Source organism: Sminthopsis crassicaudata, chromosome 3 (genome assembly GCF_048593235.1).
Source record: "Sminthopsis crassicaudata isolate SCR6 chromosome 3, ASM4859323v1, whole genome shotgun sequence".
NCBI lineage: Eukaryota > Metazoa > Chordata > Mammalia > Dasyuromorphia > Dasyuridae > Sminthopsis > Sminthopsis crassicaudata.
Window position 1 is genome coordinate 177135408 of NC_133619.1, and position 72089 is coordinate 177207496.

At 32.8% G+C, this 72089-nt stretch overlaps 1 protein-coding gene across 1 annotated transcript; it reads right to left on the reverse strand.

Moving 5' to 3' along the window:
• Nucleotides 1-7682: 7682 nt before the first annotated feature.
• Nucleotides 7683-41723, reverse strand: SLC5A7 (solute carrier family 5 member 7). Its single transcript, XM_074299667.1, has 9 exons — nt 41191-41723; nt 39581-39811; nt 33633-33746; nt 31514-31669; nt 22540-22688; nt 19885-20028; nt 15816-15969; nt 12609-12826; nt 7683-11368 (listed from the first exon to the last, which is right to left on the reverse strand). Exons 2-9 carry the CDS (start codon nt 39756-39758, stop codon nt 10739-10741), a joined length of 1743 nt encoding a protein of 580 aa, XP_074155768.1. The 5' UTR covers nt 39759-39811; nt 41191-41723; the 3' UTR covers nt 7683-10738.
• Between the last annotated feature and the right edge of the window lie 30366 nt (nt 41724-72089).

Here is a 72089-nt window from a genome sequence, read left to right on the forward strand (position 1 = left end):
TGTCTTGAGTATTTTCCCTTGTTCTAGGGCACATATTTTAGAAAAGACAAACTAAAGTACATAACAAATTAACTGAGATGGTAAAGAAATAGATATCCTTTATATGGCACTTCAACTGAAATGAGTTATATTTAATTTGGAGAAAGTTCTGCCACCCCGAGGACATAATGCCAGATCATTATCTAAAAACTGGACTAAATAAAAACCAACATCGTCCCAGATATGAACTTATTTGTGTGTGTGTATGTGTGTGTGTGTGTGTGTGTGTGTGTGTGTGTGTGTATGTGCGTGCACATCATGGAAAATAATTTCAGTTAAACAAACTTAAACAAAGGCTCTGTTTGTTTAAGACTTTACAGAATAAAAATAACAGTAGAAAGAAAACTTGATGACTATATCAATCTTCCATTGGCTAAGCTTTATTGTATTCTGACTCCATTCTTTAATTTTAACAATCAGAAAGGGAGAAAAAGGATAGGAAATTCATTTAGTGTGTCTATTCTAACTCCATGAACAAACACAACAGTACTTGAATACTGTTTTCCCTGCTTTCAGCTCAGAAGGCTTCAGAATATTCTCTCCTACCCCTGTTCATTTCTGTGCCTATGGTCATTTGCTTTGTAGGTCAGCAACAAGATCTTCATAAAGAGAAAGTCTAATCTTTGTAGAATAGATAACCCATGAGTTCTGTCTTCAAATTAGTTTTAAAAGGTTATTGCTATCAATCAATACATTTTTCTCCAGGATCTTTACTGCTGTGTTTTAATAATCCTTCTTCCCACCTCCATAAGCTATCAAAGCCAAGTCTGAGTAGTTTAAAATGTTTCAGATCTTACTACCACAACCCTGACTCACTTTTATTACCCTGTTCAGGAGCCTTAGAATCATGTGCTTACCTTTGAAAAGGAAATATATGTTGTAAATAATCTAAATTAAACTTGGCTTTGAAATGCTGGAAACCCTCTGATTTACACTTCTCCTTACTTTGTTTTTTTTAATATACCTTCTTAGAAGTATTCAGGTGCATATGTATTATTTTCAGAATATCTGAACTGGGGCTATGACAGCATGACAAAGCAAAATAAAATTTCCTGTCTGTCTGTAGTTCTGTGGTCTTTATGCTTGTCTTGTTTCTTTACATAAGTTTATTGAATTTAAATTTCCTGGCCTTAATAAATTACAGGTAGAGGCTTAACTTACAATTTTTACACTTGAAGTAAGAGGCAGGGAGGTCTTACTCACATGGAGGGGAGAAGATAAGGCAGAGAGCTTATCTCAGTGGCATAAAAAGTTATGATTCAATTTTACAAGCATTTCTTAACTAACATTTTAAAAGTACTATATTTAAGGAACTTGGGCTATAAAAACAAAACTATAGAGTCTTCTGACTTCCAGGTGCTTATACTCAACTGACGGGTACAATATTTAACATATAAATAAATATATTCTAATTTATATATGGAGAGAACCCTAAAATGGGCAGATCAAGAAAACTATTCTATAGGTATAAGAGATAGTACATGTTAAACTTTGAATGAAAATAGGGATTCTAAGAGACAAAGTTGAACATGTAAAATATTCTGGGCTGAGGTATAGCTTATGTAATATTATTTTCTTTGCAAGCTCAAGTATGGATATATGTTGTTTTGTGCTTTTCAGACACTGCATTTTTTTTTTTTTTAACAAATTGAAGATTTGTGGCAACCTTGAATTGAGTAAATCCAACAGCATCATTTTCTTAACCATATATCTTCACATAGTATCTCTCACATTTTGTCAATTCTGATATATCAAAATTTTTTATTATTGTTATATCTGTTGTGGTGATTTGTGAGCAGTCATCTTTGATGTTATTATTGTAATTACTTTGAGGTGACACAAAGTGTAAGCAAATAAAACTCAAATAATCAATAAATGCTGTATGTGTTCTGGCTGCTCCATCAACAGGGCATTCTCGATTTCTCTCTTTCTACTCGGACCTTCCTATTTCTTGAGATACAACAATATTGAAATTAGGACAGTCAGTAACTCTGCAATGGCTTTTAAATGTTCAAGTCAAAGAAACAGTTATTCCATGAGGTGAATTTCATTTTTGTCTTATTTTAAGAAATTGTGGTTAGTCACCCCAGCCTTCTGCAACCATTACCCTGATCAATCAGTAACCATCAATATCAAGATAAAAACTTCCACCAGCAAAAATTTACACCTTGCTCAAGGATCAGGTGATGGTACACACACACACATACACACACACACACACACACACATATATTTTAGACATTATATGATTGTACACTTAATAGACTTCAGTATTGTGTGACAATAACTTGTATATGCACTGGGGAACCAAAAATTTTGTGAGACTCACTTTATCATGATACTTCTTTCATTGTGGTGGTCTGGAACTGAACTTGCTATATTTTTGAAACATGCCCTTAAAGTCTCACCTTCTGCAAGAAGTTTTTCCTCATTTTTTTGTATGCTAGTTCCCTCCCTCTGAGATTACTTCAAATTTATTAATTATATAGTATTGTGTTGTTCTATAACTATATTATATTTTAGTATATAACATAACAGTATTATAGTATGTAATATGGTAAAATAATTTATATAACATTATATTAATCATATCTAATGGTATTGTTAGATTATCTTGTGTAGTTATGGCATTGTTGGGGCTCATGGAGGACCCCAAAAAGGGTAGGGTTTGAGACCAATGTTATGAGTTATCTCAAAGGAATTTGCTGGCAAAGACCCATTCCCAAATTGAGGGGCAATGTTTATTATAAATGCAATGCCAATTAAAGTGGGCTAAATTCTAAGAGAAGTTAGCAAAGACCCAGGGGTAAGAAGATAAATTTATAGGAAAAGTGAGAGAAACCAGATGTTTCATGTCACTGATATGCTAATTTTATGGTTTAGAGGTAGAGTTGAGGAGTGGTCTTGCTCTGACTTTGTGCACAGTTAGAATATCCATAATTCTCTGGGCAGAGCTCACAGGGGAAACCTTTTGTAGGCGTATTTTTAGGTCTGAAATGTCAGTAGGTTGGACACCCAATTTTGTTCTGCTCTTGTGTCAACTTTAAGCACTCATTAATTATTATTGCTCATTAATATTTATTATTGTTCTCAGAAACTCTATTATCAGTAACCATTAGGCAGTTATCAGCCAGCAATATTTGTAGCCATAGCATCTTGGTCATATAGAGTAAATTAGGTGTTATATTAAATATCTTGTTTGTAAGTAGTTGTTTGCATGTTATACTTAGTATTACCAACTAGCACTTCATAAACACTTTTTGACTTGAAAAATAACTGAGTGTTTAAATATACTACAATATCAATATGATTTGGTAACTCGACATAATATTTAAAAAGCTAATTTTGGTTACCTTGTATCTAGAAATGTATCAACTACAATTGACTAGTTCTTTGATTAAGCAACTCACCGAATACTATGCTCACTTCTAGGTACCTGATTTTAGAGAGGATCTTTACAATTGAAGCATATTAGGAAAAGGTTACCAGAAAAATGAGAAAAAAAGAGCTTTTACCATATGAAGATTGGTGGGAGGAATTGATTTTGTGTAGCATGAAGAAAACATTAGAGGGAACATAAAAGTTGGCTCCAAATATTTCAAAAGTTAATATAGAAGAATGATTATATTTTTCTGCTTCTGCCCAGTAGTAATGGTGGTGTTGAAGTTATGGGGTTCAGTCAGATTCTTCCTATGCCAGGTCACCAGAATGATGGGATTAGACATCAAATGATGAGGTAGGGATTACAGGACAGTGTTGAGAGTCATTTCAAAAGAATTTGTACTCAACTAACTCAAGTGACAAAGATTTTTTTATGCTGCTAATAATGGGGCAGATTCCAAGAGGAGCTAGCAAGTGTGAGGAGTGTGAAGTTAGGTTTCCACAGATATCAAAACAGGATGAAGGGAGGGGAAAAGTATCTTATTATGCTATCTCTGACTAATCACTGAGTCAAGAAATTGACTAAACAATAAAATTCCTGACAAAGAGGTCCAGACTTAACCTGGCCCAAACTGTCTTGGATCAATGACAGGACATAAGCCTTTTGACATAAAGAATGGGTGAATAAAGAGAAGTGAAAATTGACCAATTGTAACTCTAAATGTAAAAATGACCTAATTGTAGTTTGGATTGCAAAGCCAATCTGAACCTTGAAGGGGAGGAGTAGAGAACCAAGTTAATATAAAACTTTCTCCTGATTCTGTATTTAGTGTGTCCTCCGTGGGAGGACACCTGAATCTGATGTGGGTTAAGATTCCTTTCTAATTCCCAGCCCCCATGAATCCCAATGGGAGATATCTAGGCTTTCCCAGCCCCCATCGGATCTGAGCTAACTTGGGCTGCCCCAGTCCCCACTCTAATGATCTGCTCAGGTTTCCCCAACCCCCAATCCTAGCACAAACAGTTTCCTCCTTCTCTAAAACCCCATTGAATTCTATGCAATTCTAACCCTGCCTGAAACCAGGACTTCACCCACCTTCAAGATTACCAAAAGCCCCCATTATAAAAAGGGGAACCCTGGAGCCCACTCTTTGCAGGAGCCCCAAACATAGCATATGCCGGCCATGCCAAGGGTTCCTGTTCGCCCAGCACTAGCCCTGGCCCTGGCGTCTTTCTACCTTTAATCTTACTTAAATTCCTTTACAGAGGACTCTTGCGCTCCACTAGACCTCATTTAGCCCTGTAACCTTGCGCCGAATCCAATGGGGTTGCAGGAGAGCTCTATTTGACTCCCTGTACCCCAAACTTGCCACTAGACCTCAATTAACCCTAACTTCATTAATTTTTTTTATTTTAATTTTTATTTTTTTTATTTTAATTTTATTTTAATTTTATTTTAATTTTTATTTTAATTTTTTAATTTCAAAAGTTGGGGGGGAAACCTTTGAACAATTCAAGTTCTTCATTAGCAAAAGTCTTTGAGATTAAAATGTCACTTTTAGACATTTCAGGCTTCTAAGGTCCTTCCACTTCTGATATTCCAAAATTCCTAATGTTTTTCCATAATGCTCTGCAATACTGAGCAAGGCTGGGGACATTACTAGGACAAATCTTTTGAATGTCAACTGGACCTTCTGATAATTCAGTCCCTTCCTCACTCACTTAGATTAGGATAAAGTGAAAATGATGTAAATTGTGTCCCCTTTAATCTTTGGGGGGAGAAGAGTTGGAAAGGAATCTTTGGGACAAGGGTCTACCTGAGCCTCAAACCCTGGGAGGGGCACACCTTTCCTAGACAATTCCCAATTAAGTAATCTTATTCAATTGGAAATGAGGGGGGGGGGGCTAATATGGACTGAAATCTTTAGCAAATTGTTTTATTAGTGTAAATAAATTTCATTCTTTGCCACAGATCTCCTGCCTGTATTTATTGGGGTTTGTGAATTCTTTTACAAAACCTGCGCAACCCACCAAAGGGATCCTATTGCTATTAGGGGATCTCTTACTCTTGATTCTTACACCTCTTTAAAAAGAACATCAGAGATATGTTGGAAACAGTAGGCATAAGGAGTAATAAAATGGGAATGATGGCAGCAGAGATAGGTAGAGTAGATCAAAGACTGAAAAAGTTCAAGAGTATGATCAATATTTAAGATTCCCCTGGAATAACTACTTTTGTCAGATGCCACAGACAGACAGAATGGTAGCAAATACAATGGAAGAAAGTCTCAGCTGGGAGTGGACTTTCTCCTTTCAGTTGTGAAGATTAGTAGCTGAGGAGGGTCTCTTTTCTCCTCCCTCCCTCCTACTTCCTCCCTACATCCTTTTCTGAGATTTATTTATGCTAATCTTCCACTATTGTAAAGTATTTAGTCATTAAGCTTAATTCTTTGATGTCTCCACATTATCATTGCCTACATCTTACCACTATCCTTATTTTCCTTCCATGAAATCTGCCTCAGTGATGATGACTACAATAGGGGAACTTTCACCCTCATCATGCTCAACCTCCATTTCATGTCATTTTTCTAGTTGTGGTTTTATGTGTCATTCTCCTATATTAGGATATAAGTTCCTTGTGATTAAGTATTTTTCCTTCCTTGTAGTAGTATTGAAGTAGGATTATCACTCTGAGATTTGTGTACCCTTTGATCAGGATCTCTCAGGCTCCAAGGAGTCTAGGCAAATCCCAAACCTTTCTGGATAAGAGAATCAGTACTATTCAGGGGCAAATCAACTCCCATAGAAATTCTAAATTCTCATTCAATTGAGAGGAATTCTGATCAGATCAGCTCAAACTGTCCCAGCCCCCATCAAGATACCCAATATAATAGCTTCCCTCAACTAAGGTCTTTACAGATGGACCTAGGTAGCTCACTCAGATGCCAGGACCCTTCTGCCCACTGAGAAAGCATTCTCAGTGCCAAATCTCCATTTTCCCATAGATCTGCCACTATAGAAGTCAGATTTCTATCCAACAATAAACTTTCATTTTGCAATTAATAATTCGGGAATGAGTGAATTCTTTCACTCCTAAACTTGCAGCCAATTTAAAGGGGATTATTAACAACTCTCTTATTGCCACTAACTCTTGACCACTAGGAATTGAGGCCACTCAAACTGCATCAGTATCTTCCACAGGATAAATATCTCTCTTCCTTTCTGTCTGTGTCTACTTTTGTTTCTGTATGTGGCTTTCTCTCTCTCCTTTCTTTGCTCCCTTCCCTCTCTCCTTGCTTTCTCCATTCCCTTGCCTATTATTTTGCTAACTATAATCTTAAATATTAAAAGGTAGCCTTGGGTTAGGATGGGAAATGAGTTTGAAGGAGTTTTGTCTTTTTCCCTAGGACCTTAAACTTCTGCCTTGGGAAGTTAAAACTCCATTTTAATTTTATGAATGATTCCAAGTAGAAGTCTAAGACTTGAAAAAACTTACTTAGATTTCCCTTATGAACATGACCCATCTGGCTTAATACTCCCCTAGTGGTGTTTCCTTACATTATTTCTTACCCCTTTTCCACATATTCCATTTTATAGATGGAAGAAATAAGAACTCTCAAAGAGTAAGGTCATATGATAAATTTCCCAACCCTTATAGGCTTTGCTTCTTTCATTCAAGAGTTCATTATTAGTATCCTATTTCTTACACCTACATAACAGTATCTTTTTAAAACCTGGGATTGAGAGATCTGCCCAATACAATTCAAAAAGTAATAGGAGAGATTTAGATAGTAATGTGAAAGATTTTTTTCAGACAGAAAAGTACTTAAAAATGCTACAATGAAGTATTTGAACAGTGGCCAGGAGTTAAACACAAGAAGGGGAAATCTGGCAGTTAGCTGTCTTAGATTTAGGTAGAGACCTTTTTCAAAGAAAAGAAGCTAAACTACATGATCACTTGAATTTCTGTACATTACTAAAGGCCTGAGTAGAATGCTTATTTTATTTATCATTTCTTTCTTTCTTTTAGTATTTTGAATACATCATCATGTTTTTGCCCATACAATGCAGCAGTTTCACTGAGCATGTGCACTAACTTCATTAATGGGTTAGTTTTATTTATTTTCTGTTGCATAGTATTCATAAAGCACCATTTACCCTACTTGCTAATAAAATACATTTCTATTATTCAAGGATTAGCCAAAAAAAAAAAAAAAAAAAAGACAAACCTAGACAATGATATCCTGAATATATTGGCACAATTTAATACCGTACTATTACATTGAAAACATAGACATCTATTATTTTTAATCTACTTAATATTTAACATAGTTTTACATAATACTTTTGACAGACAAAAATATATATTTTAGAACCTTCATATGCATAGTCTGGCTAATAGCAGACTTACAATAAATTGGTTCCTAATTGCACATTATACCAGAGCAAATCAGCTTGAAGAATGGAGGGGAAAATGACCATTTATATTTTTAAAACATTAACTCATTTCATTGCGTAAAACTAATAACCAAAATCCAATAGTCACTGAACTAAGTTCATTTCTTTCAAGTTTACATTCTGTTCAGTCCTATAAGATTCTCTTAATTATATATATATATACCAAATATTTTGTTGGATTTAAACAACTGAGTGAATAGCTTATTTGGACTAATCTTTAACATCCCAGTTAACCAAAAACATCTTGAGGTTATGTATGAATTCTTGAAATACCTGGAAACATGGAAGCATGTCATTCCCAGTCATTTAAAAACACATTAACATAAAGAATGAAATCATGATAAGAATGTTTTATCTATAAGAAATAGGCCTAACTCTTTAGCACTCTATTTTGTAGATCAAATACAGATCTGCTTTGAAAGGAGTTCCCTAACCTAGGAATTCCTAATACAATGAAATCACAGGTCTGAACCTACCTTAACCTCAATATAGATGCAGGCTAAATTTCTTAATTTACAAAATGCATACTCTAACAAATTTCTATTCACATCATTTAATCATTGATTCAAGGTTGCAAGGGACCCCAGAATCTTGAAAAATTTTTTGGTAAAGTGATTATTTCCCTAACAATTTCATTATATATTTAGAGTTATATTCCCATGGGTATAAAAAAATACTACTCCCTATCCCAAACGTAAATTGTATGGTGATAAAGGGTTTTAGATGATTATTTCTATGACATTTTGGCAATTCTAGTACTCCTGCATCATTATTTAATCTTGGAATTGCTCTTTATGCCCAGCAGTTCAACTTTTTCTTGGAAACTTCCAGTATTTTGTTGCTTTGTGCTCTTTCCTCCCCTTTCTTAGAAACCTGAGAACCTGTACCAGCAGAAATTTATCCATGCCTGGAGATTCCTTAACTCTAAAGGCTCTGCTTGTAGAATTTTTCTCTTCTCTTCTCTTGTGTTATTAAATATTTAGACTGAATTTTCCTTGTATCTGAGCATCTCTAGTGGCTAGTGGAGAATGGGTCATACCATCCCACTTCATAAAGATTGCCAAATAATTTAATATGTGATAACTTCCTGCCTAAGAATCTAGAAATTCATGTGACATTCATGTGATTAATTTTCCTATTATGTCTATTCTGAAAGTTCAATTCTGCACATAAAGCTTGCTTAGAATGAAAGTTATCTATGTTTCATTCAGGAAATTTGGAAACTGTTGTTTCAGGAATATGAATGTTGATATTCTACATTGAAAGCTAAATCAACTTGGATTCTGTTTATATAGAGTTAAAACTCAATTACTGGAAGAATAAAGACTTTAGGTCAAAATGATTCAGCTTTTCTATTTGTTAATTGCTCAGCTCCTAACTTCACTTTTTCCCCCCCTACAAATAAATCATGTTACAACTGAAATATAACTGGTGGAAAAACTACTTTAAGATTCCATAATGAACGTATACAATTATACATATGTACTAATATGTACACATATATTTTTAAAACTCCAGAAAAGGAGCAAAAATAACATAATGAACAACCTCATGAAAGTTATGTTAACATCAAATGTTAAAATTGATGGCTTCTTCCTTTTGGCAGCAGGATTTATTTCCACTTTTCTGATTCTCTACTTTCATCTTGGCCTTTATATTCACTGGATTCTCTTCTTTGTGATTATCCACTCAATATGGAGAATAAGCTTGGGAGTGAGTAAATGCCACAATATGCCATGCACTATTAGTCCAAAACCAAGGTAGGTAGGTTTTAGTCTTCTAGATTTCCTATTATTAAGATGATTGCCAGGGAAATTAAAAGCAAATGGGAAATATTTAGTAGAATGCATAATGATTTAACAATTTGCTTTTTAGTTAGTTTAGCTTGAGCTGTGCTGGTAACATTTATGTTCATCTACCTTGATATTTCCTTCCATTACTGATGTCAAAAGTGAAGCCAGAAATTGTTCTTTTTACATGACAGCAAAATTATATTAACTTCAGGCATTCCCTTTTGTTGAATTTCTAGTTCAAATTATTGCTTCCAAATTTTTCTAATAATAAATCTCTTCTGCTCCTAAGTATACTTTATAAATAGATATTAGTGCTGAGCTTACTTAGGGAACCCAAAGCATTTGTCTCCGACAGAAGATTTTGTTTGTTGAAAACTTCGAACATCACAAAACACCTTCTTAAAGATTGTCATGAATTTTTATCTGGAGTCTGGGCTCAGAACAATAGGTTAGCAGCCATTACTATGAAAATCATCAAATGAAAAAAGACAACTATGTTATGTAGCTGATAGACTTTGTCTTCTATTTTGAATAGAAATTATAGAATTTTCTGAAACCTCATTTCAAGAACAATTTAGTGGCTAATTCACTATACTTTTTTTAAGGGGTGACATTAGGCTGTTCACTTAGTGTAAAATAATGGCTACTTTTTCTGTATGGGTCATCTCCTCCCAAGACTTTGATTGAGGTCATCAATTTTCTTCTCTAATTGTAAACATTTACTCCCCCTGTGGACCCTGCAGAATACATACATTTTGAAAAATATTCTACAAACCCCTTGGTACTATCTCTTTCAATAGGATATTATTTTATTCCTGGAAATTTGTAAAATTATCTGAAAATGTATGTGGCAGTCAAATGTAAATGTTGATTTCACAGAAGGCTACCCACCCATCCCTCTTGATGTAGCTTGGATTGGTGCAGTGATATTTAACTCTGGTTACACAATGTTTTGAAGTATTACTTATACTTAATCTTTTTCCTTAAATGCTGCATATCATCCTTTGTTGGCTATGTGATTGCAATACCCTGTATGGGAAGGGAAACAGTATTTCATTTCATTGGAGTCATTGTAAGTTATCTTCAGTACTGGACCCTTCTGGGCTTGACGCAATGTCAAGGAGGGCCTCTTTATTTGTAAAAGTTGAGCTGAGAGTCAAACTCTGCCGAGGCTTCACAGGTGCAAGCTCATCTAATTTAATATTTTCATTTTTGACCAGAATTGTCTTGTCCATATTCTCTTCACTGTGTCTGGCAACTACAGCGTCAAGGAAGTCTAATTTGGGAGGCAGGGTTCCACTTTCAAAGAGGTATTTGGCAAGATAAGAGACGAAGATATTGGTCAAGAAGGAGATGGACATAGCAAATGTTTTAAATGGAAACCTCTGGTGATAAATGCCATCTTCATCACGGTAATGACCAGGATATAAGATCAATGGCTGCAGGTAAAGATATGGTTCTCCTCCAGTTATTCTGAATAAAAGACCAAGCACATATCCTGCCATGGCACCATATGTATTGGTTCCCTTAATAAAGAGCACACACAAGAGTTGAGGAAAGATTATTATGTAAACAAGGTCAGAACTGAGATACCAGAGTCCATAAACAGATTTGGCTAACAGGGCCATTGCAGTAGCTGCTGCTCCAAAAAGAAACACAGTGAGTCTCATAACCCAGACGATTTCCCTATCAGATGCCTACAAGAAAAAAAAAAAAATCACAGTATTAATGGATTGACTCACTTCAATTAAAAAAAAATAGCTGTCTTCTTTTATTTTTTAAAAATTTGCAGTTTTCAGTGGTTCAGATAGCTTTATGCAAAAATAAAGTTACACAGTAGGACCATGTCCAATGTACTCGGTGTTCTCCTAGTAGGGGTTCATTTCCAAGGTTCTATATGTATTCCATAATTAAAAGATGAAAGAATATAGTTATGAGCTTGTGTCCCTTCTTATTACAGGGAGAAGAAAGGAGAAAAATAAACTCATCTGCAAGAATGGAAGCTAATCTTTGTACACATTTTGTACATTATTTAATTTAGTGGCATGAATGACTTTAGCATTCCTTAGAAGCATTATGGCCAAGGGTATCATGGAATAGGAGTTGGAGAATAATCAAGCCTTTGGTAATCTTAAGGGTATTTTTTTCTCATTTCTCCATGCCCTCCCAAAGGGATAATGTAGTACTTCACTATAGGATCAAATAGGACAGCTAAATGCTACAGTTGATACAATGCTAGACTTCTATAAGTCCAGTGTTATATCCATAGCCTCAATGATCTTATTTGCATTATGAGTTTTTATAATAATATTATTATACTTGCAGCTCCTACACTAAGGATCAAGTGAAATAATATATTTGAAAAATATAAAATACTATATAAATGCCAGCTGTTATTGATAGGTATGCGTAACACCATTCAGGTGATGCTTAAATTCCCTTTAGAAGTCTGATACATTTCCAGGTTATATTTTATACTACTCCCTTCACATATTTTATACTGCTGCTAAACTGGTTAACCAAACTAATCAAAACCATTTCTTCTCTGAACTCTATATAACAATGGTTAGCATTTATATAGGATATTAATGTTTGATTTTGTAAAGAACTTTACTATCTCATTTAATCCTTACAACAACACTGAAAAGTAGGTGCTATTATCATCCCTGTTTTACAAATGAAAAAACTGAGGCACTCAGAAATTATGTAATCTCAAGCTACATTGAGTAAGACATCTAGTCAATTGGCTAAAAGGATATTGCTAAGCATACTTATAGATATTAAGTAAAACATCAAGCTAAAAACATAATTTGTACCCAGAACCTGCTATACAGGGGAATGCCCCAGCTTATTTCATGCTCTTAAATGAAATAGGAAATAAGGAATCCCCTTAGGAAAAAAGGGAGACAGAATGATTGTTTTTAAAATAGTACTTACATTTTGTCTGAATGATAGTTGGTAGATATTTCGAGCAAACATTGAACTTGCTGATAGGATAGAAGAATCTGCAGATGACATTACAGCAGCTGATACTGCACCAAGGCCAAAGAAAGAAATGTATACTGGACAGAGATACTGCAGCACAATGGGTAAAATCATATCTGCTTCTTGCCTTTCTATGGGTTCTGGAAGACCATATGTAGTCTTATTCCAATCTGTTGGATTGAAAATTTGCAAAATTCAGATTTACTATTCATTCAAATTCTGAGCATATAGAAGTAGAAAAAAATATAGAAAGGATTCTCTCCCCCAAACCTTTCCTTTATAAAACAAAACAAAACAAAACAAAACAAAAAACAAAAAACAAAAAAAAAAAACCTAATTCCCAGTAAGATTAAGTGATTTACAATTCTGATGGATATGGTGATTTTCAACAATGAGATGAACCAAATCAGCTCCAATAGAGCAGTAATGAACTGAACCAGCTACACCCAGAGAAAGAACTCTGAGAGATGACTATGAACCACTACATAGAACTCCCAATCCCTCTATTTTTGTCCACTTGAATTTTGGTTTTCCTTAACAGGCTAATTGTACACTATTTCAAAGTCCGATTCTTTTTGGACAACAAAACAACTGTTTGGACATGTATACATATATTGTATTCAATTTATACTTTAACATATTTAACATGTATTGGTCAACCTGCCATCTGGGGGAGGGGGTGGGGGGAAGGAGGGGAAAAATTAGAACAAAAGGTTTGGTAATTGTCAATGTTGTAAAATTACCCATGCATATATCTGGTAAATACAAACTATTAAAAAAAAAGATTAAGTGATTTATCCAAAGTAAAAGAGACAGAGCTGGAATTCAAATACAGACTTTTAGTTCCAGGTTCTATATTTTAGGAATGACATTGATAAACTGAAGACTATGCAGGGGAGGGCCACAAGGAGGGCAAGGAGTCTCAACTTCATGTCATGTGAAGATTGGTTGGTTTAACCCAGAGAAGACCTGGGAGAGCAGCAAGGGACATGACAACTGTATTCAAGTATTTGCAGGATTAGGACATGAAAGAGGGAATAGATTATTTCTATTTGGGTACAAAAAGGAGGCAATCTAGTAGCAACAGGTGAAATTTGAGAAGGGGAAGATTTACACTTAATATAAGGAAATACTTTGTGACAATTAGAATTGGCAAAACCAAAACCAAATGGACAGCTTTGAGAAGGAATGAATTCTCCTTCATTTGACACCTTTAATCAAAGTCTAAATGATCACTTATTCAATGTGATATAGGGTAGATTTTTTTCTGGGTATGGTTTGGACTGGATGGGCTCTTCAACACTTAATTTCAAACAGTGACAAATCAATTAAATATCATTTATTTATTTTTTTGGTGGGATGAATAAATATAGAGAGAATTTAACATGTATTCTTTGTTAAAAATAAGAATAAAACAATTTTCTTTTAAAAGCTGCTACTTTATGAACATTATTTCTTCTGTGCCTTAGATTATTACTTTTCTACCTTCACATAAGAATGAACTGGTATGTCAAGCACTGCAGAATTCTAAAACAATCTTGAGTCAAACTGTTCTAAAGGAATAGATATAATTGCCAAGGTCTTAAGAATGTGTGCATTTGCCTGCAGAATATTCTTCTCTGACAACTGTCATGAAAGATTTTAAAATTTAACCCAGATTCCCTGAAAAGTGATTTGGGCTATTTGACTCATGGAAGCTTTAAAACCAACATTTCTCAGGGCCCATTAAAAACTTTTTTTAATGCCTTTTATTTTTACATTACAGTTACTTCTGGATATAGCAATACACTTCTCTTTCCTCCTCCTCCTCAAGATATAGTAAACCTTTCCTTATAACAACAACAACAAAGACTAAAAAAATTAAAGAACACAACTGATACAGTGGTATCTGATAAGAAATAAAATATTCTAGTAATTCCTAATTTCTTTTCCAAGAGGAAAGTAATATATAACATTGCCTGTTCTCTGAGATCATTATTGCTTTTCAGTTGTTCAGAATCAGACTTCCTTTAAGTGACTATTGTCCCCATATTATATCATTCTGTAAGTGGTAATTTGCTTCTGAATAGTTCATTTTTCTTCACATCACATAATTTTATTGTTTTTTTTTTTTTTTTTTTCGGAATTCCTCATATTTGCAATTTCTTTTTAGCTATACTTCAATTGATCAGCATCCTTTTTATTTCTAATTCACAACATAATGTGCTGCTATGAATAATTTAGAACTTTTGATATCTTTCTTTCTTCCCTTTTTGGGAAAAAAGGAATACTAGTCAGATCTCTGGTTCAAAGTATATGAACAGTTTAGTCATTTTTCTTGAAAAATTTCAAATAGTTATCTAGAGGGGCAGCTAGGTGGCGCAGTGGAGAGAGCACCAGCCCTGAATTCAGGAGGACCCGAGTTTAAATGTGGTCTCAGACACTTAACACTTCCTAGTTGTGTGACCCTGGGCAAGTCACTTAACCCCAGCCTCAGTGGGGGAAAATTAGTTATCTAGAATGGTTAGATCAATAAACAACTTCAATAACACTTTGTCTCTTTTCCAAGATGCTTTCCAGTGTTTTGTTATTTATTTATTTATTTATTTTTGATCAAATATGGCAGTTTCCAGGATTTGTGGTAAAAGCACAAAGTTGTTTTAATTTTAAATTCTATAGCCAATAGTAATTTGGAGTATGATTTTATATGGTAATTTATAGTTTACAAATTTTCATTTGAAAACTTCATATCCTTTCACCAATTTGGTAATGATTTAATATTATATATTTGTTTCAGTGTGTATATCTTAGCTATCAATTTTTATCACTAATATTTGATGTGAATTTTTTTCCAATAAAGTTTTTACTTTTTTATCTTGATTGATTTACTCTGTGTAAATGATTTTTCATTTTGTGTGAGTAAATTATTTTATTTTTTGTGAATACCTATGTGACTTGTTTGGTTAAGAATTCTTTCTTTCACTATAGTTATGAAAGATATTGTCTTTTCTTCTTAGGTCACATAGCCATTTGGAGATCATTTCAATTTGAAATATGACTCATTTTATGCCAAATAAATTCAAAGGTTGGAAACCAATATCCAAATCAACCAAATAACAGGGGGTTCCAAGTCTACATATTAATGACTATAGTGTTGGCAGTAACAAAATAATATTTTACCTGTTGATGCTCCAATTGCACCAATAAGTACTGCAGGGAGGGCCATCACTAGGCACCCAAAAGCTGCCAAAAAGGATAGAACCTGAGCATAGGTTGCCGAAGATGATGACAGAACTCTTTGAAAATAGGCTTGCCATGGAATCCCTCCCATCATCTGCAAAGAAATCAAATGCTTACATCTGGGTCTGAAAACATTTCCAGAAATGACAGCTACAATATACTCCCCTATAATTTAATTATTGTTTGATTTCAAAGTATGACTATTATATTGCAGATAGTGAATAGGATATACTTATCTCATACATAATGACTTGCCAGAAATGTGGTACAGATTTTGATTCCTGTAAAAACTGGAATTACAAGAATTCATACACACACACACACACACACACACACACACACACACACATATATACAATTGGATTCTGTGGAAATCTTTCTATATCATAGGCCATCAAAATATATTTTTATAAGTTTACTGTTGACTTAGACTAGAGCACATCTCTATCTTAATGAGGCATTAAAAATGATTCCATAAATGGGAGATGCTAGTGGAGAATGTGACTAATAGAAGAGAAGGTATAACCTTGGACGTTGTACAATATCTATCGCTAAAAAATAGTACCCATTTTAGAAGATTGATTAAAAAAAGAAGAACTTGAAAATCAAAATGTGCCAGGTACCAGTGCTGCTAATGGGAAAGCCTAGCTGGCAAAGTAGTCTAGGACAAGACAGGATTTTTTTCTAGAGGGGATATATATATATATATATATATATATATATATATATATATATATATGTATATATAATATTGCTTGATGATGGCAGATGTGTTCTGAGATCTGTGATTTCTTCAATGTAAGGAATTCTTCGTGTGTAAATATTTTCTACTAGAATGTCATTATTTGCTAATTTACAGTTGTGGTAAGTGCCTGGTTACAAAAGCTCTTTTAAGTCTAAGACAGGACTTGGACCAGGTTTTACCTTACTCCTAAATTGGCTCTCTATCTACAATACTGTACATTTTTTTTCTTAGAAGACATTATATTTAAATATAGTTCTCTTCATTTTTTCAGACAAAATTACTTTTTCTTTCTTCTTCTGTCTCCTTCCCTTCCTTTACAACTCCCTCCCTCCCTCTTTCTTTCTCTGTCTCTGTCTCTCTTTTGTTTTAGTCATATATACATAATTTTGTGTGCAAATACATACACAAACACCCCCCATATATATATATATATATATGTATATATATACATATATATATACAACACATGTGCACATGTATGTATTGTATACAATACATACCTATGAATTCCTTGAAAACAAGGACTTATTTTTTGCTCTTTTCTTTTTATCCCTAGTCCCTAAATCTCTTTGTGGCATATAGTAAGTACTTAATAAATTCTTATTGACAATTGTCTTATTACACTAATTTCTCCTTCTCCTTGTTGCTGATCTCCACATTATTCTCCTATTTTTGATGAATATCAGCTTCTTTAACTCCAGTTACCTCTTTTTTCCACAATACATTAATTCCATTTCACTCTAATTATACCATATCATTTCTTAGATTTACATTAGCTCCAAGATCCAGAATTCTAAAATTACACTCTAAAACTAGTCACAATTGTTTCCTTTTTGTCAATTTCTCTCATACATATTATAGTCAAATTTTCAACTTTATTGTGTCCCTTTGCCCCTTGAATAATCTTATTTCTCCAAGTCCATCTCCCCCAGTCTGACTTTGCTTTCTTTTAAACCCAGCCTTAGTCTTGTTAATTGCTACTGTTTTACTATACATAGATACTTTAGAATATTCTCTGATTATATGTAGTGTTTTATCTATAAATGTGTATTTTTTAATAACTTTGTCATCTGATTTTTCCTTTCCTGCTCAATATCACTGTAAACATGAGTAGAGAAAAAAATGTACATTTTTGCTGATTGTGATCACTATGTATAGTATGTAACTTCAGCTGAGATCTTGTTGATGTATGAAAAATTTTCACTCCTATACATACTGATAGCTCATTCATTTTGTAACTTGCAGAGAGGCTATTCTAAACATTTTATTCTTTACTCTTTCGACTAAATCCATCAACAAGCTCCATGCTTATATTAGTTGGTCTTGCTAATTTTACTAAGAATCAAATCACAAGAATGTTAGATTTGCTAGGGAACTCAACTACTCATTTCATACATAAAAGTAATCTGTACTCTAACATAGTTTATAAATGATTCACCAGCCCCTGTTTGAAGACCTTCAAAATCTACCATCTCTTAAGTCATGAATGACACTTTTGAAGAACTTCAGTTGTTAGGCAATGCTTCTCTCACCCACTTCCTCTCTATCTCCTAATTTCTAGCTTAAATCAGTTTCTTTGAAATTTCAATCCATTGGTCTTAACTTGATTTTCTGAGGTCAAACAGAATAAATTTAACCTTTATTTTACGTGACGGCCCTTCAAGTATTTGAAGACAGCTATCATGTACACAATCCCCCTCCCTGCAAGTCTTCTTTTCTCTAGGCTCAATGAGTATATTATCTTTAAAAAAGACTGAATATAACTAATGTGACCTTCCTTAGTCTCCTTTTTATATTATCCATATTCCTTAGTACTTCTAATATCTTTCCTTTTGCTCACAAAAGAGACTATCCTATTTCTTCCTTTATATATTTTTCTATCAAGTTTCCTTCTGCTTTTTAATGAGACTTTATTTCAGCAGTCATCACTCTACACTTCTTCATCTTCAGTCTTTTCCTGTGCCTTGGGTCCTTCTCTCATCTTTTACAGAATTATAAAATATCACAGCTGGAAAGTATATCTAGTCCAACTTGAACATAAACAAGAATCCTTCAACTCCCCTATATTTCTTTAAAATATTTCCCCCTCATGCCAGAGTATATATATATTTTCCTATATATAGATATAGTCAAATTGTTCTTCTGCTAAAAAATCCTCAGTAGCTCCCTACTGACTTTTAAGTAAATTTTCAGTTCTTCTGCCTGGTATTTAAGACCCAGTCCCACTCTATCATTCTACTCATATTACTCGTACTATGCCCTTTATGCTCAAGTCAAATTGTAAAATTTTCTGCCCTTTTAAAATACACTTTACTGTAATGTTTCTTTACCTTTGTTTAGGCTGTTTCATATGCTAGAAAGGCATCTTCTCCAATAAGCAAAAAAGCAACATAATTTTTTACAAACTGATGTTGTTCAAAAGTTATCTCTATGTTTTTGTTTAACTAAGACTTTTGTATCATGTTAATAATATGCATATAAGACACCTTGTTAAAAGAAAGCTTTTAAAACTATGGCATTCTCAATGGAGTCAATTACTTTTTTTTTTGTAAGCAAAAAATAGCAAACAGTAAATTTTTTTTTTTATTCTTTTAAATTCCTGATCTATTTCAGACATCTTTGATAAGATTCCATTTTAGAACTTTGGGCAAGATAGAAGCATGACCTTCATTTAAAAAAAAAAGTTGTAGTAGTCACTAAAACTCAAAAGAATTCTTAAGTTAATGTGATAATATTGAATCTAATCATACTACAAAATTAAAATAAAGGATTATTACCCAAGGGAATACTTTTACATTAATCACATTGTTGTCATAATTTTTTTTTGCTTTATTTTTAAAAGTATTGTGATAGGCTTGTGGAAAAATAATTGGCAGTGTATCTTATTATGCCTCTTAAATTATAATGTGTAGACAGCTGCTTATTTTGCGTATGCATAAGAACAGTCTAGTCCCAGATCCAAAGTTATTATCCTTGTCTGTGACCTTGTTTTCTAACTTTAGCATCAGTCAACTCCATCAACAAGCCAAGATTTGCTTTTCATTATTGTCACCATGCTGCCACATACATTTGATGCTTCATTGAAAATGAAAAGATTCCCTGGGCTTACTTGGCCCATCTGACAGAATGTGACAGAATATGGGCTTTCCTGGGCCACCTGACATCTGGTTTAGTTAGGTACTTTTAGTCAGTTATTGTCTCTGTCAAAACATGAAGATTTATTCCATGACAAGCCAGATATTTTATTTGTAATATATCACTTACCAGTAAAAGAAAATTATCAATCCAAGTGTATACTTCATTTGATTTAAGAGATCCTAACCAAGGCTCCTGGAAAAGTTTATGCACAGCAGTGAATCCAATGTCTGCAACAGCATGATGTGACATCGCAAAAGGTACGCTGATCCACTGTACAAAAAATTAACATTATAACATGTTCAGGTTTTCATAAGTCTCCCAGCATTCTTCTTTAAACAACTCTAAAATATCATATCTATTTGAATCCTGGAATGGCAAAATCGACAAAAGGTTGGGGTAACATTTTTTCTAGCCCAAGACAACTTAGGTGGTCAGAAGGGAAAATTTAGGATACTGTATGGAAGAAATAGCAGCAAGCAGCAGTGGCAGGTCATGGAGGTTGCTGAAACAAGCAATAGTAGTAGTTTCAGGATCTCTCATTTCAGAGATTGTAAAGAGGTTAGACAATTGGTCAGCAGAAGATTCTAGGGGACCCTAGAGTGGATTCTAGGGGACACTGAGTGCAAGACGTTGTATTTCCCCCATATACTTCTGGATTGCACGTCCAAGGTGTAGAGAAGCACAGTACTTTTTGTCACAGGAATATGTAGTCCTTCCTTGGACTTGAAAACAGTGATCATCTCCCTCTCCTAATCAAACTATCTTGGAAGCACTGAAAACTTGCAGACCCCCAAATTATTTGAGGAAAAAAACAGCACAACAAAAACTGAAGGGGGGGACAATGTTTCTTTTATCCCTCTCTGTTATAAGCCCAACTTTAACATTAATTTGAAAGTCAAGAAATATGCTGAAAAAATGACTGAACAACAACAAAAGAAACCGATTGTAAAATCTACTATGATAACAGAAGACAACAATATGAACACAGTTACAAGTAAAGTTTCAATGAAAAAAAAAAAAGCAAATTAGATACAAACCCAACAAGAATTCCTGGAAGAGCTAAAGAAAAAAGTAAGAATGGTAGAGAAAAATGGGAGGTGGATAAGAACAATGCAAGAAAATTATATATGATATATATATATATCATATGTTATATATGACATATATATATCATACATTATATGTATGAAATGAGATGTCTTTTTATAATAACTTGACATAAGAGGCATAAAAGGATGATGAAAATAACACCTTAAAAACAAAACTGGTAAAATGATAAAAGAGGTACAAAAATTCCCTGAAGAAAAGAACTCCTTTAAATGCAGAATTGGTCAAATAGAAAGAAAGATATAAAAGTTCACTGAAAAAAATTCCTTAAAAATTAGAATTGGACTATGACACATCAAGAAAAAAACATAACAAAATAAATAACAAAATAAAAAGAATAAAAAAAAAGAAAATGTGAAATATTTCTTTGGAAAAACAAGTGACCTGAAAAATAGATCTAGAAGAGAAGATTTAAGAATTACTTAAAATTTTAAAACTACTTAGAAAGCCAAGATAAAAGAAAAAATAGCCTAGACATAATAGTTTAAAATTATCAAGGAAAATTGCCCCAATATTCTAAAACTAAGAGATAAAATAGACATGTAAAGACTCAATTGGTTATCTCCTGAAAGAGATGAAAATGTTCCTGTAATATTTTAGCCAAAGTTCAGAACTCCCAAGTCAAGCAGCCACATAAAAAAAAAACATTCAGATGCCATGGAGTTCAGAATTACATTCCGTGTTAAAATAAATGGAAGGCTAAGAATATAACATTCTGGAAGGTGAAGAAATTAGGATTATGACCAAGAATAATCTATATAGCTAATTTAAATATAATCCTTCAGGGCAAAGGAACATAATTGATAAAAAGACAAGATGAATAGAAAATTTGACATTTAAACATAAGATTCAAAAGAAAAATAAAAAGAGAAATGTGAAAGAAAATCACAAGAGACTTAATAAAGTTAAATGTTTACATTTTTATATGGGAAGAACTACATGTAATTTCTAATATTTTTTTTCATTATTGGTGCAGTTAAAAGCAGTCTACATAGAGGACATAGGCATGAATTGATTGAGTTGGGATGATCTCAAAAAAATGTAGGGTTGAAAAAGAGACATACTGTGAAAAAAGATACTGTGGGAAGGGAGGGGGAAATGGGGAAAATTATCTTAAATAAGAGAGATAAGCAAGAAAAAGATTTTATAGTGGAGGGGAAGATGGAGGAGTGAGCAACACTTGAACCTCATTCTCTTTGTAATTGGTTCAAAACGGGAAGAAAATATAAACAGACACACAAAGAGACTCAGTTGGAAATAGAACTCTATCTTACCATATAGAAGTAATAGGCAAAGGGAATAAGGGGAGATGGGGGATAAAAGGGAAGGTGAAGTAAGGGAGAAAGTGGTTCAAAGCAAAACAAATTTTTGAGGAGGGACAGAGTTAAAAAAAAAGAGAGAGAGAAGGATAAATAAGTTTTAATAGTTGAAAACAATTAAGAATTAAGAAAAACAACCAAAACTGTAAAAACATATTCAATGCTTGGTTCTAAATGAAATCCAGCCATCCCTGAGTGATATCTTGTTCTTAGTTACTTAGTTTTAATGATAATTAGTGATAACCCCTTACCTTCCATCCCCTCCATGATAGAAAATGGATATCAACTGACTTTTAGTTGACTTGTCATACAGAAATACTATTTTGAAAGTGGAAAAATAGTTGGCCAAACTCACCAGTCCCAAGAAAATGCAGAAGAGTTGGACAACATCAGTGTAGGCAACTGAATAGAGTCCACCCACCAGAGTATACAGAATTGCAATCAAGGCAGAAACAATAACTGAAATGTTTATATTGATATCAATAATCACACTGATGGTTGCACCTGAAGGAAAAGAAAATGCTATAATTGAAGTATTGTGAGTTATACTTTTTTTTTAAGATCATGAATGGTCAAAGGAGTTAAGCATAAAGAACAATTAAATTTTATTTTCTGTATAGTTTGATATCAGAGAATCAAAAAAAAGGAAGTAACTTGTCCAAAATCACAGAAGTAGTAAACAGATCCAGAATTAGAATCCAAGGCTTCAGATGAAATTCAGTATTTTTTTCTAATTCATCACACTGGAGAAAAGTATTTTCTACAAATGATGGCACTTTATATCTATACTTGTACTGATACTTTCTAATTATGTGATCCTGTATAAGCTTGCTGACCTCAGTTTCCTTGTTTGAAAAATGGGGATAATAATAGTAGTACCTACTTCCTGAAGTTGTTATATATATATATATATATATATATATATATATATATATATATATATATATATATTCCCCCTCCCCCCGAAGGCTGAGGTTAAGTGACTTGCCCAGGGTCACACAGCTAGGATGTGTTAAGTGTCTGAGGCCAGATTTGAACTCGGGTCCTCCTGAATTCAAGACTGGTGCTCTAACCACTTTGCAACCTAGCTGCCCTGCTCTTTGAAAATATTACAGTGTTATATAAGTACTAGCTATTATTATTATTACTGCTAACATTTAAAAAGGGCTCTGTCTAGTTGGTACTTTTGTTTAACAAATCATAAAATCAGATATAAAATACTATTTGTCTGAGTAGTCTTTAAAATAAGAATCCAGACTAGTTTTAGGAATAAATTATACTTTTCTCTACTTTTAGAACTTTTTTGTTCACAAATATTTTGGAAATTATGTCTCCTAAGGATTTCATATGGTTATACATTAATATGGTTATTATTAACATGAAAATGCTATATGATTATATATTAATATTATCAATATTAACATGAAAATTAAATATTTTCACATTTATCTGGTATATAACTACTCTTTTTAAAGTACCTTTTATTATATGGTTAACACCTAAGTATTTACATTAAGACCATAGATAATTGAAATGAGTGAATGACTTAAAAAATTCTTCTTTGACATTATAATAACTTTTTGGAATTTATTTTCCTCTTTGATATAGTGTGTATATAGGGAAATAACAAAACTTTTTGCTCACCAAAACATAACCCAATGGTAGAGGTTTTACAAATGTCACATACAAATAACAAATGTATAAATAACAAATGCCTTTCATGTGGGTGGAGTATAATGGCATGTTCTTCACTTACCTTTTGTTCTAGTTCAAATTTTTTTCCATATTAAGTCAGAGAAGTTGTTAAAAATTTCTAAACATAAGTCATATTTGTCCGAGACAAAGGTATGAAATTTCAACCTTGCACGTGAGGGTTAAAAGAAAGGTAATCAGTCTGGTACTCTACCTTCCTCTCATTATCTGGGTATAGTGACTTGTAGCCTCTGTTGAGGGCTAAAGAAATGTGATCCTGTATTCATTGTCATGTCACTCTTCTAGATTGGAACCAAAATGATGAATAGGTTGCAATGAAAATATAATAAAGTAGGGAGCAACATTAAATTATAACAATACCAGTAGGACCACATGCCCAATGGTAGTATCAGAGAGAAAGAAAGAGAAAAAGAGAGAAGAGAAAAAAGAGAAGGAGAGGAGAAGAGAAACATATTATTCAACAGAAAGACCAGAGACATTGTACTCTACTCAGGTATAGGCCCAGCCAGAAACAGCTCCCACTGCTGGTTCAGACAATAATATGTCTTCAGCAGAAGACATTAACACCCTACAGAATGTTGACTTTCTAAGCATGTGCTCCAGCCACATGCTTTCCTTATTTGTTATTCCCCATGAGAATTTCCTATTTATATTCATTCTTCCCTCTGATGATCTATGTATTAATTTGTAGGAAGTGAGACCCAAGTTTGGGAGTTTGAGCTAGACCACTGTTTTTTTAACTTGATATTTCATTAAATACCTTTGTTTTGAACTGTGGCTTATAGCTCACTAATAACTATAAGTACATTTTCTTTTAAAACAGAAAAAAAAAGTTGTGTCATAAGAGAAAGGTCTGAGATATGTCTCTGTCAGAGAAGGGAATTCTTATTGTTCAGTCATTTCAGTTTGATTCCTCATAATCCCATTTGGAATTTTCTTGGCAAAGATACTGAAGTGGTTTGCTATTTCCTTCTCCAGCTCATTTTACATATGAGAATAACGAGGCAAACAGGGTTGTCCAGGATCATCACACAACTAGTAGGTGTGTGAAGCCAGATTTGAACTTACGGCTTTGTGGCCCAGTACTCTATCCACTGCCCTTAGTTGTCCCTGAAGGGAGAAACTCATGCCAGCAGAATAATGGGTTCACTCTCAGATTAAAAAGTTAAATGACAAGGATAAAATATTATCCTTTGTTTAAAAATTAGAAAATAAATTAGTTAATTGATTTTTCTTGTATTTTTAATTTGATAACCTGCTTTAGGCTTTCATTATGTTTTCTGTCCATTTTCTTCATTTTCATGTTTTGTTGCCTGATTCTTTATCTCCATTAGCATTGTTCAATTATTTTTCCAAGTTGATGACCAGTTCAGATCTAATTGAAATTAATTTTTTTTGCTTTCCTTATGCTCCCAGAAAGCATACACCATGCCAAAAAATTATAAAACGATATTGTTATCCACAAATGTGTCAATTAATAGATGATTCCATTACAAAAACCTCAGTTGGAATTGAAGTGCCCCCATATTGATATCCATAATCACAATGAAATAGAAAAGAAATTCTATATAGACTTCTTTAGAGATAGTTATGCAGTGCAGTAAATCGGGATTATTGGAGATTAAATCTAGTCTCAGACATTTACTATCTATGTGACCCTGTGACCCCAACTATCTAACTGACTGTACTGCTGGCTCAATTTCTAACTAAAAAAATGAGGTTCATAATAGCTTCTTTTAGGTTATTGTGAGGATAAAAAGAGATAATATTTATAAAGTACTTTGCAAGGTTTAAAGTGCTATATAAATGCTACTTATTGTCATCATTATTATGAAAAAACCTTAATAAAACAATTTCATTGGTAGAAAGCTTTTCAATTTGGGATATTCTATGAGCATCAAGATGAAACTTCCTTCTGTTAGGAATTTCTCATACATGTAATGATAAATAGTAATTGGTTTATTGTATGACAGTAGATAACAATGATTCACTATTTCACTGATCTTTTAATTCACAGAACTGTTTCTGAGTTTATAGTATCAACTGTGTTTTCTTAATAATCTTAGACAAATCACTATTGCACACACATCATCGTGTGAACATATTATAAACAAAGTTGAGTTGTCACAGCAGTAGTTTGGCATAGCAGAAAGAGAGCTGGCATTATATCCAAAAGGAGTATATTCAAGTTTGGCTCTGATATTCATAAGCTTTACAACCGTTCTGAATCTACATTTCATTTTCTGTAAAATGAACTCCTGTTCGTCCTTTGTTTTGAAGAAAACCGATGACTATCAGGGTGATATCTTGACTGGTGCATAAACTGGATTTAAGGTAGAATTGCACCAAATCAGACTCTTTTCCATAGTTTTCCAAGTTCAGTGGCAAGACAAAAGTCAGAATGACTGGCAATGATGCAGGATACAGTGAATGATCTTGTCATCTTCAGCATCTGAGCAAGCTCTAAGTACTCTGCAGTGTCTACTTCAGGTACCTTCATGGTCACTGGAACATACTGTTTTCATCCACATGTATTCCACTGGGGGAAGTATTTACATGCTTGGAGAAGAGTTTATTTATTCACAGATTTGAGGCCTGTCAATCTGGTTTAAGCCCTTTGTTGGGTTTTGTTGGGGTGTGGCTGCTATATCCTATATCCTATAGGTCTTTGGAGCCACAGATGAGAATTGAATAACAGATGGAAACCCAATGAGTAGACTTGAAAAAGGTTCAACAAACCCTCACACCAGAAATACTAGTACTCCTTGGATACATCACACATCGCAAATTCATTCTATATGTCTCATTGGATTATAGTGAAGAAAAATATTTTGTAAAGTGCTATAAAATGTGAATTATTACTATTAACTATTAAGCCATGACAATAATTATTATATAAAGTGAAAGCTATCAATCGGGTTGATGCAATAGCTCTTTTAATTATAAGTTAGAATTAGATCTGTGATTTTTTGGTATCTATGAACTCCCAAGTGAGGAAACAATTCTAGGGAAGGGAGTTACCTAGAGCTTAGAGAGATTAAATCATTTGCCCTGAATCATTCTCCTAGTATGCATCGAAGACAGGACTTGAATCCAGGTCTTCTTGGTTTTAAGACTAGCTTTCTATTTATTTCTCTATATTCCTCTCTCCTTCAATTACTGAAAAATGAAGTCACTCAGATGTTGCAGTAATCCTCAAACTATGGATATAGTGGGTTATATTTTCAAAATTTACTTTTAAAGCATTAGCTAATGAATCATGTTCTCTCCCTTTCAGAGTCTTGCCAAATGAATTGATCTTCATTCAGTAAGAGTGAACTTTGTATATTTTCTCCAAGCTCTCCAGCCCACTCCTTCTTTCCCTGTCACCTCAGCAGGTAATTTGTTCTGAAAACCTAAAGGCTTTTATGATTAAATAATGGTCAAAAGGCTCCCTGTAGTTCTTGAGCTAATGAGGGCAGGACAAGAAAGAAGTTACACTTTTGCATACAATTCCATTACTAAGTGGGAACAGCAGCATTTGATAAGCATCATTACTCAGAATAGGTAGGCACCAGCACCAGCAATTACAGTTACAGTTTTAAGATATTTGAGTAATATGAGGCATTTAAAATTTTCTTCCCTATCTCTCTCTCTTCCTCCTTTCTCCCTCTCCTCTCCCTCTCCTCTCCCTCTCCTCTCCCTCTCCTCTCCCTCTCCTCTCCCTCTCCTCTCCCTCTCCTCTCCCTCTCCTCTCCTCTCCTATGGGTAGTAGATGGGGTGGAGTGGGAAGTAAGGAGTGAGGCTCTATGGCCTTTTCTGTGACTATAAGAAAATAAAATGATAACCAACCTCCTGTATTGATGCTTAATGTTGGCCAATTTGGTCTTATCAAAGTTAAGAATAATAAATACATATCCAAGGATGGCTTTATATACTTCATCTCATGAACCATGTGAGATAGGTTTTTTCCATTCCCATTCTTCAAATGGTAACATCAAACATTGCCTAGTGAAGTTCGAGTTGAGTGAAACAGGAAACTAAGGACTTTTCAGAATAATAACTGTGGGAAATTCAAGACTCAGCACCAACGATCAGTTAATCATTAAGGCTCTGAGAAGAAAAGCAAAAGACTTGCTGTTCTAGTGGAAATATGTGAAATGACTTCCTAGACCTTTACTTAACTGCTAGAGAAAAACATGTGTAATTATTTAATGGGCTGGAGATATTCAAGAAGTCTCCAAACTAGCTTGTTGATTAAGAAAGCCTGAGGTAAACTAAATCTCCTTGGTTTTTCTAGATACCTTCTAACTCCTCTGGCTTAATGAATTACTTACCTCTAACTAAATCTTCTTATTGTGAGAGATTATATGGTTTCTCATAAAATTATTAACTATGGTAGATTGAATTTATAACCTAAATTTAATTTATGAAGGTCTGATGGGTTTGGAAAATGAATTCTTTACACAAACCTGTAAAACTTGTAAACTTGTAAACCTTATAAAACTGACCACCACCATAAACTTAGGCAAACACACTTGCAAGCATTTGTAACTGACCACCATAAACTTAAGTAAACCCATCTGCAATAAGTCACCTATATTGCTCTGACTAGAATTTAGCAAACCTGTGCTACTTTCATCTAAGCAGGCAGTGAAAATTAACTCGATAAGGGAAGGGGAGGTCATGAATTTTTGTGGTTTATGACTATATAATCGCCCTTGACTTCTGTGAAATTGGCCTCCTCTCTCAGGAGAACTCCAGTGAGTGGACCATCCACTTTTCCCAAGATTCTAATAAAGCTACTGTTCTTCCCTTTGAGAAATCTCTGAGTAGTCATTTTGAGTTAGGACTTGCTGTACCATACAAAGTGGAGTGAGTATGTTGGAAATGAGTTCTCAGATAACTTCTAACCATAGATTCTATGTAACTCTTACTTGCATTCCAGACATATGTTGGAACCTGTTTATTTTGAGTTATTTTGACTCAGGAGAGTTGACTTAAATTTTCATTGTGAGTTTTTGTAACTCAATCAGCAAAGGAGCTAATTTGTTATTTTGTTGATTAGATTTAAGAAAGTAATGGAGAAAATATTTTAAAAAGTACATTTTCTCCCAGAGAATTGATTATTGAAACATTTGTCTAGAAGCACACTCCTGCTCCATAACCTCCTTATAAATATACAAAGCATTCATGAGTATCAGAAAAATGAAAGCATTAGAATGAATCTTTGAAGAAGAAACCTAAAAGGTCTCAAAACAAAACAACAAAAAGGCAATGAAACTGATTTTGGAGTAAGATGCTTTTGTATAACTCGATGCTATTCAAATCTTCCCAATTTCAATCTGTGGTTATATAGATACTTTTTCTTCCCTTCCTCTCCACTTCTCCATTCTCTTCCCCATGCTGCTTATCTTCTTCTACCATCCATGTCTATATGCTCTCTGTGCCTTATTAAAGTATGATTGAAACATTATTCTCTGTCTGCTGCTGTCTCTCCCTCAGAGTATACAAAAACCCAAATGTGCTGTCCCTCCTTGACCCAAAGGACCATTTAGAAGTCCTATTTCTTGAGTGACAAACAATGAACACTAAGACTGAGGTGTTTTTTTTTGTTTTTGTTTTTTTTGCCATTTATAGCTATTTTTACTCCTGATCAAACCGGGTGCAATGAATTTATAGGTAGAATGCAAGAGTGGGCACCTGAACCATGAGTTCCTTAGGAGATTCCCCCCCCTTTTAACTCAGGTTACAATAAATTAATTAATAATTCAATAAATTAATTCACATTTCATATGTCTAAGACTAAGACTTTTATAAAATTATTTAATCTTATTGTGCCTCATTTCTCAACTATGAAATGAGGGAGCTAGACTATGTGATCTCTATATAACCTTCCATCTCCAGATCTTTGATTCTAAACATTCAAGAAAAACAAGCAATCATCAATTGTGGGTAGTTTAATAATATCTGGTTAGAAAATCTGAGTTCATATCTTAACTCTGACAATAATTGTGAAGTTATGATGAAGTCATTTAACGTTGCTAAGTCTCATTGTTCTCAATTATAAAATAGGGATATAAATACAGGATTCATACTATTTGCCTAACAGAGTTTTTACGGGGAAAGTGTTTTGAAAATCTTACATTAATTTACAAAGCTGTGTGATTGCATGTTTTAGATCCAAGAACTAATCTGAAATCAACAACTTAAAACAATTGTTGATAATTATTTTAAGTATAATTGGTTTACTTTTTATGCCTACATATCTTGTTTTATGCATTCAAACATATTATTTAAAGCCTCTTAAATTTAGAGGCTTTTATTTTATTTAAAGACTCTTTAAAGAAAGAGTCAATAAATTTCATCATACTACCAAAGGGGTTGAACAACTAATAATGCCATTGGATAGAATGCTGGGCCTGAAGTTAGGAAAACTAATTGAGTTGAGTTCAAATTTGGCTTCAGACACATAATAGCTGTGTGACCCTATACAAGTCACTTAACCCTGCTTTAGTTCCTCATCTGTCAAATAAGCTGAAGAAGAAAATGAAAACTCTGATCTAGAAAGCAACATACAAAAATTCCTATATAATGTTTTCATGATTGATATTATTTCACAACTGCTATATCATTTTCCCTACTGCTGGTTTGTGTGTGTGTGTGTGTGTGTGTGTGTATAAAAATCATTGACATGAATTGGTGGTATGTTGTCTATGCTATAATTCATTTTAAAAATGATTTCTACTTATAATTCATTAGAATGGTATCCAAATCCCTCAATCTTTCAATTCCTTGAATGATGACCTAAATTGCCTTGTTTCTCATTATGCTTGCTTTTCCTGCAAAGTACTGTCAACATTTTCAATTCAACAAAATTAAATCAATAGTCATTCATTTAGCACCTATTATATAAAAAAGTATTATCCAAAATACTTGAGAAATAAAGAAAAAAAATACAAATAGTTCCTAACATCTTCTATTGAAGTTTATAAATACTATCAGTAGAAGACTTGTCTTTTGAATGAGAGGAAATGGAATTTGAAAGTTAAAAGCTCTAGAAATAATATCCTTAATTCTGTATATTGGCCAGTACTATAGCTATCATTTTTTATGCTTAGGACAGGCAAGTGTGAACATTCCTTCAAGTCAGCTTATTAGGACAAATTCATATAGGAGCATGAGAGAGGAAGCAGCAAGGGGAATAAAGAACATGAAAAAGGGCATTGTAGAAATGCAGAAGTGAGCAAGACATCACTTGAGATGAAGCACAGAAGGAGCAAGCTGTTATAGGCTTTCTATTTTAGTTAATTTTTCTTGCAAAATAGATGATAAGCAAAATTCTTTCCATGACAAATAACAAGTGCAAGGCCTTGCTCAGCACTGTGAGATAAAATTTCTGATTTTCCATCCTCAACTATGTTTCTGGTTGTACCTTAACACTGAACATATATGCAGAATAAATGATCACATTAGTCTTCCCCATAGCTTTTGAGGGGGAAATATGGGAAAGGAAGTGATTGTATCACACAGAAGGAAATAAACAAAACAAAACAAAAGGCTTAAGAAGGTTAACTGATCTATGTCCAAAGTCACCAATATAGTAAATAGTGGAGATAATTCCTCAGATTCCTTACCCAAGGCAGAGAAAATAGCTGCAGCCCAGAACATTTCACCCATTAGGGCAGGAATAAAGATGAGTCCACCCATGCGCTTCCCATAGAGTTGCTGAAATGGATCTAACATTGTCACATAACCTTTGGAACGCATTGGTTTTGCAAAAAACAGACCACCTAAAACCAAAATAGAAGAACATAAAATTAAATTAAAATCATAAAATTAAAATTAAAAAAATTACTATACATTTATCTGCCATGAGGTGTGTTTATCTCTCTCTCTCTCTCTATCATCCATCCATCCATCCATCCATCCATCCATCCATCCATCCACCCATCCATCCATCCATCTATCATCTATCTATCTATCTATCTATCTATCTATCTATCTATCTATCTATCTATCTATCTATCTATCTACCTATCTATCTCTTTAAAATGTTCCTAAGGGACTCCAATAATTTGCAGTGCAGTAGAAAAATTAAAATTATAAAAACTCATAGTATTAAAATTGCACAGAGGTCCTTTCAGTGGCATTATCTTAAAGAAATCTTTCAAAATTCAATATATAGTATTTTCATTTTTTAGGATATTATTAACGAATTTTGCATGAGTGTACAGTCCTGGAAGAAGCTCTTATTTGATTCATTGCAAATCTTCAGAAAGATCTGAATGCAGTTCTTACCTCTGACACCCAGACTACTATTAATTTGACTGACTCAGGGCCCTAGGCAAATCTCTAAGACTACAAATTCAGAATGCTTGCAATTCCTTTAGCTCTTACTATTCTCTTATTTCATTCTTGTTTTTCTTTGGTGGTACCCTGTTCAAATTAGACTCTACCTGTGTGCAAAATTGAAAGAAGTTCAATAAGAAATAAAACTTTAAATCCTTAAATTCTAATTGTCATTATCTTAAAGGAAATTCTTTGAGACATTCTATAATCAAATGATCAAATTGTGAATGTATCAAAATTCTGCTGCTTGCAGATCTACATATTTTTTTCACACTTTACTTACATATTTCTATAGAGTTTTTAATACTCCTTACATAAATGTAATATAGTGGTTAGAGATCCAGCTGTGGAATCCAGTGGATTTGAATGCAAATTGTACCTGTGTCAAACATTGAGTATGAGTACGGCTAAATTATTAAATGTCTCCATGTCCCAGACATCTCTATCTATTAGTTCAAAATAGTTGCATATATGTATTGATAGAAGGAGTTTCACCATTAAGAGTTTCATTTACCAATGTTATCAGACAGGTCTGGACCAAAAAACCCTCAATGTATAGAGAAAGAAAAAGGCCTAGATTTCTGAAATGATGATTATTATAATAATAATTTCATAGTGAAATACATAATGTTTACACACCTATACTGACAAAACAAAGTGGACCAAAAATGCATTTTCCCCCCCCATTATGGCATGTAACAATTGACAGAACAATGACTAAATTAATCTTGCTCTTGCTCTTGCTCTCCCTCTAGCTCCTTTTTTCTCCTCCCCTCTTTACTTCTCCCATTTTCAACTTCCCCTCCCTCTCTTTTACCTTCTCTCCTTTTTTTCTCTCTCAATGGATATATATGCATAGAGATAATATAAATATTTAACAGGTGGAGTAGCAGAACAATGATTTGGACCCTCAATTTAATTTGACTTTGGTGCATTGAAGGAATGTTGCAGTGATGGTAGGAAATACCACAAAATCCATTTGTCCATAGCAATAAACTTTTATGCCACAACATACAGGTGAATCATGAAGCAAAATTACTGATTGTTGACTAAAAGTTAATGGAGAGACTCATGGAGGCAATAAACAGGCTGAAACATGACAATTTATGTCAGGAAAAATATATAAGCTATTATCCAAGACATGAGGTAGGTCAATTACAAGCAAGGACAGACAAATGGATAGTTGATATGTTAGATAGTGACTTTTAAAATTCAAAAAGTCAGAGAAAGCTCATCTAATGTTTCTTTATGAAGAAGGGATGAAAAGAAATGTATGAGAACTATGCATGATAAAGTATAGGATTTAAAACTTTATCAATAGAGAGCATGCCCATACTAAGATCATTGATCCACATACATCTAGTTAATTAGTTACTATGTTCCAGTTTGTTTTTTTTTCCTTACCTAAAATCAAGCTAAGTGAATATCCAATTGGTGCTTGTGCCCAAGCTAAACCATAATCTGGTACATAAACTGCTTCAGCTGTCCCATTTATATAACCTCCTCCAACCCAGGTGGCTGAAACAGAATAAAATAATAAGAAATCAAGTTATATTATTACACAATCACCTAGCCTTTTAAGTGAATACCATTACTTTTATTCATCATATAACACAAGAAGATATATGAACTATAATAAAATAAGTGATCCTTCTCAATGTTTTTTTTAAATGTTTTTATAAAGGCAGATATCTGGCTGTTTTCACCACAAAGTTGGTTTTGTCATTTGTAAAAGGAGATTGAATTAGTTGATCCCAATTTCTTTTAGCTCTACATCTGTGATGTTATGATTCCATTTCCCTACAACCTCCTCCAGTTTACATGTTTGCTCACTTCTTGATATTCAAAATTATTCTGAAGTGGGGATGTTTGCATTATGGCAGTATATCCCTTTCACAAGTCTGTGCCAATCAATGAATCAACAAGTATTTATTAAGTATCTACTGTGTGTCAGATTCTTTGTTAAGGATTGGGAATACAAAATTTTAAAAAAATGGAAGAAACCCTCCTTTCCTTGCTTAGAAAGTCAATATTATCTATTTTAGAATGTAAACTTCTGCTGATTGGAACTCTTTACTTTCTGTGTACATAATGCAATCCTGCATGGAATGTTTACTGACAATAATGCTTATTATTTTTCAATATAACACTAGCCAATGTGCCAGGAGAAAATACAATAAAAACTCCTTGAGGACTTCTTGGTTTTTGTCTTTGTATCTCTAGTACCCAGTAGACATTTAATATTTGTTTAACTGAATTGAGTTGGACCAGGCACCAAACTTTACTCACGGTATCCTGTGCCTATGATGCCCCCTTTCCAAAAACTTTGCCTAATGCTATTCTAACAATTAATCAGTTGTATCTCTCTTATGATGCTACCCCTGATCATCTTCCACGCCAAATGTAAAACAGCTCTACCTCAGAGGATCATGGAATTATAATTTAACAAAACTTCTAATCACCTACTTCAACTCTCATTTTCCAGATATATAGATAGTGAAGTCACTGAAACAATAAATACCAAAGCCAAACTCTCTTCAAATCCAAGCAGACTCTTTCTATTATCCTTGCCTCCTAATCTGATCTCATTGCATCATATATTTATATCATTATTTGCATCCTATTTATACGTGTATATCTTATCTCCTACTGGATTATAGGCAAATTCCTTATCTTATTTATGATTTTATCTCTTTTGTCTCCAAACATAGCATGTAACATTTAATAACTTAATATTTGATGAACAAATGAATGATCTATATTCAGTATAATAGTAGGTTAATTCTTGTGCTATTATGAATTAGAAAACTAGGTGATGCAGCAGATAGAGTGCTGGGTTTGGAATCAGAGAGACTTGGGTTCAAATCTAGCCTTAGACATTTCCTAAGTATGGAATCTTGAGCAAATTACTTAATCTCTTTTGGCTTCAGTTTCTTAACTGTAAAATGGGGTTGATAATAGATACTATTATCAACCCCATTTTACAGAGTTGTAGTAACAATCTCACGAGATAATATTTGTAAAATGTCTGGCACAGTGCCTGACACAGTGGATGTGCTATGCACATATCATCATCATCATCATTGTAGGATAATTAAAACTTCTGATGATTTTTTTGTTTGTTTTTAGACTATTTTCCCATTAGTAACAAGAAGTAAGGAATATTCCCTTTCTCTAAATAACAATTGTGGCTATTCTTAAATCAAATGTTTGTAATGCATTAGCACTCAATCAGCTAGCAAGCTATGCCAAGGCATGCTGGAGTTACCTGAACCATATCTGGTGCCAGGAAAGATTTTGAAATGAAATGCTTATTTCAAAAAAAAAAAAAAAGAACTAAATTTAATTACACCATAAGAATGAAACAACAAATTAAATTAACATCAAACAACAGACAAATGGGTTAGCTATACAAATAAATATTCATTTACTCAAAAAGTTTTTATTAAGTACCTACTATATACCAGGCACTATGCTAAGTTATGGGAGTTAAAGAGAAATAAAATTCAACTCTATCAATAGAAAGGAGGATAATAAAAAGGGAATATTGATGAAGGGGAATGAAGCATCACTATTAAAATTACAGTCAGTCAACAGACATTTATTAAATATATATGATGCATTACCTACTTTGCAGCTAGGAGGTAGCAAGACTGGAGTTAGGAAGATTAGCTCAGTTCATCTGGGGCCTCAGAGACCTACTTGGGCAAGTCACTTAACTCTGTTAGTTTCCTACACTAAGGAAAATTGGAAATATTTTCCAAGAAAACTCCAAATGGGTCACAAACAACAGGACACAACTGAACAACAAAGAAAACTGGGCAGAATAAAAAGCATATTGGTCCACAATGGTAATATTGATGTTAATTAAAGGCCACACACACACACACATATATGTGTTTGTATATATAAATATATAAAAATATAATGCAGATACATATATAGATTTAATATTGAGACAATGCTTTAAAGCTTGTAAAACTTATGTGCACTACCATGAGATTCTCTATATTTTTGTTATTAATCTCCATGTTCAAATTTGACTATAGAGACTAAAACCAATGCATTCAAAAACATGTGATGTTTTCCAGTAAATCTGAAAAGGGGTAGAGCCTTTTACTTTTTCTTTCATTTTTTTTTTTCTGCTGTCTTTAAATCTCTAGCATTCATCACATTTCCTCAAAACAGTCCACAGAAATCAATGAAACTAATTTTCTTAAAGGCCTCATTTGGTACAAGTAGGCTGAGTTTAAAACTTGAATGTAATTAATGTACCTTTTAATGAAAAAAAAATGACAATACTATTGCCATTTTTTTTAGTACAGACCAATTAGTCTCAATTGCTATTGTACCTGTGTTGTTAGTTGTTGTTTAGTTGTTTTATGTGATTCCCACTCTTTGTGACCCTATTTGGGGATTTTCTTAACAAAGGTACTAGAGTGGTTTGCTAATTGTTTTCTCCAGTTCATTTTTATAGATGAGGAAAATGAAGTAAATAGGTTTTAGTGACTTGTCCAGGGTTACATAGCTAGTGTAGGAGGCTGTATTTGAACTGAGGTCAAGAAGATGCAGTGCTATAGAGCACCCTATACCACCTACTTGCATCTATTGCCATTTATGTTGGTCTGCTGAATAATAATGAGTGGCATGAGACGTGTGTGTACACATACACACACATAAACACATATACATATATATATATATATATATATATATATATATATATATATATATAATGCTTTAAGGTTTACAAAGTTTGTCTTATGTATATCTACCTATATCTATAATATATATATGTACCAATAAATTATTAGCATTATTATTATTGTGGTCCAAGTTGTTATTAGGGAAATTCAAAATGAAATTTCTTGAGATTAAATGTCTCTAGGCTCTGTTATTTTAAAAAGGTAAAAGCAATAACAAAATATGTCTCCAAATGATATTTAAAAATTTAAGCTTTTTTGTATAAAATGAGATTATTTGAAATGAATTATTCAATATGAACATGTTGCCCATACTCCCTGTGTTCCACCTTGACCCTGAATCTTTTTTTTTTTTTGGTTACTGTCTAATAAATAATAATTAACAGTTTTTTCTTCACTTCTAATCCTGTTACAATTTCAAGTTGTACAATTTCATTAAATAAGAGTCTTTTGCTAGGACTCCCAAAACATGGAAAAGTGTATTCTAACAGATACAAAATATATATTTCTTCTTGGCAAAGTTGCTAGTAACTGAAACTAACAACTGTACCAGCACTATTTGGTCACACAAACACAAATTTTCATCACAGAGATCTCTTTGTCCTCTAGGCTAAAATGAAAATTACTATCAGACTGATTATAACTCATAATGGTATAATTTAGTATGGTTAGCATTTGATTATATAAAATTCTTCATTTTAGACATTTTGATCAAGCAGTATTTTCCAATCAAAGTTCCTCATGATGAAAAAAATGCTATCAATTTCCCTAGAAACAACTGATGAACTGAGTGCAAATTAAGACATAATTTTCTTTTTAAAATATGTCTAATATGGAAATGTTTTGCATGGTTTCACATGTATTATTGATATCATATTACTTGTTGTATCAGTGAATAGGGTAAGGGTAGAATCTGGAATTCAAAATTTGGAAAGAAAAAAGTTTAAAAATAACGACTTACTTTTTTTTTTAGAAAAACTCAAAAACAAATTAAAAAAGAAAGTTCTTTATGTAATTGTAAGCAATAAGTGTGAGAGGGTTGGAGGTGGGGAAAAATGATTTTTTTTCTTAACTTTTATTTTTTAAAAGGACAATTATCTTCCTTGTAGTGTTGATGCAGAGTGGACAAATGATTGTATAAATACTAAGCAAACCTAATGAAAAATAATAAAACTATAGACTATACTATGAGAAAAACAGGGCTCTTAAAAGATATAATTCTTAACATTTTTAATAAAAATTGTTAGAAAATAAATATTTCCAATATTTGTTCCAATTGGAACATATGGGAAAAGTGGCATAAGAACAAACTGAGATTCATTCTGTTTATAGACATAGTAAATCAGCAGGTGTTTAAACCACATCTAATGATGTTTTTTTTTATCCCCAGTAATGTTTATAGATCTATGAAGGGAGAATTTCCAGTGCTTTAAGTCTATCTCAGATACTTGTAGTATGCTGGTTATATAAATTTCTGAAAGATGAATTATTATATAAAATAAATCATTCTAGAATATTTTAGATTTTAGTCAGGTAAAGTCAGATATTTAAGATGCAGAAATATTTTTTGCTGACTCAATCTTGGCAACATAACTGTGCTATGTAGAAATACATATTCTTAATAGAATATCAGGGCTCAAGTATCATAATTTCAGACCTTCTAAAATGTATTACTGGGAGAAAAAAGAAAAAAACTGTTAGTGTAAAGGGCATTGCAATAATTTAAAAGGATATTAATACTCTATAGACTTTGAGATGCTGAAAACACAATTCATTAGATATTAATGAATATGCATCAAATATTGTCATATGTATATGCTTTTTCATTAGTTTTTATTTCTCTCCTGAAATGATATTCTGGAGAAAAGGAGGAAAAGGTGGACAATACTTTAGAACACAATGGATTGGTGGAGAAGAGAAAATGATCAGAGTGGAATTTCTAGTAGTGCACTCCCTAGAGATATCCCCCCTCTTTTTCAGAAATACGTGTCTAAATGATCTTACATTGGAGCACTATATTAATACCGTGCAATTTCCATTTTTTAGTAAATTAATTTTTGTACAGGAATATTGGTCATAAATTAAGATTTTGTTGCAGTGGAAATTTGTAATCCTGATTATACAAGCTTAGATTTTTTAAAATGACAAATCAAACAATAATATTCATTGACTTTTGTCATTTAAGATTTTACCGAAAACAATATTATCCTAGTATCTACTGACACTAAAAGGTCCTGTTTAATTTCCTTTATATTACTGGAGATTACATGTTCTACTCATCTTAATCTTAAACTAGGATTGATTTAAACTTTTCATCCATTTCTTTGTTTTTCCATTGTTTGGATTTCATCACCTAAAGCCAACTCTGCTTGAGCCATATTTCAATCTATGTATTCATCGATATTTTGCTAAAATTTTGCTATAAAGATTCATGACTCAGTGTTTAAATTAGTTTAATTAAAAAACTTTTAAGTAATCATTTAGATTATTATACTAGCTTATTAACTAGTAGGAAGGCCTTCAAATCACTAAGTACATGAAGTTGAAGAACAAGTTCTGTGGATGTATCGCTATATAAGTCATAAAGCATGAACACAGTTTTCATTTAAAGGTAGCCAAGGAAATGAAAGGTGAAATCTTGGCACCTACCAGTCATAGTAAATCCACCAACTAGCAAACCTATATCTCTGCCACCAACTATAATCGCTTCACTACGTTCTTCTGAACTGCCACTGTTCTTGGTTTTCCAAGCAGCCCATATTCCAACCATCAATATCAGAAGATAGAATACAATGATAGCTATCAATCCTTCCACATGGAAAGCCATCTTCAGCTGGAGATCTTGATTTGTCTCCCAAGTTGGCTATTTCATTAAGGATTCTAAAGAAAAAATACAATAAAAATTGTAATACATTAACATAATTATTCTAATAATTGTTAATGGAAGCTATGTGCATACCAAGTGATGATAAATGGAATAGTCTACATGGCTTAAAGAAGCATTATATTGAGAACAGGTAACCTAAAACCATTTCTATGTGTTAACAAACAAGATTATAAACTAGTTTTTTTTTAATCAAGTAAGAATTTTTACATAGAAAATCAAGATGGATTTTAAAAAAATATATAAATAACCTTGATCTCTGGTGTATAATGATGTTTCAAAGAGAAAGAAACAAAGACCCTTATCTCAACTCACCAAATTGGTAAGAACATTTGCTAAGAATATGGTTTTATATAATTTTATAAATAATTTTCAATCATTTTTACTCTGTGATGTCCTAAATGAATCAGAACTGCTCTAAACTATTAATTTACTGACTATATAGGTACTTTATATGCAGTATCAAACATACATTTAAAAAAACCAATTTGATAAATATAGATTAGAACCAATTAGGAAAGTCTGTGTCAAATATACCTTACTAAATCATTTCTATATCTGTTCACTACCTAATGGAGAAGAATCTCCCCACCCCCATCCCTGGGAGAAAAAAAAAATCTTCTCCCTCCTTACCCTACATAGCCTAAAATGGAATATTATCAGAAAATCTCTCCATGAACGAAACTGGATTTGTCTTTTAAGTCGCAGAATGCTCAGAAATCTGATAAAATCCTAGAATCATTGAAAGTACCAAACATTTAGAGTCGAGGGAAGCAGTCTAACTGTTCTCCATAGATTTTATTTTTCTTTTAGATGCCACACCTGCCCACTGTCATCAAGTCAAGTAAGTTGCTAAGAACGCACACATGCAAGTGGGCACAAAAGCACTTTTCTTATCTAGGAAAAAGTAGATCTAGAGAATGGCTTAGGCTAAGGCTGTTAGTCTGCAAAAGTAATTTCCTTAGACGCTCATTTCTGCATTTCTGCCACAGCTTCCTCTCCCACCAGATTTTCATTCCAATATTTTGGTATACATAACTCCCAACCCTTTCCAGTGGGTTGCTTTGATGCCATCACCTTCTCCCTCCTTTCTTTTCCCCCCTTTCCCCCTTCTTTCTCAGTTTCTTTGTCTCCACGCCTCCTCGAGCCGGCACCAACCTGCTAGATCTCCACTCTAATTTAGATCGATCTATCAGGGCGGAGGAGGACGGTGAGTATGATATGCTCTCCCCAAGAGAGCCTTTCAAGCACTCAGGCTGTTAAAAATGAGCCCCCCGCTTCAGTGGGAGCTGGGAGCGTACCTCCTCTCTGGCACCAACTCCAAAAAGATTCCTAAGTCCAGTCTAGACGCGGGGACTCAGAGCTCTGGTCTTACCTTGTTTTTCACTCCCTTGCGAGCCTTCCGCAGAAGATGCTCGGGACTCAGCCCTCTTCCGGGGACACACTCCCTGGCTCCTCCAGTAGGACAGATGTGGATCCTCGGGGGCTCCTGAGAAAACCGAGGAAGAAATTGTGGCGGCCCTGAAGGCAGCAGGAGCAGCAGCAGGTTTCTTGTAGCAGTCTCCCAAGAAGGCTACAAGTATCTCCGTACCCCGAGTTCCAGTCTAGTTTGTGGGTGGGGCACAGGGCTATGGAATGTTCATGGGGAAGATGAGATTCGGAAGGCTAGAGTGCAGCTGAGCTTAGGAGAGATGCTGGGCTGGGGGATTCCATAGGTGTTAGACGTAATTGTCAAGCTAAAGAAAACACCACCCCCCCTCTTTTTTTTTTTTTTTATAAGGGGAGGGAAGTAACGGTATTCGTCAGAGCTAGGGAGCTGGACGTCAGAGAAAAGTGAATGAGAGAGTACTTGGGGACAGTGCCCGTCTGGGGCGCTCAGGGTAGACGAAAGGTTGAAAGCAAGGGAGAGAAGTGGGAAGAGTGAGAAGGGCGGGATGCCAGAGGAGGGAGAGGAGGAGGAGTCTTTGGATGATGGAGGAAGTAAAATTACTGGTAGAGAAAGAGGAGGGGGACTGTGAGGAGAAAAATAGTATATGAGGAAAATAAAAGAAGGAGATGTTTAGGGAAATGGACAATTTCCCACCCCGCCCCAGCGGGGAAGGTTCTGTTCAGAGAAATATCTGATTCCAAGGGAAGCCATTAATGAATAGGTGCAGCCTCCTAAGACCCCTATCCTCCAACCTTGCTTCAGATCTTTCCTTGCCTTTGCTCTTTCTTAGCAGTTGTGGAGCTTCAGGTTCCAATCCCAGTTTTGCCACATATTAGTTTGGAATAAATTTGGGTAATCTATAAGGGTCTCATTATTCTTGCTTGTAAAATGAGGTAGTTGGACAAAATAGTCCCCAAAGTGCCTTCTATTTCTAAATCAAATATTACAGTCTCATCAGGCAGTCTTCCACTCTTCCCCTCTGTGGGAGTAAGTGAAGAGGAGGTATGGAACCTCCATATTTTCACAAAAGAGGAGGGAAAAGATCATTCTCCAGGTCACTAAGCAAATAAATATTCTCCCACACAACAGTAAAAACAGATCAAAACAAGGAAGAAGAACAAATGTTTAGTTTTGCCAACATCTTTTTTAGTGACTGTAAAAATATAAAGCTACTGTGTAAAGAAAAAATTATGCATATCTGTTGCAAGGATTTTGTTCTTTTTTTATTGGGATTGGCAAGAGAAAAAATTGCTTATTAATTTAAAAAATAGTAAAACATGATGGGAAAAAAAGACTTTGACCATATATCCTTCCAGATAACATGTAAATTCTCCCTTAACTTTTCTAAAATGTCATCACATGGTAGCAGGAAAACAACAGAATTATGACTTCATTGGTATAAAGAAATTTTCTTTCCCAGAAGAGGTTTTTATCTGCCCAGAGTATTGTGAAGCTGTGACTTATTATCTATGGTCATTCAACTAGCATGTGTGAAAGGTAGAATTTGAGCCCAGGTCTCCAAGGGTTTAAGACCAGCTTTCTGTAAAGGAGATATGCTGATTCTCATAGAGTTGGACTCTATTCAAAAACAAAATAATAACTCTTTGGTACAATCAAAATGTGTAAGTGGAATTCTCTGTTACTTGACAACAGTTTCAGAGGGCTTACCTCACAAATTATCACCATCCAGACTCAAAAGCTAACCTTCATATGTATCTTGCATCTTATTTTCTTTGTTCTCTGTTAAAAAAAAGAAAAGAAAAAGAAAAAAAAAACTACCATGGTCTGCAGATAAAGTCATCGAAGTGAAAAACCCTGTGGTGTTCAAACAGAAAATGAGACAAAGGCCCAGACCCAGCACAGGAGAGATGATATGGCCTACCAAATTAACCCTAATGATTTTTTTTTGATGAAAAAAAATGAAATAGTTGATAACTTTATTCCCTTTTAGTAAGGAGCTAAGTTAGACTGGGAAAGAAAGTAAATGAATAAGGATTTTGGCATAATTGTTTGCTTACATGTTTCAATTGAAACACTTTTAAAAATCCACTTTTTTCTTTAATGGTGCTTTTTCAGATGATAAGCTTGGCATTTGGATCAATTTAAATCTGTCATTAAAAATCTCCTTAAATCAAGATCAGAGAAGGATCAAGGGATGGTGAATTATCAATCTGATTGCCAAGAAGCATGATGGAAAGAATACTGGACATGTATTTAGGAGACCTAGTTTCTACTTACCTATAATAGATAATAATTCAGCCTTTCATCTATATCCCAGTTTCTTAAACTGTAGTTCATGACCCCATATGAGATCTCATAACTGAATGTAGGAGGTTGCAAAATATGATTTATTATCAATAAATGTTTGGTTTGCATACTTATTTTATATACTTAAATCTCTGGGATCACATAAACATTTTTTGGGTAAAAAGGGGTCCTGATTTGAAAAAGTTTAAGAAGTCTTGATCTGTACCACTCCATGAAAAAACAACAACAAATAAACAAAATATTTAACTAAAGCCAAAAAAGAGGTAAGCTTCTGATTGATTGCAACATAAAACAAACAAACAAATAAAAACAATTCTGATGTCAGTCCTGGATCAGACAGAGGTATTTAGGAGGATTTTTAAATGAAGTCTCCCTAGATTCAGACTCAATATATCTAAAGTTGTCTTTCCCAGCTGATGCCTCCTCTCCACCCAAGCATGAGACAACACTGTATTTTCTTGCACTTTAATTACCCTGCTTAGGCCCTGCGGAGGATATTGTGTGTGCCATCACAAATCAGAGGGAAATTATGTTGAATTACCGAATTTAAATCCCCCAATAGATTAACAAGTTAGACTGATTGAATGAAGTTAAAATAGGGATTCGTGTGAAATTTTGTAGTGGTGTTTGATAAATTGAAAAATATATAAATTACCAGGGGAAAGATTCAGTATTTGAATAAGAGTTCTGGAAAAACTAGAATTCTATTTGGCAGAAATTAGCTTTACACCTATATCTTACAACATATATTAAAATATATTTCAAATAAATATGCAACTTGAAAAATAAAGGTCAAAATGTAAAAAAAAATTCAAGTAGAAGAGAAAAAAAATTAAGTAGCTACCACAATTCTTGAGCAAGGAGATTTTTAACCAAACAAAAAATAGCTAGCAGCAAAATACAAAATGGACAGTTTTAGTAATGTAAAATTAAACTGCTTTTTCACAAACAAAAGCAATACAGAGAAAATGAGAAAAAGAAATTGTTGAATGGAGAAATCCCACATGGCTGATAAAATTCTGATATTGCAGCCATATAAAGAATTGACCCATATGTGGTCAAAAGATATGAATTAACATTTTTCAAAAGTAGAATGACAATTATTTATGACCACATAAAAGCATGTTTTAGATCACTAATAATAATTTATAAAATATCAATTAAAACATTTCTGAGTGTTTACTCCTTGTCTTGCAAAATGGCAAAGATTTAAAAATAATAGAAACATAGAAACAATGTTGCAGGGACTGTGAAAAGAGAGACACATTTAATACAGTGTTGGTACAGGTGTGAATTGATGTTGCCTTTCCAGATAACAACTTGGAAAGATATGAAAAGAGTTGTGAAACTATTCATATCCTTTGAAATGTTGATCATTATATTGGTCTTATATTTCAAAGCAGCCAAAAACAAAATAAATGATCCAGCAGCTTGACTTAGCAAAGAACTTGGAAAAACAAATGTTCAGAAATTGGGTAATTATATTTATATAAATATAATGAAATATTATTGTTCAGTTAGAAATATCAAATATAAAAAATTAGAAAAGCAATATGATTTGTATGAACTGAGAATAAAATGAGCAGAGCAGGTAGAACATTATAAACAGAAGTCAAATTCTGAGTAATTAAGAAACCAATAATCTGCCTGAGAATAGAAAATAAAATATATATCCTTACTCTTAGAGGAAAGGCAGGACATAATGAGGACAGAATATTGAATATCTTGTTGGACATGGTTATTGCTTAAATTTTTTTAATTAGCAGGTTTTATTCATTTATTTATTTTTAAAAAAGGAGTGTTCAATTCTGGTAGGTCAGGAAGACTGTATAATAAAAATCTAAAAAGATGGATAGGCATTTTAAAAATTAAAAATATATTCATTTTGAAGAGCTATAGGCAAGATTTCAGAAATATCTATGCATGTCTCCTTGTCACCTGTATTTAGACAATGTAATTTTTGACATATATGACCAAGATGGATAGCATAAAACTTAAATATTTAAAAAACAATAACTAAAAATATGAGTAGATATGTCATCTCTCTCTGTGTAATAAAGTTATCCATGACTAAATTATCCAACCTCTAGTAACCAACATGCATTTCTAAGACCAAACAATAATTTTTTTGTCAAGGTAGACTTTATCAGAGTTCACACTCTGCTGGAATAGAATTTGAGAGTCAATGGTCATTTTTGTGCCACAACAAGACACTGAAGTATGACTTTATGGAAACTATGACAACTCATAAAAATGCAAAATGGCACTGAGTGCCTTGTGACCCCTTTTAGTTTCTGATGATAGCAAATTGGTTGCTGTTCATTCATTTTAGTTGTGTCCAACTCCTTTTGACATCATTTAAAATTTTCTTGGTAGAGTTAATGTAGTAATTTGTCTTTTCCTTTTTCAGGTCATTTTATAAATAAGGAAATTGGAGTTAAGTATTTGTCCAGGATCACACTGGTAGTAAGTCTGAGTTTAGATATGAACTTGTGATGGTGAGTCTTTCTGACTTCAAGCTTGGCATTCTATTCACTGTACCGCCTAGCTGCCCAGTGAAGTAGTAGAAAAGTAATAAAGAGTAATAAACATACAAGTTTTAGGCTCTCTATAAATCTTAATTTAACTCTTTCTACTCTGAATGTGAGAACTCCAGTGTTGTCATAATGGAGGAAGTGAATCATACTAATATTAACATTTTCATGATCAACAAAATAAAAAGACAAAAATAGTGCAAATGGAAGAATGACTCAGATTCTCCTTGATGAAAGAAATAATGGAGTTAGTAGAATTTGTTTTATTGCATGTATACATACATACATATATATATAATATACATATATATATACATACATATATACATATATATATATACAGTGTTGTCTCATGCTTGGGTGGAGAGGAGGCATCAGCTGGGAAAGACAACTTTAGATATATTGAGTCTGAATCTAGGGAGACTTCATTTAAAAATCCTCCTAAATACCTCTGTCTGATCCAGGACTGACATCAGAATTGTTTTTATTTGTTTGTTTGTTTTATGTTGCAATCAATCAGAAGCTTACCTCTTTTTTGGCTTTAGTTAAATATTTTGTTTATTTGTTGTTGTTTTTTCATGGAGTGGTACAGATCAAGACTTCTTAAACTTTTTCAAATCAGGACCCCTTTTTACCCAAAAAATGTTTATGTGATCCCAGAGATTTAAGTATATAAAATAAGTATACAAACCAAACATTTATTGATAACAAATCATATTTTGTAACCTCCTACATTCAGTTATGAGATCTCATATGGGGTTATGAACTACAGTTTAAGAAACTGGGATATAGATGAAAGGCTGAATTATTATCTATTATAGATAAGTAGAAACTAGGTCTCCTAAATACATGTCCAGTATTCTTTCCATCATGCTTCTTGGCAATCAGATTGATAATTCACCATCCCTTGATCTATCTGCATCTATTGCATAGATATAATTGCATGGAGTAAGTCTATAAAGAATTTGAGAAAGCCTACTACATTTGCTAAATATATACTTTGATATTTAGGAACTTTAATTTAAAGAAACGGATAGTAAAGAAAACTTGTGAATAAAATATTGATAAATATGAATTCACATCAACAAAAGAGAAGGCATTGTAGACTAAAAGAAGCCTCATGATGTAAGGGAAAAGGCATATTTTATTATGTATTTGTCTATCTATCTACTTATCTATTGGTTTATCTAATCTCTTTTATTATTCATTCATATGTCTCCATAGGTATATATATATATATATATATATATATATATATATATATATATATATATATATATATATATATATATATATGTGTGTGTGTGTGTGTATGTATATAGAAAAACATAAATTAATTTAAATAGCCATTTGCTTTCTTTCCACCTTTATTGAAAAACAAACAAATCTCTTAACAAATTTGTTAAACAAAACACATTCTCATATGCTGCATGTGCAAAAATGCATGTATATCATATTCTGCATTTTAATTAAATCTATCATCTCTATTAGGAGAAGTGATGGGATGCAAAATCAGTTTGAAGCTATGGTACCAAACTTACTAAATGGTACATTCTCTTTGACCTAGTCATAATACTACCTAACCCCCCCAAAAAAGAGAAAAAGCACATATGTATGCAAAAAATATTTATTATATTTATATAAATTTACATATTTATAGTATTTATTTTTATGGTGGCAAAGAATTGGGAAATAAGACTGTGACTATCAGTTGAGGAATGACTAAAGAAATTACTACATATGAATACAATGGAATATGACTTAGATATCATTTCAGAGAAATCTGGGAAGGCTTGTGTTTGAATCCGTAATGTAAAATGAGCAGAACCAGAATAAATTGTACAATATTAGAGATTGCATTTCTCAGGTATCTGTGTGATAATTTGCAATATAATAATGCTTCTTTTTATGATAGAGGGACAAAATGAAGGAACAAGAAATATGTTAATTGAATATAATGGGCTACTGAAGGGGCAGAAACTCGAAGAGATATTCATTGTCCTTTAGCATGAAGCAGTGTCCAGTATATTCTACGATCTTAATATATGGGGAAGAGAAGTAAACATTATATGATGAGGCAGTCTGACTAGAAGAGAAAAGAAGTGGCTTGTGGGCAGGGCAAAAAAAGAGACTGGGCAAGTCTACCTCTGACCTGATGTGCATATGAGTACAAAACAGGAATAATGAAGAGTGACAAATATGTAACAAGGCCAAATGCGGCTATGATATAGACTTACCTAGCACCTCGTTTGTGCTTCTCCTGCTTTGATGTGGAAGAAATTGTTTAGAAGATCACTTCTTTCTACTCTATCTACCCTGTCCTCAGACACACACACACACACACACACACACACACACACACACACACACAGCCAGTCACACAGCTCCCAGTGTGGTTTGGAGCAGCTGTTTTGAGACTAGAAGCCTGAAATGCTTCTGCTTAATTTAACACTTTGTGGTTGACCTTGGCTTTTATTTCAAGTAAATGCTTTGGACTAATGTAACCACTGGTTGTTAGATAAAAGGGACATCAGTAGTGACTGGTCAGCTGTTGTTTTAAGTAGCTGCTGATCCAGAACATTCCTTAACATAGTGTTTTACACATAATTTCTCATCCATGTATTAAATATATAACTTTCAGAGGGGACATGATTGTGGAACTGTTGGATATATATATATATATATATATATATATATATATATATATATATATATATATATATATATATATTATGGCATCAGAGATATTAAGTACCAAATAACATCAAAAAATTGAGTTGATTATATCTTTAATGAATAGGATATGATTAATTATTATTATGGGACTTTTGAATTATCTATTGAATCATCAACTTGTTAAGAGCAAAGATCAAAATCACTGTCAAATTTGAAAGAATAAAAAATATAGATAAAAGAATAAAAAACAAAATAAAATTAATAGTCAAAAGAGCTCCAACCTGTGATTTCAAAATAAGATATATATGTGTATATATATGTAACAAAAAAGATGAAATGAAAACTGGATAAATGAATATGGTCACTAGCTATCACCATTAAAAGTTAATTGATTTAAAATAATAATCATAAGAAAAAGACCAAAAGAGCTCAAAAACTTTTATTTTACAAAGCAAAGGCAAAATGACAGCTAAAAGTTTTATGAGTTTAAAATATATATTCACTTGTAATATCTTATGGAGGAAGATAGTGAAATATTCTGGCATCATTATTGTATAAAACAATGAGAAGCAGAGGGAGGCAGTATAAAATTTATTCAAATTTTTTTTTATTTTTACAAAAATTTTATGCATAGGTAATTTTCCAATATTGACAATTGCAAAACCTTTTGTTTCAACTTTTCCCCTCCTTCCCCCTACCCTTTCCCCCAGATGGCAGATTAACCAATATGTGTTAAATATATAAAACATGTACACATGTCCAAATAGTTATTTTGCTGTACAAAAAGAATCAGACTTTCAAACAGTGTACAATTAACCTGTGAAGGAAGTCAAAAATGTAGGCAGACAAAAATATAGGGATTGGTAATTCTATGTAATGGTTCATAGTCAACTCCCAGAATTCTTTTGCTGTGTGTAGCTGGTTCAGTTCATTACTGCTCTCTTGGAACTGACTTTGTTCATCTCATTATTGGAGAGGGTCTCGTTCATCAGAATTGATCATCATATAATATTGTTGTTGAAGTATAGGCATTATAAAATTTAGTGATTCAGATCCTCCTGAGAGCCTTTGAAGACAAAACTGGAAGGTGGGGAACAAGCAGAAAAAATAATACAAAAGATATGTCCTCTATTATAAAGTTTTTTTGTACATTGAAATTACAACTTCATGATAGTTTTTATGAGTTATATAAAGAAGTAGAAATTGTCCTAAAGAAAAAAAAATAGGCAGAACAGCTGAATTTGAGAGTTCTTGGCAGGGTTCTGTGCTAGATATGAGGACATTGAGTGATCAATTGTAAATATTTTTGAAGAGGAATGCATAGGAAAAATACATAGGAAAAAACCCCAACCATTATTATTGGAAAAAATGATTTAGAAAATATCAATAATTATAGCCTGAATATGCTTATTTTTCCAACTCTATAAAATAATTATTAAAATATCAAGTGATTTAACAGATATTTTAACATATTTAACATGTATTGCATTATCTGTCATCTAAAGGAGAGAGTGGGGGGAAGGAGGGGATAATTTGGAACAGAAGACTTTGCAAGGATCAGTGCTGAAAAACTATCCTTGCATGTGTTTTGCAAATTTAAAGCTTTTATAAATAAAAAAATAAAAAAAAAACAAATTACTATGATGACAAATATTTATATCCCATGTATATTGAGGGCATCTTTGATGCAGGTACAAGAGAACAGATACATACATACATATATATATATATATATATGGGATAGCTAGGTGGCACAGTGGATAGAGCACCAGCCTGAAGTCAGGAGGACCTGAGTTCAAATGTGACCTCAGACACTTAACACTTGCTAGTTGTGTGACTCTGGGCAAGTCACTTAACCCAATTGCCTCAGCAAAAAACAAACAAACAAACAAACAAGTCATACACACACACACACACACACACACACACACACAGACATGCATACACATGCTTATACATATATATATATACACACAAATATAAGAGAACAAATATCACAAATGATATTTAATAGCAAAACAATTGACTAAAAAGTACAGAGAATACAAGATTCTACTGAGCTTATTGTTCTCTATCAAAAACATTTGTTTTAGTGAAGCAAGATGTTGTATTAAAGGCTATACTCCATCAAAGTGTATGTCACCTCCATATGTCAAAATCACCTAATATTCCTTGAAAATATACAACAAAAATAATTGTGTTTGATAACTCTGCTTATAACCATCAAATGAGCATATTCATATTAAGTGAACATAAAATCACAAGATGGATACTTACCAAAAATGTTTAGAGGATATCCTGCACAAAATTAAAATAGAAGATTGATGATCAGCCATCCTTTCCCCATCCCCTTCTTATGCTTCTTTTGATGGATAAATTGTGCTGATTATATCAAACCATGGAATACTGCAAAACTTCCAAGATGAGATTTATAATCATGAAAAATGGTTTAATATATCTACCCATACAAAGAAGCAAACAAGTGGATAAAAAATGCCTATTTTTATATAGTATGATGAACATAGATATAATCTCATCAGTACACATATCTTACTTAGATGGTCACAGGAAAAAACAGTGAGTAGGTCCAACCCACAGATGAATAGGGACAAAAGGACATGCTACACTGGATTGGGGAAATTATGCAGTACTTTCAATGAGCCCAGACTTTTCCCTGAAATGAAGGTTCATTTAACACCAGTATTATTCCAGTAAACACAATACAATTCAGTAAATTCCAGTCAATATAGTAAAATGCAAAATATGTGAATGTAATGGGATGTTACTGAATTATAAGAAATAATGAATTTGAGAAATTTAGAGAAACATCTAAAGATTTATATGAACTTATGTGAAGCTGGTTTCAGAGAAGATGCAGCTTCGATTGTTCTCTTTATCATCTTACTGTCTACTGTTCTATGTTACCTCTTTTGCCTGCCTTGAAGTATAGAGAAAGTGATTTAAGGAAAAAAAAGAGGATGAATTTCTTTCTACAAAAGGCAATAAATATTCTTAAGTAGTGACCCTCAAATGGTAATAAAAGGTGATGTACTGAAAAGGAATTTTTCTTTTTCAGAAGGGTTTAGATAAACTCATAGAAGATATATAAATACATATATATTATATATATTAATATATACATATATTATATATATATATAACATTTGCTGGAAATTATTAAAAAAGAAACTAGGACTTTGAGGTGCAGGAAGATGTTTCTGACTTTTGAAGGTGATATAATGGGACATTTTTTTAAAGCTCCCCCAAATGTCCCTGGGTGACACCATCAGAGATAACTATGAGGCTAGATGATCTTCAGCTCTTACTCAGTATGACATTGCTGATATTCCTTTGGCCTTGGCAGGCACAACTTAAGTCTAAGAGAGGCAGTTGTTAGTCAAAGTCTGGCTCTCGTTGTACTGATGCTGAAGTTGAGGTCAGGGCATGAGGTGGGATGCCAAGCAGCGTGCCTTGGCATACCACTTTCTGACATTCACTTCAGAGTTCACTGGTCACTAATCTAGAATAACAAAACTGATGCAGCACCAAATTAGAATTATAGGCAGAAAGCAAGCTGGATAATAACCAACATAATTCATAATATCTAAAGATCTAGTGCTGACATATTTGGGACAGATTCCAAAATTAAATTTAGCATATGATGTTAAGCATTCATTTTTGAGAACAAATTCACTAAAGATAAGTTGAAGCTTGGTATCATTCATTATAAGTGAAAACATTTTAGCATTTCAAATCTACAAATAAAATGAAATTAAATAATTCACAGTTTTCAGCTAAAATGTATTGGATTTTTACAACTGTAAGCTCTTAGTTAGCAATTAAAACAAATCACCTATATGCAAATTCTAGCACGCACTATAAGACATAAGACATCAGCAATTTAAGATAGTATTTTATTTATTCTAATGATACTTCTATTGTTTAAATCTTAAAAGCTACCATATCTTTATCTCATCCTAAAATCCTTGAAGCTCTATATTACATTTTGATTTAACTGCACTAAATGTAGCTTGTATCAGTTTCCCCTTTCCCTTTGACAAATGATTCTGTTTTTACTTTGTATCTTAATGTAAAATCTACAATATGAAATAAATCAAACAATGGTTTAAATACTATTAACTCATAACATACTTTTTCTATTAAATCTGATTATTAAAAGCAATACAGAATGATTCAATGTTTTTGCTTTGTTACTGTATATTTGTTACTTTTTGTTATGAGTGAAGACTAGAAAATTTATATTCATTTATTAAGCACTTGCTATGTGCCAGGACCTGTGTATTATGTCTCTGGTATTGCTCTTGCTTTTCTTCTTCATTCTTCTCTAGGCTACATTCCTGACCTTCCGGGATTTTTCTACAAGATCCAAGGAAGGAAATTAACAAACAAGAATGGAAAAATGGCAGGAAGGAAGGAGGGAAGGATGTAAAGAAAGAAAATAGAAGCTACAGGTTTATCACTCAAGCGGTTGATTTGCTAACTAATCCTTCTATGTTCATTTTGTATGAGGGATTTCTATGAAATCATAAAGTTCAAAGCAGAAGTATGCTGAAGCAAGTTCTAACTTGTGAGAAGTGATTGTTTAATTTTTTGGGTGAGCATTTATTCTTCAGGAATTGGTAAAACCCTAAAAATAGAGTGTTGATTTATTGTATGTTGAATTTTAGACTCAAGAAATTATTAATAATGCAGATCAAACTGAAAAAGTATGTGTGTTTTTTGGGCATTTGCTGAGAAGCCTATTAATAAATATTGATCAGCATACTTCTATATTGTTCTGTATACATTGTCTGATCTCAGTAGGCATGCAGTATAATTCTCAGAAAATGAAGAAAGAAAATGAAGAAAATGACAAAAGACCTAGTGGCTGTATGCTAATAATAAAACAATAATTTAAAACAAAAATAAATGGCATTTATATAACATAAATCAATATAATATAAATTTATGTAATAATATATATATATTATATAATATAATTATATATATACATATATGTATAAAATGCTTTTAAGATTTGGAAAAACTGCTTTAAATACGTTATCTTATTTAAGCATTATAACACCCTGTTTTAAAGAGTTATCGAGAGGGGCGAAGGAGTTGGAAAAGAAGATAGAGTTGGGAAATGATCTTCAAGACATTTTGTTCACCTTCATTTTCTAGATAAGAAAACTGAGGCCCAGTGAGTTTAAATGACTTGCTTAAAGACACACAATCATTTGACTCACATAAATGACATCATTGGATACTGAAAGAATTGGTAGATATTATTGATATTAGTATTTCTTACAATACTGTAGAGAAAGAAAGGCATTCCAGATTTGGGGAGGGGCAAGTATTTGTATTTTTTTAACCAAAGGAATAGAATTTACACAATATTGTCCAATGAACTTAACTTTAATTGTGTCACATTCATCATGACTGGGACAATCCATACCTTTAAGTATCACAGAATATTTGATGTCTTTTGATGTTACTACTGAGCAATCTATGAGTTATGATCATTTCTATTCTTCTGCGTATTGAAGAATACACCTTGCTGCTCACCTATTGAAAATATTTTTATGCACATGATAATGACCACTAAAGAAGACAAACCATGAGTGTTCATGAAATGGAGAGAAGATATGAATATGCATATTATGCATTAGAAATGCCATAATGAACTGTGCAATAAACCAATTTGAATTACAAAAATTTAGGACCTATCAAATACTTAGAGAGATACATGTTATACTTCATAAATAAACAAATTACAAGTTGCCATTCTACAAATATTAACCCCAAACTATCTGTGAGAAGACAATAACTAAATTGAACTGAGACTGGAATATAATCACAGATACGTTTGTGACCTACAACTGCCTAGATTCAGAGGTAGTCAGGTAGTACAGTGAATAGAGCACTGGACCTAAAGTCTGCGAGATCTGAGTTCATCTATCTTGCAACACCAGGAAAATGATTTAAGTTCTGTTTCCCTCAGTTTCTCTATTATAAAAATAGGGAAAATAACACACATCTCCTGGATCAGTTTGTAAAGATTAAATAAGGTAATTATGTATAGCACTTAGCACAATGCATGATCCTTAATAAGTACTATATGTTGTTAACTATTATTATTAATAATCCATTAAAATTTAAGAACATTTTAAATAGATGTCACTTTACCAAATAGTCATAATATCCAAGATAAATGGAATAAAAGCTTTCAAAAGATATGACAGAAGAAATTAAAGCTATATGCAAATAAGTTATAAATTATTCCTATTATCTAAATACTGGATTTGTTTTAAACCCCTATTTTTCAATTAACCTGCAGAAGGTAAGCTTACATATTTTTACTTTTATATAATGATAAAAATATCTAATTTGTCCAGTTCATATAAAAGATAATGAATTTTGCAAGATTATTTTTCTCAACTTGAGAATATATACTTATAATATAATAATCTTCAGTTGAATATTTTCTCCATTATTTTCTTAAGTCTAGAATCAGGGGTTCTCAAACTACGGCTTGCGGGCCAGATGCAGCCCCCTGAGGACGTTTCTGTGGCCCTCCAGGTTATGGCAAATGGGCTGAGGGGCAGAGACAGAGTGTGAGTTTTTGTTTTTACTCTAGTCCGACCCTCCCACAGTCTGAGGGACAGTGAACTGGCCCCTATTTAAAAAGTTTGAGGGCCACTGGTGGTTAACAAGACAATAATTTAAGCCTAATGTATAGCATTTGCAGAAATTTTGAAGTAAAAATTATTCATGAAAAGCTTGTAGGAAAATTAGAAAGGAGATTGACAGAATTAGAACAGTATCTCATACTAAAACTATGTAATATTTTAATAATGAAAGCTCACATTATGTATAAATGATAAAAATAAGGAAAGAATATAGCTTTTACAACCATAGATTGAGGAAGAGTAGTTGAACAAGCTGGAATTTGTGGCTATCAGAAAAGATAAAAAAAAATGTCATATTTTGATACATAGATCCCATTTCTGGGAATATATATCCCTAAGGAGAAGTTAAACAATAAAACATCCATATGCAAAAATATTCACAACAGCATATGTATACATTGATTATTATTTTGTCCAGTTTTTATTGATGCTTTTTATTTTCATAATATTTTATTTATGAATATTACCATTTCAAAAAATTATCCCTTCTAGCAAAATTTTGATGTGAGAAAAAAACCCAGGACTAAATAATCAGTATATCTACAATATTTAATTGTACATGCATTATTTTATGCATTATTTTATTATTTTACACTCTTCTACATCTTGAGAGAAGAAATATTATTAACAACTATCACCCAGGGTCAAGCTCAGTCAGTACAATTATATGATATTGTTTTACTTTTGTTGGTTTTATTGTGATTGCTGTTTTCATTTATACTGTTGTCTTCATTAAGTGCATTATTTTTCTGGTTCTATTTATTTCATACTATAACAACTCATGTAGGTCTTCTCATGGCTTTCTGAATTCTTCCTACTTATTTTTATTGTATATCTTATATTTCTTTGCATTTGTTTTTGGTCTGATTTGTATAATAAATAACTTGCATATGATAGGTGATTTGTATAATAAATCATGATTACTATGATGTGTTTAGTCATTCTTTACTAAGTAAAACCCATTTTGTTTTTTGTTCAAAACTTATTCAAACAGGTTTAAAATCTACTTAGTTCTTTGCTGTCACAAATATAACGATGATTGCAGCATTATTTGTAATTTTTTAAAATAGAAAAAAATAAGTATCCAGCATTGGGGAAATGGGTGAACAAACTTTAATGAGATGTGACCATATTTTAAGAGATATGAAGAACTCAGAAAAACAGGACTTATATGAAAATACCCAGTGACAAAAGCAAACCAAAACAACGTGTATATGTGTGTAAATAAATAAATATATATTATATATAATGACAACAATATAAATAAAGACAATATTATGAGAAAAAGCTTAAGCCAACTACAATAGACAATGCTGATACAATACCATCAAAGTTCACATTTTTCTTTTCTGCTAGCAATTGTTGAGTTGTAAAAATAAAAAGTATTAGCATGTTACAATAGAAAGAGCCTTTGCTCTGGGGTCAGGGGATTTGGGTTCATAATTATGCTTCTGATATTTAATCTGTGTGATCTTGTACAAGTCATTGACTTTCCTGGGTCCTACTGTAATGTCTCTCCTAACTCTAACACTGTGAGTTTACAATTTCTAAGGCTTTAATTTTAATCATGTTATTAGGCTGCTAGACTGTTTTGCTGTACTTTATGAGAGATTAATTTAGTTTTTTTTGTTGGAATTTATTCTGTCCTTTGCAATTCTCTTATCTCTGCTATGACATATTTGCTAAATATCTCTGCAGCTGGACATCTTTGCTGATTAAGCAATTGCTATTGATACTGGATATCTTTGATTAGTTTTTTTTTTTTTTTTGATGATATTTGTCTTCAGCTATCAAATCTTTCCATGATCTTTAAGTACAATTTTCATTCATGTCTCAATGTTAATCAGCACGTAGTAAAACTTGTAGGCAGCTAGATGGCGCAGTGGTTAGAGCACTAGGCCTGGAGTTAGGAGGACCTGAGTTCAAATTTGACTTCAGTCACTCACTAGCTATGTGACCTGGAGCATGTCATTGAACCCTATTTCTCTCGGGTTCCTCATCTGTGAAATGATCTGCAGAAGGAAATAGCAACCCACTACAGTATAAAACCCTCCAAAAAAGTTACAAAAAGATAGAAATGACTAAAATGCCTTGCCAACAAGGAAAAATTAGCAGAAGCTTGTAGGATTAAGTTACATTTATCATTTGAATTGCTTTGGCTAACGTTGGGTCTATTCTCACTGACTTCAGTCTCCTATGTGACTTAATTTTAGAAAATTCCTTTCAACTCTCATTTGTTAGTGTTCCTTCAAAATACCCCCTGTATTCCAATTAGCAAAACTGGCAAAAAGCTATATGAGGACTACATTTAAAGCTCTAAGATGGTCCATATTTGATGTACAAATCAAATAGGAAAAAAAAAAAAAGTGTAAAGGTTAGGTGGAGTTGCCTGAGCTAGAGACCTCCACTTCTTTGTTCTACTTTTCTTCCAAAAACAATAACAAAAGGACTAATCTCCCTTGAATTATATAAATGTAAATTATTGTGTCAGAAAAAGATAGAATCACAGTGTAGGACAGAATTTATTTAAAGGTGTTAGATAATTATCACAATGTTTTTGGTTAAATCTGATTGTTAAAGCATCAGGATATTTTTGTAAGCATTTATCTAATGATCACATTAATTAATCCACTAGTTGATTGATACTAGCATCTTCCTTCCACTGCTTACCTTTTAGCTTATCTATAGATTGTACAAAGGAGATAGATAAGTAGCTAATTTATACATTGTTGTTTGCATGTTACTTCCCCCATTATACTGTGATCTCCTTGAGAGAAAGAATTGTCTTTTGCCTTTCTTTGTATACCCAGGACTTAGCACACATATTGTTATTCAGTTGTTTTTTGGTTGTATTTGACTCTTTGTGACCTTTTTGGGGATTTTCTTGGAAAAGATTCTAGAGTGATTTGTCATTTTCTTCTCTTAACTCATTTCACAGGTGAGGATACTGCAGCAAAGATTTAAGTGACATGTCCAAAGTCACACAGCTAATTACTGTCTGAGTCTGGATTTGATCTCACAAAAAGGAGTCTTCCTGATTTCAGGCCTTTCTTTCTGTTCATTGTGTCACCTAACTGTTCTACTTAGGGCACATAAATTGGCACTTAAAATGCTTATTGAATGACTGACTGAATTAATCCTTCAGTACATTCAGGATTTGTACTTGAATTGGTCTTCCCTTCACTAATATACTTCAGAACTTCTTAGCAAATTAGTAGATGGTTTCCCAAAGTTTTGTGGGAGAGATTTAATCACTAAATGACCAATCTGATGATAAGCTATTCTAACCTTAGTTGGTTAGGCACTCAGATGACAAATATATAACACACCAGTTTGAGACTTTCCACCTTGGTTGAATTTGTGGATGTTTATATATTATGGCATGTGCTTCAAGGTTCTCACCCAAGTGAGGTTTCAGAATAGAACTATGTTGGTGGCTTCTTTCCATAGCAGAGTAGTACCTTCAAGTTGGAGTAGAAGGACTCATGTTTGAATATTGCTTCTACCATTTACTTTCTCTGTAACTTTGGGAAGATCGTATGATTGCAGTGAACCTCAATTTTCTCATGAAATGAGATAATATTTGCAAACCACTTAGCATACTTCTTATCACATAGTAGGGGCTTAATAAATAATTGTTCTCATCCCTTCCTTTTATTCATAAGATGAAGATGGTAGACTCAATGACCTCTAATACTCTAGCCAGCTTTAAATCTCTGATGCTAAAATAAATATAAAAATAAAATAAATATAATAAAATAAATAAAAATAATGTATATTTACAAAAATAAAAATAATGTATATGGCTATTTATAATTATAATAAATTGTATGTTATAATTATATGTCAAATAACACCTTTCATATTTACTTTATTCCTGGATGTGAAAGACTGTATTTTTGTTTGTTTATTTATAGTTTACACATTATGACAAAGATAAAGATATTTATTATTATAATCTCAATCTCTTTCTCATATATGTATCTGTGATTTATAATACAATTGTGTATATATACAAATATGGTATTTGCTTTTTAAAAATATCCCAAAGAACATATTTTTCTGAAGATGGAAAGCTTTTCTTTTCAAAGCTACAATAACATTTTTCTTGTATCCTTTTGGGCACTTCCTCCTTTAAATCATGCTATTTTTTTGGAAAGCTTTTCTTATACTATTTTATTGATTGAAGAAACTTCCATTTTCAAAGAACATAGGTTTATACAATATGTAATGGATGAGCTGTCAGATGCATTTAAATGTATTGCTGCTAAAGTGTAAGTTAGAATGAGTCAGTATGTTCCAGGAGGACATCTCGCTTTGGTGAATTTTGTGAGGGCAGCATTAAGATTGAATTTCAACAGTGGTGATTAATAAGCTTTTTGTTCTAATGATAATTTAAAAAATTAGTGCAGATTCAGTGGCCATGATTTAGTATACCATCAAGGATTAAGAAATGTTGGCAAGGCATTGTAAAGGAATTTGTAATAAAAAGAAGTAGTAAAACGTGTTTGTCATTTCTATCTATGTAGATACAGATATATAACACACATGTGTATGTATGTTCTTATATCCATATAGGACATGAGAGAAGTCATCTCCTATTGGTATTCAAGAACAGAGTTTTAAATTTTTGCTGTGAGAATTTTCACTTTGGAAATTAGCACATACATACCTATATTTATTCCTATTGTCATTCCTAGATTGAGACCTAGACTTAGATTTATTAGCTATTTCTACTCTTTCTAAATCTTCCCTGATCATAGGATTAAGTTCAAATCTTGCCTATGACATTTACTATATATTGGACAAATCACTTGATCTCTATAATTAAAGAATAATATATTTAGAATTAGAACGGGGTTTCAGAGGTCATCTAGTCAAATCTATTAATTTTATAGATGAGGAAAATGGAGTTTAGGAGCTTAAGTTATTTGCCCAGGGTCACACAGTAAGTATGAGAGGTAAAATTCAAACCCAGATCCTCTAACCACTGAACCAGTTCTTCCCCCACCCCTCATTCTTGATGTTTAACTTGAGGAAATGAGATCCCTGGACATTAATAGGGCCCTGAGTGGGTGTCATTCCCTCATTATAGAGAATTCTAACACCTGAATTCTTTTGCTCATATGTGACATGGGCTTCTCTTTTTTGCCCTAGTTTTGTTGTTGTTTGGTTGTTTCAATAGTGCCTGGCTCTTTGTGACCTCATTTGGGGTTTTCTTGTCAAATATATTGGAATGGTTTGTAATTTTCTTCTCTCACTCATTTTACAGATGAGGAAACTGAGGTAAACAGGGTTAAGTGACTTGCCTAGGGTCACACAACTAGTAAGTGTTTGAGGCCAGATTTGAAATGGAGATGATGATACTTCCTGACTTTAGGCCATATCCACTAAGCTACTTTGATGTCCTTTCTCCCCTCCACCTCCATAACCTGCTCTTTCTACATATTACAGAGTACAAAAAGCTAAATTTCCTAGGGTTTGTGTACAAGAAAAAATAATACAAATTGAGGATGATATATCAAGCTAAGAAAATTAGATTAGCAAAAGAGAAATCAATTTTATTTGGTAATAGTGGTCCCTGAACCTAGCCTGCAACTACAGATTTCTTTTGTAGTTATTGAGTAAACTGAGTTCTCTATTCTGCTCTGTTCCTTTTGCCAAATTTCTATCTTTTTGACGTCTCTAGTGGCTCCTAGGAAAAAATACCATCTTTCCTAATCTCATCCTTAAAAGGATTTTGGCAATCACTTCCTCACCTTCTTGAAATCAAAAACTCTGTCTATTTCTGTAGACCTAGGTCTGTTCTTAACTAGTTAGAACTCACTGCCCCTCTTCCCAGTTGTTAGGAATGAAGGCTTTGCATGGATCTTTTTGTAGATCATGGAACTGCTTTCGCTAGTTATATAGTTCATCTCATTCTAACTAAAGTGAGAGAAAAATAGCTATATTTTTCCTTGTAACTTAGTATCAAAATAATTTGCTTCCCAAATTCACAAAAGATAATATGTCTCATACTAAAAAAAAAGTGAATTTTTTGAAAATAAAATCAATCCTGCTATAAATTATGACTATCAGTTAAAATAAATTAGTATATTGTAATTTATTAGAAAGAGACAATATAAAGTATAGGACTTTTATTCATTGATTCTATATTTTAGTCCCTTAGGAGACATATTAAGGTGTATTAAGGACAATAGCGTAATGAGACAAAACAGAGAAAAGAAATGTCCAATGTCCCCAAGAGCTTGCAAGCATAGCCAGAATAGAGAAATTAGGACTTAGTTTTCAGATTTTATCTCATTGTTTTTATATGTAGATAGAAACTTAAAATTGAATTCCATTTCCAGAGTTTGGTCTGCTTTTTAATTAAAGGTGGAATCACTTCTATTCTTCTCCACTTCCTCTAATGTTTTATGGAGGTCAATAACATTGTTAAAGGGATATTTCCCCCAATGGAAAATTAAACCGAAGCTCCCAATACCACACTTTTTGTAATAATATGATAGATATGTTAACTTTTTTTAATAATAGGAAGAACATAGGAATTAGGCTTCCCTAACTTGATAGCTGTATGGTTTGATAGGCAAATTCCTTAAAATATCTGTGCCTCTTTTCCCCTGTCTCTAAAATAGGGATACTTATAACACTTACCTTATAGTATCATTGTGAAGAAGGCTCTTTGGAAACCATAAATGGTACAGAAATATGACCTCTTTTCTCTTAAAACTTTTCCCACTGCTGACTTTCCTATTCCCATGAAAGGTAATATCATCTTCCTAGGCTCATAACCTAGTTATCATTCTTAACTCATTATTATCTCACTCTAAATGCCAAGTCTTATTGCAATATATCTTGAATTCACTCCTTTTCCTCCTCTAATAATAGTAATTCTGGTGCTGGTCCTTGTCACTTATTGCTTGTTATTTTTGCAATAGTCTATTGGCAAGTTTGTCTATCTCAGATCTCTCTTCCTTCCAATCTATCCTTCATTCAGGAACCAAAATGATTTTCCCTAAAACATGTGAATGACAATGTCATCCCACTAACCTCCATCTACTAAACTCCAATGGTTCTTTCTAAGATCAAATACAAAATCCTTTATTTGACATTCAAATCTCTTCATAAACTATTACCCACCCCTAATCACTCTTGTCTTTTTATACTTTACTCTCTGCTATATGCTTATCAATACAGTGCCCCTGATTTCTTCTGTTGCAAGAACAAAACACTACATTTCTTTACTCCAGTCATATTCTTTGGTTGTACTCCCTTCCTGGAATGCTTTTCTTCCTCATTTCTGGTTTTCTGGCTTTCTTCAAGATTCCTTCAAGACTCAACTAAAACTCTACATGCTACAAGAAATCTCTCCTAATCCTTATTAATTCTACTGGCTTTCCTCTGTTAATTATTTTTATTTATCCTGAATATAGATATTTTTATATAGCTTATTATTACCTTGAAGGCAAAAATTGTTTTTTGCTTTTTTTTTTTTTTGTAGCCTTCTTGCTTAGCACACTGTCACATAGTAGGATATTAGTAAATATTTACTGATTGCTATTATCATCTTCTAGTCCAACTTCAGGATTAGAGAATAAAGAATAGAACTTTGGTTTTCTATTAGGCATATGTGTGTGTGTGTGTGTGTGTGTGTGTGTGTGTGTGTGTGTGTGTGTGTGTGTGTGTTAAAGACAAAATTAGAGAGACAGGAAAAGAGAGTGAGAAAGAAGCAGATATAGGCAGACATAAATAAAGAGAAACAAAAACCTAGAAATAGAGACCAGAAAAACATAGAGGAGACAGAGAGGATTTTGTGAAATAAAATAGAAATGAAGAAGTTGGAAATTAAACAGATCAAAGAGCACAAAGCTTCCACTAAAAATGTTAAGGTGTTAGGCATTTGTTTGGGAAATGTATTCAATTTTATATTAAGCTGGTGAATGTGTACTGAATGAACCTTTGGGTATTACCTTATTTGTAGCAGTAAGATGTGTTAATCATCCCTTTAGTCATATTGAAACTCAGTAGAATCAGACTGTGAGTTATTCATGCTATAATTGATTTCTATTTTATACTGAATTGAGACCTTATTGAATGTAAGTGCATTTCATTAGTAAATGTATCTGACATTAAACCAAGCAAAATACTTTTCAAGGGATTACTCATTAAAGTATGACATGAAAAAGAGAACTTTTTTCCTGTTAAACAAATTTTGCAGCAGTGTCAAAGATAAGAAATTAAAGGACCTATTATGGGAAGATTAAGAGGTACATGGAGTAGTTTATTATATATATCAGAATTGTATTTACTATTCATTTCTTGTATCACATCCAAGTAGACAAAACAGATTAAAAAAAAAAAAACAGGCTAAAAAAGATATTATCTAAGAAAACTGAACCTTTAGGTCTACATATTTATTTAAAAGCTCTGGATAATATACAGGAATAAATAGGTTATTTGCTCATTTTCTATTTCTAAAAATCATCTTAATGCCAAATATTTTGGTAAAACCTGTTATGGGCCAGAGATTCACAAATCGGGCAGAAAGAAGGAAGACAGAGAAGTGGTGGCAGGAGAACACTGAAACCAAGATTCAGAAGGCCTCTGGAAAATTAGCCAAGCCCCAAGTGAAGGAGATAAGATTTGGAAAGAGACAGTAAAGGATCTGGACTTTAATCCCTGGCTGAATTTGAGGCGATTATTACACTAAACTGAAACTAAGGCTGCCTCCCCAAGAAACCTACTCCCAGAGAACAACATATTTTAGAGAAGAGAACACTACAAAAACCCATCTGAATTATTATTTCTTCTGAACACAAATGTGTCAGAAAAAGTGAAGTTACAAATTCATCATGTGTAAAAGGTATATACTTAGTTTTGTGGGGGTTTTAACCTCCTAATGGTGGTGATACGAATGAATTCATACAAACTCCTTATTTACTTCTCCTTGATAGCAATGCCATGCGTTTATGGTGTAGTTGTCCTGAGTGACAATGAGAGGTTTAATTTTATAATATTTATATGTATGTTGAGTTTAAAAGAAATTCCCATTTAATGACTTTTTCTCTGTTGTTGTAACCTATAAAAACTTTCTGCTGGTTGATTAGTTTTTTTCTGCCACATTTTCTACTTCCTAACCATATCTCTGCTAGTTTTTTTTAATTGCACTAAAAACCTATACATTCTTTCACAACCATTTCATCAGGAAGTGAGACTAAATCATTCCATAAAACCCTTCCCTTCTGCAATCTTGAAATGTCATTACTCTCAAGATGCCTGAGCTGCCCTGAAGCACAAACTTAGGACTTTTGGAATATGATAGAATTGCTGTTTATCTTACATCCTGAAGATCTCCCAAGATTACATGTTGACATTCTCTATTGCATTTCTCACCTATTCCTTCTGTTCTTTTTAACTGAAGCAAGAGAGCAAAGTCAGAAGGAAGAGATGAGGAAGGTACGCATTCTAAGCCAAGAGGGATAGCCAAGGAGAATTCTCAGAGTTGAGAGATGTAAGTGTCTGGTCAGAAGAATAATTAGGAGACCAGTGTCTCTGGATCAAAAGAGGACATGGGGGGAAGTGTGAGTTGTAAAAAGATTGGAGATATGACTTATCTATGTGTATGTGCAGCTTCTGAAGAGTTTTAAACAGTAGGAGGTTTTAATTCGATCTTTGCTTCTTAATCAGATGTGTCTGATCCTACTTGTGTTTAAAACACTTAGTAAATCTTAACATTCAGTATATAAATGAAATGCTTGTGTTGGTGGTAGCCACATTCCACATATTTAAGAATTTTAAATAAATATAAAAAGTAGTTTTCTAAAACCAGTTGGTAGGAAAGAGCTTTGATGATAATTTATGGCTGGTCTATTAAAGAGACAACAATTATTTCTGCTGTGAAAAATTCATTCTTGATAAGAGTGATGTAGTACTACCTAAAGAAAGGGGTGAACTAAACTAGACACAAGTAGATCAAGGCATCTGCCATTCTTTGTGCTTCATTCACCAGAAATCAGATTTACAATAGATGGATTTATAATATTTCCTTGGAAAGCTACATGTGACATGAAGACATCTTTCACAATTTAAATCAAACTTTACCAACAATAACTTTCAATCATCTATTTATATACCTTGAGGATGCAGGAGAGGAGATAGGGGTTCCTGGTAGCAAATCAGAAAATTATGGTGTTCATTTCTTAAGCCATTCATCTAAAGGAGAATTGAGCCGAGCAATAACTTCATTAGATATGATAGTTATGCCTTTGATGTACTGAGGAAATTATTATTTTGTCATTATTTTGTCAAACTTGTGAGTGTGTGATAGGGAACTATTACAATAAACATCTCAAAGACTGTTAGTTGCTAAAATTCAAGATAAGGTGTAAGGTAATCAATTCTAGATTTAGAGAGAGCATGGTTTGGTGAATAGTATGTTAAACTTGGGGGCAAAAAATGGGTTCCAAATCAAACCTATATAAAAGTATTTATTGTATGACCTTGACTAAACTATTTAATCTTTTATTTTTTTAATAATTGCAATCAATTAATTTTTTATTTTTTAATTGTTGAATATTTTATAATTAAAACCTTTTATTTTTAAAACATACAGAGATCATTTTCAACATTCACTCTTGCAAAATTTTGTGTTACAAATTTTTCTTTCTCCTTTCCTCTCACCTCCTCTTATAGATGGCAATACTCCTATATATGTTAAACATGTGGAATTCTTCTATACATATTTCCGCAATTATCTTGCTGCACAAGAAAAATCAGATCAAAAAGGAAAAAAATGAGAAAGAAAATAAAATTCAAGCAAACAACAACAACAAAAAGGTGAAAATACCATGTTGTAATCCACACACAGTCCTCTCTCTGGGTACAGATGATTCTCTTCATCACAAGACAATTAGAATTGGCCTGAATCACCTTACTTTTGAAAAAAGCTATGTTCATCAGAATTGATCATCACATAATCTTGCTGTTGCTGTGTACAATGTCCTGCTGGTAATATTCACTTCACTCAACATCAGTTGATGTAAGTCTCTCCAGGCCTCTCTGAAATCAGCCTGCTCATCATTTCTTATAGAGATTGCTATAAGAAAAACATGAATACTGATTCATACACCATAACTTATTCAGCCATTCCCAAATTGATGGACATTCACTAAGTTTTCAGTTCCTTGATACTACAAAAAAAACTGCTACCAATATTTTTGCACATGTGGGTACTTTTCCCCTTATATCTTTCTCGTCAATGATCTCTTTGGGATACAGGTCTAGTAGAGACACTGCTATCAAAGAGTATGCACAATTTTGCAATAATTTTATTAAAAGATGACTGATTAGACATATGCAATGGTGAATTCTACTTCTACACCTGGTTCCATGCTGACAGAAGTAATCTGTTTAGCAATTTCAGAAGACTATGCAAATAAAAAAGGTGGATTTTCATCTGGAACCTTCACTGCAAGGAATTTTTCTAGTTGTCATTCAAAGTGTCTTTTGGGTGTTTGAATAGGTCCCTTTACTTTCAACTTCTTTTCTTTGTCTCACCATTAGGTCAGCATATACTTTCTTGAATGATTTTACAATGCTCCTGGTAGCCTGGTAATGCGGACTCAGTGAATGGCTACTTCAGCTCCACAAATGTCTTTTGGGTGTCTGTGAATGCCATAGCAGTGGAGTAGCTTACTGACCAATTTACTTCTCTATGAGAGTGAATAGCCTAGTGACTCAGGAGGAGGTCCTTGAAGCAAGGGTACCTTTACCAAAGAGCTATTTAATTTTGCAAAGCTTCTGTTTTCTTATCTATAAAGTATAAAAAATAATACTTATATTATCTACCTGTCCTTCAAGGTTTTTGTAGGTCTAGATAAAAATATGTCAGTAGCAAAATTCTCTATTTCACACATTATTGTGAGGGAAATAATGTGCAAACTCTAATATGTTGTATAAATATGAGTTATTATTAAATTGGTTTTTTAATAGATGAAGATACTTTATAAAATCTATTCTTGGGGATATGATTAGAAAAGAAAATATTCCATTTCTCCTTTCTTCCCCCCAAAAATCTATTCTCTAATCTCCTGATGTCATTCTCATCAAAAATTGTACCACATCCAAAATGAATGAACTAAAATAAAAAGTTATAATGGATTTTGATTCTGTGAGAATAGAGGTAAATTAAATAATTAAACATTGTTTTCAATTAGGAAATTGAAATATAAGTGGGCTGTCTTCCCAATAGAATATAAGCTTCTTAAAGGCAGATTTGTCTTGTTTCATTTTTGTCTTTTTTACCTTTAGCATTTAGCATAATTTGTGGCTTAGAGTTTGTGCTTTATAAATCCTTGTTGATTAATTAATATGATGATTCCTATCCTATTCATGTTTGTTTCTCTGACCTCTTAACTCATTTAAATAATTAATTATATACATTATCTCATTTTATTCTTAGATAAAAGCTGTAAAAAAGGTAGTTTATTTTCTATCATTTTCCCACCAAATGAGGAGTGAAGGTTGAGAGAAGTCAATTGATTGGATATAGCAATTAAGTGCCAGAAGGTAGAACTTTTAACTCACATCCTCTGGTTTTGGGTCCAGTGTCCTTTACACAACATCGTGTTGTCTCCAATGTTTAATGTTCAATAAATATTTTTTGAATGTATTGATAAATTTTCCTCATTTGTCAAATCAGGTATTGAAGACTTCTAAGGAGAGGAGTCACACTTGTTGCATGCAAAACTCCCCAAACCAATTTTAACCAGATTAAACTGTACTTGGGAAGTATTTAACAAAAATAAAAATTCAATATAGTGGGAATTTAATTTGTGGTTTTCTAAGTTAATATGAGGTTTCAGGAATACATTTCCATTTGAATTTGACATGCTGTTCTAAGGTTCCATTCAAATCTAAACCTATTACCCTGTGTCCAGTATTTAAGCTTGATCCCTAGGGAAACTGACCTATTTTGACTTTTATGCCATACTCAGTGAATATGTCCTATATATCAAGTTTTTTAAAACCATTATTTAAGGATTCATATTGGACACTTGGATTTCAGGAATAACCATCTAAGAAGAAAGGCTGTCAATATTTGGTGAGATTGGAACATTTGAAACATGGGAATTTACATGCTATGGTATTGAGGTTTGACAGTCCAAGAAGACTAGGGTAGAGTTGTATGTGGATGTATTGAGGACTGTAATACAAAATAAAGTTGATAATAACACCAGATTATTAAGTTTCCAAATACTAATGACATTGTCATCATTGAAATTTTTTATTTAATATTTTTATTTAATTCATTACCATTATTTTTATATAATATTTTATATGTACTTTCCTATGAAAACATTATTAATTTCTAATATAATGTAACCTCTTTTGAGGGCAGAGACTGCCTTAATTTTTGTCCTTGAAATTCCCAGATCTAGCACAGTTACTGGCATAGTTTGGGGGCTTACTTAATATTTGTTGAATCTTGAATGTATTAATTTTTTTTTATTAAACAGATTGAACTTTCTCAATAGGACTGCTGTTTTAAAATATAAACTCTTCAGAACATAAAGGTTCAGAACTGGAAGAGACCATAGTCTTCAGCCAATCCATCCCTTTGCAGATAGTGGTCAATATATATGAAGGATTGTCTTCCCATGGGAAGGCATGGGCAAGATTGGGACAGAAGGAGCAAGTCTAAATAGGCAAAGCTGGAGCATCCATACCAAAGAGTTCCCATATATTGCATATATATATATATATATATATATATATATATATATATATATATATATATATATATCTCCCATACATACACATATTTATGCACACAAACATGTCTATATACATAGGCATATACATATATGTATGTAGCACTATAAATAGATAGATGTATGTATGTTTGTGTCAATATAAGAAAAACAATAAAAAACACTAACAGTTGTGCATGATCGCCATTATCTGTTGCATATTTGTACACTGAAACTAGTTTTTAGGAAAAGCTGGTAGTGAGATACAGTGGTAAATTTGTAATAACTGTAGCAAAATCAGATAATTTCTCACTTGCTATATTTTCTGCTTAACTTGATTGTTTAAAAGCTTATGGTTGTATTAAGATCAAAGCCCTTGAATATATCAGTTTTGAGGGACTCTTTTGCTAAAGCATTCATTGGTAGAGCAATCTCAAGTGAAGTGCCATTGTACTCCATTTCTTGTAGGCACCTATAGGTGACTTTCCAGATTATCTACTCCAATATTCTCAGTTAGAGATGAAGAAACTGTAGATGAAATGAATAAGCCAAGGCCATATGCCCATTTAATAGTTGGTCTGTGATGAAAACCTAGTCTCTTAAAACACAATTGAATGTGTTTTGCTCAAATTCATTTCCGTGGTTTTACTGAAAATGTATTTTGAAAGCAGTCTCTTTTCTTTGAGAAGGAATGAGACAACTTTGCTTTTGATTAAAACAGTACTTTCATGACTTTTACACTTCAAACTGAAAGAGAATGAGTTATCAAAATGGTCAGAAATCCTAAAACCATAGAAAAGTCCAAGAAACCTTTGATTACAAGATAAAATATAAAAAGTTACGAATAAAGACATGTAAATGACTGGAGAAATATTAATTGCTCATTGATAGGCCAAGCCAGTATAATATAAATAACAATTCTACCTAAATTAATATACCTACTCAATGTATACTTATCAAAGTACCAAAGAATTATTTAAATAGCTAGAAAAAATAACAAAATTTATCTGGAAGAACAAAAAGTAAAGAATATTAAAAAGAATTAATGAATATTAATATTAATATGAAGGCTGGTGGCCTAGAAGTACCAAATTTAAAACTACATTACAAAGGTGCTAATCATTCAAACAATCTGGTACTGGCTAAGCTGTAGAGTGGTTGATTAGCGAAATAGATACCACACATAGAGAAATAAATGATCATAGTAATTTAGTATTTGATACATGCGAAGATGCAAACTTTGGAAGAAAGAATTCACTATTTGACAAAAATTGTTGGGAGAACTGGAAAACAGTTTGGCAAAAGTAGACATAGATCAACATGTCACAGTATAAGTAAGGTCAAAATGGGTATATCATTTAGACATATAGGATGATGTCATAAGCAATTAATATCTATGAATAAAAGAAGAATTTTGACAAAACAAGAGATTAAGAGGATCACGAGAAGAAAAATAGCTAATTTTGATTACATGAAATTTAAAAGTTTTACATAAACAAAACTAATGTACCCAAAATTTGAAAGAAAAAAGAAACTGGGAAACATTTTTACAGCAAGTTTCTTGATAAAGGCACCATTTCTCAAATATAAAGAGACCTGACCCTAAAAATAAAATCCAGTTCCCCAACTGATAAATGACCAAAGGATATAAACAGTTTTCAGAAGAAGAAATCAAACAATAGCTAGTCTTATAAAATTCTCTAAATAACTGATAGAGACATGTAAATTAAAACAACCCTTAGGTAAATTAAAATCATTTCACCATTATCATATTGACTAAGATGACAGAAAAGGAAAATGACAAATGTGGGAAGGAATGTGGAAATTATGTATACTAATATACTATCGTATGGGATTGTAAACTGGTCCAAACATTTTAGAAAACAACCTGGAACTGAGCTATAAAGCTATAACCAGGTATTTACTCAGCCTACCAGGACTAGATCTTTATCTCAAAGAGGTCAAAGCAAGAAAAATGGACTTATATGTACAAAAATATTTGTGGTGTCAAAGAATTGGAAATTGAGGAAATGTTCACTAATTGGGGAATGAAAAATTGTAGTATATGAACATGATTGTGGTAGACTATTTTGTTCTAGAGGTGGAGGGGTTCAGAAAAAACCTTAGAAGACTTAATATGAACTGACACAAAATTAAGTGAGCAGAAACAGGAGAATATTGTACAAATTGTGTACCTTATGGCATTATGATAACAATGATCAACTATGAAAGACTGAGCTATTCTGATCAATACAGTGATCCATGATAGTTCCAGAGAATTCATGATTAAAAAATGCTATTCATATTCAGAAACAGAATTGAGAAATTTTGGGTTCAGATTAAGTAGTTTATTTATTTATTTTTTTATTTTTACCATGTTTCTTTCTTTCTTTCTTTATTTTTTATTTTTTTATTCATTTTTCCAAATTATCCCCTCCCTCCCTCCACTCCCTCCCCCCGATGACAGGTAATCCCATACATTTTATATGTGTTACAATATAACCTAGATACAATATATGTGTGTAAATACCATTTTCTTGTTGCACATTATTAGCTTCCGAAGGTATAAGTAACCTGGGTAGATAGACAGTAGTGCTAACAATTTACATTCACTTCCCAGTGTTCCTTCTCTGGGTGTAGTTATTTCTGTCCATCATTGATCAACTGGAAGTGAGTTGGATCTTCTTTATGTTGAAGATTTCCACTTCCATCAGAATACATCCTCATATAGTATTGTTGTTGAAGTGTATAGTGATCTTCTGGTTCTGCTCATTTCACTCAGCAACAGTTGATTTAAGTCTCTCCAAGCCTCTCTGTATTCCTCCTGCTGGTCATTTCTTACAGAGCAATAATATTCCATAACCTTCATATACCACAATTTACCCAACCATTCTCCAATTGATGGACATCCATTCAACTTCCAG

Excerpts from the sequence above, each read along its gene's own strand:
- SLC5A7 (XM_074299667.1), bottom strand. The coding sequence starts at position 39,758 with ATGGCTTTCCATGTGGAAGGATTGATAGCTATCATTGTATTCTATCTT. Across the intron at positions 31,670-33,632 it reads TTCACTTAGCTTGATTTTAG|GTGGTCTGTTTTTTGCAAAA; the intron begins GTAAGGAAAAAA and ends TTTTGGTTTTAG. Across the intron at positions 20,029-22,539 it reads TCTGCATTTTCTTGGGACTG|TGGATCAGCGTACCTTTTGC; the intron begins GTGAGTTTGGCC and ends TTTTTTGTACAG.